Genomic DNA, 72,089 nt, shown 5'->3' with positions numbered 1-72,089 from the left:
CCGAGCCTGCACAGCCTTAGCTCAGCCAGTAAACCCCGCCCTCCCGCGGTTCTGTTACTAATTGCACGCGGGTCCTCGCTGCGAACGACAAAGCAGCTTATATTCGGGTGCGGCTTATCTATGGACAAAAACCGAAATATTTGCCAACACCCAGAGATGCGGCTTATACTCAGTGCGGCTTGTATTCGTGAATTTACTGTACACACATCCCAAAAATGCACACACAGTTTAGCAGTGCACACTTCTAGCTAGGATGACAAAGACTTTCACTGTGCTATCCTCTCTGAGGGGATTAAATACCAAGCTGTAAAGCATTTTGACTTTGCCTACAGCTTAAAATGTGATTATTTCTTTAATGTGCAGTGGGACAACTACCATGAGCAATTTATCCTTCATAAAAAGGTATCCAATGACCTAGTGATTGGAGTATTTCTCAGAAAAACTGGGGTTTGGATCCCTGCTTTAGATTGTGCTAATGAGCACTTGTACAGAAGAACAGGTTTTATCTCAACGGACGGACAGGGAGAGCCACCTCGGCTTTGCCATTGGTTTGACCTGTGCCTGTCAACATAGTTCACCCCAAAACTGAAGCTCAGATGCCCAGACTAGGTTGGGAGTGTGTAGGCTGGTGTTATGGGGACTGGAGAGGAGGCCCCATGGCATCTCCCATAGAGATTGCATGGGCAGCCACAGCCTCACAATATAAAAAGGGCCACAGCCAGATTTTGTGCAAGACTTTGCTCCTGGAAACTACTGTGTAGTTCTCAGGCTTAAACAGGTACCTTACTAGGACCTCTGTGTGGCCATAAATGCTATTTGTGCTCCACAGTGGCAGTAAATACCTTATTTTAGCTTGGTTTAGTGTGACTGAGGCACACAGAGGAAATTGCTGGGAAAATAACAGGTTAGTGTGTGACAAGCAAACTGCGCTTAAGCAATAAGGCAAAACTGATCAATTGTGGACCAAAATGTCATGGTGAATGTGCAGCACAGGCAGAGGGGACTGGACCAATGAGGTGGATTTTATAAACCCCTCATTTATTTGGTAACTGACCTTCCAGCCATATAGAGGCAGGCTGAAATACCATTGCAGCTTTTCTCCTTTTACCTGCATTTTAAAAATCATGTATAATCTAGAAATAGATATGACAGCAGGTTTTTCAAATGGTCATTTCACATTAAAAACTTGAACTGTGCACTTACCTACTTGCTGAAACATCTGCAAACTGCTAACTTTTTGCTGTCTGCAGCCACTTGAGTAAGGCTGATAAAACAGAGGGCCTGTATTTTGTCACCTTAAGTTTCCATGGCGTTTTTTTTTTTGTCTGCCACCTGAATTCTCCCAGGCTTGCTTTGTGCCTAAAAAGCAAGCAATTAATTAACTTTAAAGCTTGAATGAAATCTCTTAAACTAGGTTTTATTTATGGAGGTGGGTTCTTCCACAAAAAAAAAAATTAAATATGTGAAAATTTACCATTTTAAGATCAAGTGATGAATGAGCTTTTCAACTTGGCAGGGACTAGGCTGCCATAGGCATTAGCTATACCAGAGGCAGCTACTCCCAGAGGCCACTTAGACTCACAGGGTTTTTGTAATCCACCAAACCTCTGTTGGACAGGAACCTGTTCCCTGTCCCTACTGACGTGAATCAAAGGCAATGTGGAGGATATAATTTAAATAGCTATGATCTGAGAGGATGAGAACAACTGGGAGCTAGTGCCTGGGGTTCTGGAGAGATGGCAAAATTTGTAAGGCATTGAAAAATAACCTCTGGTTGCTCAGAGATCTTTCCTTGCCTGTGCTCACCAGCAAGAAAGGGATAAGCAACAGCTGTCACTGCTGCAGTGCAGGCAGCACTGGGAAGGGGTAAGCTGGAGGCTTAAAATCAGACAATTTCTAAAAAATATGCCCTACCTGGCTGCAGGGCCTCAGATGTCAGCTATTTGGATTTTTATCAGGGCTGCTTTTCTGCACAGAGAAGCTGGGTTCCCTCCTTGTCTGCGTCTCATAAGTAAAAAATACTGAATGAAGGTCTTGGAAGGAAGAGCTGCCAACGTTTAAGAATGAGGAGAGGCTGGTTTTCCCCATTTGTGCTTTTTCAGTATCATAAAAATTAAAAAAAAAGGGGGAGAAATGTGGTTTGGGGCATTCTTGAGTGCACAGGTCCTAAGGCAGCCAGATCTTCAGTCTGGAGGTGCATTGTTCAGTCTCACCTCTCTTCCTCACCTAGGAAGCTCACCTGAGAAACTCACATGTGCAACAATTCAGATGAAAAATGCTTAAATTCTCTTCCCTACCAGGACTTGCAGTCAGCACAGTTCCCTTCCTTCATAACAGCATCTCATTGGTGACCTGGTCACACAGAGCAGTGTTCATCAAATTTCAGTGCTCATTACATGATGAAGTACCAGTTTTGTTCCTGCCCACCAATTTTATTGCTCAGCCATATCACTGTAGCTGGGATCGATGCAGGCCCCTGTGCTCACACCCTGGGGGTAAAAAGAGATGTGACCCTTCCTGGACAAAGCAGTTAATGAAAAGGATGTTTTGATATGAAGCCCTTGGCCTGACAGGCCACAAATTTATTTATATGCAAGTTATATTATTTGAGTTCATTTTTGCAGAGCTCATTTCATCATGTTTTACCACTTATTGAATGAAATTCAATTGTTATTGAATTTCATTTTTTCTCCAGGCACTGGAAGAAAAAGGCAAATTCCATGAGGAGGGGGTGATTTAGAGATGATTTGAAATTTCTATGCTTCAGATGTTTTGCCATGGTGTACCTTTATCTTGGGTGTCCTTTTCCACTAGTTCAGTAGTCTAAGTAAATACAATGAGAAAAAAAAAAATCCCTTTTCTTACTTTGTTTCTCCATCTAAAATTGCCTCTAAGTCTTCTTATAAAAACACACCATTTAAATGCACGTTTCAAACATGGAAAATAAGAATCCTCTGCATACAAGGGGAAACAATACTAATCAAAAGCAATAAAAAAAGAAATGTCTTAATATTTTTCTGCAAAGTGGTTACTGATTGTTGGCTTTAGAGCTCCCACAGAATTTTCAAATTTTAGAAAATTCAAAACATAATAGAATGTAATTTTTGGGTCTCTGTTAACCTTTAAATTTTGGACTATTTGTATTTGATTGGAGAATACAAGCCAAAATTTTGTAGTTTTTTCAACTATAGTTTTGATTTCCTTTTATTTCGGAGTATTTGAAAGTGTCAGATTGAAATGTTGCAGCCTGATATGTTTCCACAGTGAGCTTAACTCAATACCTTATTGTCCTCTGCTTTTCAGAAGAAATTTACTCCGAATCGATGTTTTCACACATTGTGGCTGTGAGCAAGACATGAAAACATTGTCAGAAATGTTTTGCCTGTCTCCTTCCTATTCCTTTGAGCAACACAGCCATGCCTGCAAGAGCTGACACCACCAAATCTTGCAGGCAGGTGCTGTGTTTGTACTGGCCCCTTACTGCTCGTGGCTTGCCAGGCTCCCAGAGGGTTCATGGCCTGGCTGGGGCAGCACAGGAAGCCAAGGCTCTCAGCGTTGTTAAAAACAACAGGAAAGTCAGTAAAACACATATCTTAACTGCTACCTATTGATTTAGAGCTTGTTTTCTTATCAGGGGCTAGGAGACACCTGGCTTATTCTCCAGTACGGAGAAAGCCAGGTTTGGTTAGAAGAGAGAAACTGGGCACAGCTCAACTATTGCCATAATAGGAGATAAATTGATTATTTGTATTTTGACAGTGAATTTACCTTTAAAGAAGAAAAAGCAGAATTGATATCTCAAAAAACCCAAAAAACCAAAAAAACCCAAAAAAACAAAAAAATCACCCCAAAACAAACAAACAAACAAACAAAAACCAAACCAAAACAAAACCCAAAAAAAGCCCAACAAAGAAACCAACCAAAAAAACCCAACAAACTGAAAAAGAGTGCTTTTAAAAGATTAAAAACAAACAAACAAACAAACAAACAAAAAAAAAAAACACAAAAAACCAGGAGGATTAAGGTTCCAGGCTATGTTAAACAACTGTGTTTGTGAGGCAATAGGTGAAATGCTGTTGCAATCACTTACTCAGAAAAGCAAGTGCCCTGTCAGGTTTTATTTTAGTGGTCAGTTACCCTAGGACAGGAAGCATAAAGCTTGAGAAGGGAGCCTTACCCTGAGCACCTGAAGCAGCTCTCAGCAGCAGTGGAACTGGAGCATTGCCAAGGAAGTGTGGCAGCCTGGCAGCTGCCCAAAGGAAGGAGAGGGCTGGTACAGACAGCCCTGCTGCCAGGGCAGAGCTACTGCTGAGACATCACTGAGCCATGACAATAAATGATGATGTTCTCAACTGACTGCTGGAAAGTGCTCTGAGAAAGGAGCCTCTAATTGTAAAAGCTGCCTTGACATTGGAGTCTTTTCACCAAAACCAGCTAAGTCTGTTTCATGTGAATTATGGACATGACAAAGCTCTGCTAGTCAGAGAAAAAAGCACAATCTGCGTGTTCTCAGACACGGTTGCTGTCCCCTGCAGATGGGAGGACACAGAACCTGTGTCCTCTTGCCTACCCTGGGGCTGGACAAGCCCGGTGCTGACCTGGCTCAGTTCCTGCCCTGCCTGGCACCGGTGCCCTTGGTCCCCAAGCTTGTGGATCTGGATGCCTCAGCCGAGTGAGAAACACTGACTGCCTCTTGCAGCCTGGATTTTAGGTCAGGAGAACCCTGTATGAAGCAGTCGTACAAATCCAGCTTGGTTTTGAGAGAAATGGTGCACACTGATGGCAGCCTGCCTGGGCTCAGGTGAGCAGCATGCACCCACGTGCTATGGCTTATTTTAACTTCTGATGGGCAGCAATTTCTCATTGCAACACTCAGAGGAGTTTTTATTCTCTTATTTTGCCTTTCACGAATGTATCTCAAATAACAAATCAACCCCACGCCCACTGCCACTGACCACAAAAGGTGCAGAGCATGGACAGTGTTTAGCATCCCTCTTAGCAGCCTGTGAGCCCACTAGAGGTACACACCACAGGGCTTCTGCTGGAAACTAATCAGTGCTTCTCCAGGAGCATAGCAAGGCAGTGTGGAATTAATTAGTGTTTGAACTCAGTTTATCTGTAGTTTGCTTCAAATCCGGCAATGCTTTTTCATAGGGTTTTTGAGCTAAGAAGAAAAGATGCCCCAAATGCAGAGCATTATATTTATTTGGTTCATCTTCTGGGAGGAGGAGAGCTGAACAGCTCATTTTGCAGCATGTCTGTACATTGGTATTCACGACCACAGTTAAATAAAAAATATTTAGATATTTGATTTTTTCCTTTGTTTGCTAATTTAATGTGAACAGTTGGAATTGTCATGTGAAGGCCAATGTTTTCATTTCATGTTAAAGTAGTGCATCTACAGCACAACGAAGGGAGCACAGCTGAGCTGCGCCTCACAAGGTGTAATTTCATGGGGAGGCCAACACGACAGAGCAGGGTTGGTAACACACATCCTGCAGTGTGTGGTGCTGGGAACACAGGGTGTCAAAGCTGAACACAGCACTCTGGCCCTGATCTGATGGGTTACACTTGCTGGATAAAGTCTCAACCATACAGCTGGTATGCTTTGCCATCCTCTGCCAAACAAACAAATTAAAATTACTAGATGAAAAGTATTAAGACACCATTCTTCAGCCATGCCTTTATACTAAAGTGACATGGTGCAGGCTATCTGACTATCTGCTGCTGGGTCATTTTGTTAATGAAATAACTCCAGGAAAGAAATAAAGGAAGAGATCAGTGCAATCCCAGAGCTAATGACTAATACACACACATAATTCTGTGGTCTCACAGGAAATCTGCCCTTAGTTTAAGATTTGGCAATAGGTGAAAGAAAAATAATGAATCTGTAGAAAATGTCCAAACTGTGAGGTGAATCTGTCTTCTGATTACTAACAGGTCTGCAAATGTTAACACAGTCTTTGTTTATACATTATATCCCTGGTGAGGCACTGCTGATATTAGCAATAGAGTCCCCCTTTTTCCTTTGGGCCAGGTCACCCAGTTTCATGGTTCTTATTCTTCTTGCAGATTTACTTAGCTGAAAGCTTTGGAATTTTTCATATGGCAATTAAAAATTATTCTTTTTATTATTTTAGCTACTCTTGCTCAATATTGGGACCTTGCTCCAAGAAACCTTGTTTATTAACAGTCTATCCTGAACAGCATTTCACTGTCAGCTGAGACATTTAAGCAATAACTAAATTAATTCTTCATCCATCCTGCCTTATAGACTTGACAACTTTTGCCCTCATCATTATTGTCCAGGCCTGCCACTATTAAACAGACGTTGTGTCAAACCCTCTGGTGCTTTACTAGTACTTTCCTTCTCATCTGGAAAGGCTAATCTTGTTTCTCATGCTGGGTCAAAGCTTCTGTTCTCAAATGTCAAGAAGCCAGCTTAGCACACCTCTGGCTTTGAACTGCTGGACTGGAAAAGAATGACTGCTCTTCTGGGCAGGAAGCCTGAAAAATCATTGTCTCTTTTTCAGTCAGAAGTATCCCCAGGATTTTAAAGTAGTTCTCCTTATTAATGTGTTATCCTCTTACCCTGAGCTCAAGTTTTTATCAAATATTCATTAAATGCTTGCTGTACCTTGAGTTTCTCTAACTTAGCATCCATTTTTATTGTTCTGGAGTTGCATGCCACACAGATCCTGGCATCCTGTAATATTATTCTTCTATTACCTGCATTAGAGATACAAGAAGGGATTTTGCAGTTTGTGGTCTCCCAGATAAAAACCTGAGGACAGCAGTATTTGACATTGGCAGAAATCTGTGATTCACCCAAAATGCAAAAGGGCAGTCTGGCTGTGACAGGGAAACATATGATTATTCACTTCCTGTACTGTGAGGGGCTTCTTGAGCAAGGTGGGCTTCACACTGTAGTAACCATGAACAGCCTCCTGTAATTTTCATTCTTTAAGGACTAAAGATACAGATTATTCATCTCAAAATTGCCATTGGATTTGGGCACTGAGTCCCTGGTGGGTTTTTTTTTCAAAATCCTAGCCAAATAATGGTACATATGTTCCTTATGGATCTGCAGTATCTCAGAACTACTGTCAAAGCCTGGGCCCTATTGTGCTCAGTGTCATGTAAAAGGGGAATAAAAAGCAAGTACGTGCCCTGGGTCATCCACAGTTAATTCTAGGATAAATCTGGTGCAGACATTGTGAGTCACCGCTGATTTTTTTAAAATGAAAAACTGTTTCTTTTTCATTCAGACCAGCACTGTGAAAATATACACATTTCAAGCCATTTCTCACTGTTTATAAATTGTAGGATATATTTGATAAGTAATATGCTTTAGCAATGCAGTAGAAATAACATGCTGCTTTAGTCACCTTAGAAATGGCATGAGCGGCATCTAGTAATCCTTCCATGTCCAGATATTCCAGTTATTCCAAAAGCCTGTACTCAATTTCTGCACACAGCTCTTTTGGATATTACACTCTTTCATCAAAGTGGCATTTTGCCCATATGCCCACATTTAAGAAACGGTGACAGCTGGATGCAGACAAACAAGAGAGGATGCCTTCACAACTGTGTGTAGGCTGTTTTCTGTAAAGGACTGACCCATTTCATCAGCTGTGGGAGGAAAGCAAAGCTGAGGCAAACTGGAGAGATGTGAAATGTGTTTTGAACTCAAAGTGCCTCCTCTCCAAACCTTTTCCTGCTGATACTGAGCTCAGCTGGAGTCCAGGGCAGGACCCTCCTGCTACCACACCTGGCCCCAGTCCTGCCAGCCCCAGTCCTGCACCCCTTCCAGCACTGCATCACTTTATAGATGAACAGGGACTTGAGTCAATGTCTTCTATTGTATTTTGACTTTTCATACAGATCTTAGTGTTTCTTATTTAATCTTTTTATTTGCAGAGACTTTTTTCTGGGCTCAGCTGCAGGACACCTAATGTTCTCTGTTGGCTGAGATTGCAGGTCACCTCCTGTCTTAGAAATATTGGGGCTGCAGCCATGGTTGCACCTCCTCAGGCTGTCCCTTCATGCCATTGTGGTGACACTGGCAGGACTGGGAAGGGCAACCCCAATTTCTTATGTTTTCAAGGTCTCCAGCACTTTTCTATTATTTCCCCCCACTGTACTGCTATGTGCTGAGTAGGACACAGACCCAGTTCTGTTTTTCACAATGGGGACCTAGTTCAGTGGCACCTCTTGTAAGCAAAGGTGCTGCAAAGGAGGAGAGGAGCATGGGACATGTCCTAGGCACACAGGGCCTGCCTAAGATACGTCACAAAGCAACATTTCCGTGGCTGCCTTTCCAAATGGCGGATCTGTTACCTTGATATCCACACCTTAAGTGCACAGTGGGAGAGAAGAGCCCTTCACGTATCTGCGTATGTCAGTAAGGTGAACTCTGAGATTGCTCTTCCAAACCCAAGGAAAAATTGTGGCTTTGCAGCCCACATCCTATCAGTTTCCCTTGTCCCTACACAATGCCCCAGTGAGGGTTTGATTGCTGCCTCTCTCCCAGATGTCCCATGCAATTAGATACAGATCTGAGACAACAGAGTGGACAGAGCATTTTACTGGCCCTGGCCACACATGAAATGTCCATCTCTAGACAGAGAGTAGAAGACAAAAATCATCAAATGTCATGGAAAGGGAAGCAGCAATTCCAGCTTACTTCTGGCACAAAGATGTCAGAGGATTTGCAGGACACACAGAAATCTGGTGTCCCAATTCACAGCTAAAGCACACACACACAGACACACACACCCACAATGATGGAAGACACCAGGTTAACCACTCTGGAGTAGTACCTAGGTACATGTTTGATTTATGAAATTGGGCAGATAAATTTACACCAGACCTCTCCTTTTTCTGAGAATCTCACTGGATTTTAGGCTCTCCAGTGCCCATGTGCCACCTCCCTATCATCTATCAGCCTTCCCAAATCCTAGTAGTTATTACACGTCTTGATACTTCTGCAGATTTGGGTTTCGCTTGATATTGCTTGAATCTTGATGCACCACTGAGTACTTTGGCAGGTGCTAACCCTGCCCTCCCAGTGAGCATTGTAAGGGTTTGCTCCTCCACACTGCCTGGCTATCACTGTCAGGAGCCAGCAGATGCCCCAGGTGAGTCACCTGGCTGCTCCAGTGCTCTGTGCCTGGGCTCACCCTGCTGAAGTGGCACCAATTATCTCACTGGCGTGATGCAAGGAGGTCTTACGCAGTAAGCACAGGGAAGAGAGCAGATTGCATTGCAGGAATGATTACAGGAGCCCTCTCAGATATCCACCTACCCACAGGCATATTCACCTGCTGCTGCTCTGTATACCTGTGGTGCATCAGCAATGTGTGAGGAACAATTCAGGGTGTGTGGGATCCTCCCAGGGCAGCTGTCAGCAAATAAAACCAAACAGAGCCCTGCCTTCTCTTGCAGGGATTCCTTCTTGTTTCTGTTCATCCAGGTACAGTACCCTCAGTGAAATGCTCTGGAAAGCCTCCAGAGCTTTGTCAGGAGCTGGTATTACAATGAGTTGGGTCACACAAAAGTAGCAGATACAGTGCTACAAGACTGCATCACACCGTGGGGCTTCCCCCAGCCTCTGCTCTCCCTGCCCCTCTCAGGGAAGCTAGTAAGCTGCCAGGCTGCCTGAGAAAGCTTTTGCTTTCCTCAGTTGTTTCCTTTGGATCAGAATTTCACAGAACTGCCCCCCAACCCCTCCCAGCCATAGCTGGGAAGGCCATAAATGCAAACAGGCTTCTTTTGCAAGCCTTTCATTATTCTGGAGCATTTGATTGGAGTAGCATTAAAAATACATCCCCAGTGCTAAGGATGTCTTTGCTTTCTGTTGTCAACAACATATTTTTAAATGAAACATTCCAGGGTTGGGATTTTTTTTTGGTTGGTGTGATCGCCTTGTTTCAGCCTTACTTAAGTAGGAAAATATTTCCCTTGGAAGGAATCCAAGCCCACAGAAGTCAGGCAGAGTCTTTCTGTTAACTTTAAATGCACTATGGACTAGATTGCTGTAAACCTCTAAAACAAATACGTAGGTAAAGTCCAAGGTTTAATGAGGCAAATATGGCAGGACCGGTGATGGTGAGCATCCCAGATGTCACCTTAGCAGTTCAAAAGGACAGCTCTCTGTACAGTGGGTATTTATAAAGTTAATTGATGGCTGGGTATTTATAGCTTTGCAATGGTTTTTAAGGATACAAGCTCCAGGCATGGGTTTTCCCTTGGGGAAGGGAGAGGGGGATGGAGCGGAAGCAGCGTTAACAGAAGTGGTGGGAATTTGCCATGGCTCTTCCCTCACTGCTAGTTCTGGTATCCCTCTCCCCAGCTTCACTACCTCAAATATCTGGTATTTCTGCACAAAGCCACAGCTAGGCACTGCTGTGATTGTAGGTCTGTTTGTGCCCTGCATGCCAGCCCTTTCAGCCTCCCACCTTGTGATCCTGTGGCTGGGACAATCCTGCAGTGCAGAGGGAATTTAGCCCCTCATCAGCCCAGGGCTGTGCTGGGGCAAGGGGAAGATTCAGCAGGGGTTACTGACCCTTGGGTCACTTGGCTGAACTTGCTCCTTCAGTTGCTGCTTTTCGTGTCCCAAGCAAAATGAGGATTTCCATTGCAGAGGCATGTTTGCTTTGGGCTGGGAAGCAGCCCCAGGACAGTGCTGGGCTGGCAGTGGTGGGCAGAGGGGAATCCCACCAGCACTCACTTGCTGCCACCACGCCTGCCCTGCCTGTGGGCTTCCCTCACCAGGCTGAGAAAAGGGCTGGGAGCTCAGCATCCCCTACAGCTGTTACTGTGGGGTTACTGTGCTGGATTAATGACAGCAACATTATGTCTCTTGCCTCTGAAAGGGCTTGTGCCCAGGCAGTACCATTAAGACACAATTTGGAGCCTGGTATCCTTCATTTGCTGCTGCTAATTAGAAAAGCAGTTCCAGCCCTGAACAACCAAACACTATTAATGCAAAGGAAAGCAGAAGGCTTGTAACACATGGACAATATCCAACAAACATTTTGGTGGTTGCATTTTTCCTACAACTCAGTCTCACTGGAGATAATAGAAAAGCCAGAGAGTCACTCTGAAGGAAGACCAGCTATTAGCTCTGAAGAACACTGGTGAATAGGATAGGCTTTGATCTGGTGCTGGAAACCAATCACCGTTAAGATCTCTCCTTAAAAAAAAAAAAAACTTATTTAATGTTTACACAAAATCACCACATAAAAATAGATTTAATATGGCCTCTGGATTCCAACTCAGTGTATTTGCCTTGGAGTATACATTTACCTTCTGAGAATTCGTACAGTAATTAGATGAATGTGCTTAATTAATCACATTTCCTGTGCTGAAGAGGTTTGATGGAAAACATTTGCTTCCATCACTTTATTAAAGCACTATTGAGTGTTGTGCTTGTCATGTGTTCATCACCAGCCTTCTCTCCAATTAATCCTGACAAAACGAAGTTTACCAACAGCAAAGTAAGCCAGTGCTCACAGTCGCTTTGCTGCAGCTTTGGGTACATGCCTTCATGCCTCTAGGTAATTACTGGATAATTGGGACCAGAGTCTGTTTAATCTGAGATGTGCTAAATATAAACCATTCTTAGTGCCTGACTGATACTGTTTTAATAGCTTGGTATCTTCTACTGCTGTGGACATGTAATGATTACCTTTATTTATGGTTTGCATTTATTATCAATTTTAAAATAAAAATGTGATTTGCAGCATAGTTATTTTACCTACAAAACAATTAATGATTTTTTTTTTCATATACTGCAGCTGAATTAAAGCATGGGAATTCAAAACCAGAGGTGTAAAGATAAGATCTTAACCCCTTCCAGACGTGCTTATTTTTTGGCCTTGGCTACAACCAGGAGGGGACATGGCAGAAACCCCACTGCAGAGCAGGGATGGGAGCAGAGGAGCTGGATGAGGTAGCAGAGCAGGGGAGAGATGTGGGAGCAAACCCCAGTGCTGGACCCTACCAGACAGGCTTGGGCAGGGATACACGACCCTGTTCCCTCCCATCCCATCTGATGCCAGCAATAAGCACAGACCTCCCTGAAGGGAAGCAGAGATCATAGGGTGAAGGGTCTGGAGGGGAAGCCATACGAGGAGTGGCTGAGGACACTTGATTTGTTCAGCCTGGAGGAGACTGAGGGGAGACCTCATTGTGGTCTTCAACATCCCCCAGGTACAGATCTCTTCACTCTCATGATCAGTGATAGGACTTGAGGAAACATCATGAAGCTGTGTTAGGGCAGGTTCAGATTTGGTATCAGTAAAAGGTTTTTCACTCAGAAGGTTGTTGGGCACTGGACCAGGCTCTCCAGGGAAGTGGTCACAGCACCAAGCCTGACAGAGTTCAAGAAGCGTTTGGACAACGCTCTCAGGGACATGGTGCCACTCTTAGGGTGTCCTGTTCAGGGTCAGGAGTTGGACTCAATGATCCTGATGGGTGCCTTCCAACTCAGCATATTCTGTGATTCTATGATTCTGCTGTGATACTGGGGATGTCTTTATAAGGGCTTTTCCCTCTTGACCCTCTCAAATACTAGGCATGCAGACAATACATCAATGCATGCAGATCCTCTATTCTACCGACTGTCCAGTCCCATGAAGTCACTTATTGTAGAAATAAAGTGGCTGCCATAAGCACTTCTGCTTGCATAGTCATTAGGAATGGAAATGCTTATTTTCATACAAAATAAATTGCTTACTGGTGGGCAATCAGATTTTCCTCTTCTCCGCCTTATTGCAAGAATTTTATGTTACAACTCAGGCATTTTTATTGCTGATGCATTCACAAAGTTACTTATTGTGCATAGCAAGATATCCTTCATATATGAATGTGCATTTCCAGCAATTACACCAAGCTACCGCAGAGATAATTTTTAGCCAAGGGAACATTTCTTTCTTCTTTTTTCGTGCAGAAAAAAAAAGAAAAAACAAACCAAAACAAAAACAAAACAAGCCAACAAGCAAACAAAGAAACAAATCTAAATTTGGCTGCAAAATATTTGGCAACACTTTGACATTTTTGACAGGTACTTCTGTGTTCATAGTAAAGTTTCTTCCAGAAGTCCCAAGTTGCTGTTTGAAGGCAACCTGGACTCAAAGTCTACAGACAGACTTAACGTTGACTCCTTTATGTATGAGCTATCCTACTACCCTCTCTCCCTGGGACAGGCTGCCATTTGGTACATAAACACCACAAAGAAGGGACTGGTTTAGTCTCTGGACAAAAGAAGAACCTAGCTGGGTTACCCTAGCTGAAGATTCACTTGGGAATGAATAATAAACTTTTCCTCCACATGAAAAGCTCTGGACTCCATCAGGGACTAGAAATGCAGTTGCAACTTGTAAAGAGAGAAGGGGAGGTTCACAGGAAATAAGAAATGTGGAAAACAACACTGCAAAGCCTGGGAAAAACCTGTGATCATCTTGGTTGCTATTAGTAAGTAAGATAAGGAAGAACTCTGGGTTTCTTGAGGTCCTCATGGAAGAAAGCACTGAAGCATGTGCTCTGAGCTACACAGGTACCTACATGCTTGCTATACCCAAGGAGTAGGTGTCCCTGCACACCTCAAAGTTGCTAATTACACTTAAAATCTTGGCAGGGGTCCCCCATCTGATATCAGCATGGCTGTGCATGCACTTGCTTTCTTCATATCTGAGGGCATTCTTTTGCAGAAGGGAGAAGAGCTGCCAGGGCTGGGGCTGCTGCCAAGCACAAGCAGGAGCAGCTGCCTGCACCTTGCCCCTCTGCAGCCCACCTGCCTGCAGAGGTGTGGGAGCAGGTCTGCCCCTGCCAGCCATCCAGACCTCAGCTCATCCACACAGACCCACCATCAAGGGTGCCAATTAGTGCAAACTGGAGCTTATTGAGTGCTGAGGCAGCCTGGCTGCTGTGCAATTGCTGGGAAATTAAAACAGCCTGTTCCTGCAGTCTTCTTGTGTTTTTTTTCCTTCTCTTTTCTTTTATTATTGTATGGTAACTACAATTAAATCTTTCCTGGCATGGCTTTTCATTTGAGAGTTCTTTCCCTATATGACTGTTCTGTATCCCTGTGTGAACTACTTGATGTTTCATTACACAAATAGACTTCATTTGCAGAAATGGTTCCCTGCTGGGAAAAATCAAATGCTTGAATTACAGGTATTCTGCAGGGGGGAATCTGTCCTCCAGACAGTGAGATCGGGGGTCAAGACCTGCTCACAGCTGCTGGGCTGGAGCAGTTATGCTGAGAGAAGGATTTATTTTAAAAAAAACTGTTTAAAGAAGAAGGCTGCTGGGTCTAAAGGGGAAAATAATCATTGCCCGAGATGTGCCAGAGACATAGAAAGCCAAGACCACTGATTGTGCTGGAGCCAGCTGTGGGAAGATCTTGAACGGCAGCCACTGAAGTAAGGCATGAGTTTGTCTGAAAACACCTCCCCAAGTTCATGACCCACCTTTCCTGCATGTGCTTAAAATCTCAGTAGAACTACCTAGGCTGAATGGATTTTGGTTGATGACAAAAGGGGCAGGGGCTTTTTGGCATGTTCCATTCTTTCTCCCTTCCGCTGGACAGTACCTCCTTTCTAGGGAACTGCAGGGGTCTTGCACTTGACCCAAGCTGAGAGGAACAAACTAACAGCAAGAGAGCTTAGGGGATTGTTAAGAAATCTCACCCTGCCTCCCAGCTTCACTCTTCTCCCACTTTTATGCTATAAGAACACCTGGTATGGGATTACACTTTCACCTGGTATGGGACTCACATAACCAAAGTCACACACTACATTGGGTCTGTACCTGGGCTGCTTACACAAATGGACTCAATGGTTAGAGTGGGCACACAGATATCTGTGGGGCTCCTGCTATTCTAAGGCAGGTCTAACCCAGGTCAGATGAATTGTATCCTAGAAGTGCCTACTTCTCCCCATTGGATTTTCAGGGGACCTGGAGCTATGGGCTCAGGCACTGTCTGCCATGTCCTAATGTTAGTCAGAGGAATCCACAAAAAGTCCTTTGCCTGTATGTCCTATCAAAATATCTGCACTTGCTGCTGATGCAACATACATATTTATGCTTGCACTGAGATCGCCCTTGGGATTTTGTGAATCTCAGGTAACAGCAGTGTTATGTATCAAGGTCATAGCTTGCTTTCCTGCATAAAATATTAGTGTAGGAAGCAAAATAATGTTAAACCACTACCTTCTGGTATTAAACACCAGCAAGTCTGTATTCCTATTTTTCCAATAGCAATGCAAGAAATTTTCATTAATTCTTAATACAAAAAGGTCTAGCCTATCATACAGACTGTTTTGTTGTTCAGAACTTCTTTTTATAGGAAGTTTGAATTTCCTGGGTTTAGACAGCTGATTGGTTGGGATTTCTGCACTGCCCAGGTCTCTGGCCAGTGATGTGTCTGCAATTTAGGATCAAATGGAATTGGCTGGGGGTCTCCTGTTTAGGTTTGAATCCAACCTACCCTCACCTTATCTGGGGACTAGTTTTATTTCTAGGCTGGTCGAGTTTGGGGGCCTGATATGGTCAAATTTCTCTGGCAGCTGCAGGCCAGCTGCAGTCACGACACATCAGCCCAAATGGGCTGTGTGAGCTCCTATGTGATGGGGTCATAGAGCATAAATACTCAGGCACTTTGACAAGCACAATAATCATTAGTTCAGCCCCATCCCATTCAGCTGAGATGCTTTCCATGGGCTAGATGCTCAGTAAGCAGCCTGCTCGTGGCTTCTTGTTCCCACACTTTCCAAGGCACCCTCACACTCAGAGAGATGCTTGAAGCAGACCTGCTTCAAGACCAGAGTCAGGAAGCTGGGAAAATGATAGATGATTCCTCTCTGTAGAGAAAGATTGTGGGCTAATAAGCTAGATTTTGGCAGCATTGGAGTGGATTAGTCCTGGGCTAAGCCCCTGCACAGCAGCTGACCACCAGCTGTGGAGGCTGGTGCTATTTATACCAGCATCTCCTTTGCACTGGGGAGACGCCGCGTGCCAGTGGTGACAGACAGAAGCCTTTCCTCAGCAAGCTGGCTGCTCTGAGAAGCAAACTGCTTTAAATCAGGGAGAAAAGAGCAGAGGAGGAAGTGAGGAACAGCTTGTGCTTTCACAATGCAGCACCCACACGTGTTGAACAAGCAAAACATCAATTTGGGGACCCTACCTGGGGTTTTGGCAGAGCTGTGCAGGCAGTGGATGAGCCTGTGCTCGCTGTGGGCTGGAGCACCATGGGCATCTCACCTGGATGGGAGCCCCATCCTGAGCAGTACTGATGGACCTGACACTGCCTGCTGTCCTGTGCTGCTGCCACAACACTGCCTTGGGGCAGTGGCCAAACAGCTTCGAGAGGTGGACAAAGGCACATGTGGAGGTTATGTAGTTACTTGTGTCTTGAGGGTTTTCTGTGTCTGGGAAGCAGTTTCTCCTGCAGGAGGCAGCCTTTTTTTCCAAGAGGTATGGAAAGGCATGGAGTCCTCTGATTGGGCTTGAGGCACTGGATCCATTTTACACACTCAAGAGATTTGCCTTTTGAGTACCTAAAGAAATAAATCACTGCATTGTGGAAAAGTGAAATGCATTCGTCCCTCCACAAAAATAATTAAAAAAACCCCAACACTTCCTTTTTTTGGCTCATGTTGAGATGAACACAATTTTTTTTTCTTTTGTTCCATCTGTGCACCAAAAGCTGCTGTTTGTAAAGCTCTGCAACACCTCCAGTCCCAAGGCAGTGGAGGAGAGCCTGCAGCCCTGCCCATGCACCGTGAGAGCCCTGTGACAACCACATCATGCTGTCTAGTGTGGCCTCCCACCCCACGCTGTGCCTTGTGCTCTGTGTAGGTGTGTTTGGGTGTGCACACACGAGTGTGTGTGGGATCAGCTCTCTGGTAGTGATGCCTCAGGGCTACCAGCCAGCATCCAGCCTGGCCAGACCCCACAGGCACAGCCTCTCTTGGCAGCTCTGCCTGGTTCCCTAAAGAAAGCAGTCTTCTGTGAGGACATTGCATGTGTGGGGATTCAGCAGTGTGCTGCAGTCCAATGCAATAGTAACTAGGAAAGCTGAAAGGGTAGGGGTGATCCTGCTTTTTTGTCCCAAGCGTTAGCAAAGTCGTGGTCACATGCAGTGGGCTGCAGCACTGCATGGCCAGGTCAAGATGCTGGACCTGAAAAAGGATGGACATCTCTGTGGTTCCCATCCTTCATGGGACCATTCATCTAGTAATGCCACTTGGCCTCCAGGGGGGATGGCCACAGGGAAAGGGAGGAAAAATTGTCTTTTAAAAGCTGTGGGTAATGCTGAGGACACAGGCCAGGTACCCCTTTTCCTTGCTTCTCAGCTGCTTACAGTATTTCTCAGAAGCAAAGGGAGATGCCACCCACCTCACATGAACTATTGCTATTTCTGCCTTTCTGGCACCCATTCATCAGCTCACTGTTCCATATGTGCAGGCACAAACATCTTCAGCACTGAAATTTCCAACCATTCATCAAGTCATGAAACTGGAGCAACCAAAGCTTCTGGAAGACTTCTGGCAGGTGAGGAGGATTTATTTGAAGCAGTGTCTTCATGGATGTCTTAATTTTGGTTCTAGCATTTTTTGCATCTTTATTCACTAGGTTGATGGATGTTTGAGAGAAAGATGTGTCCAAGGCCTGTGTGGTGTGCAGCTGGGAGACCTTTGAGCTGGTGGCAGAGCAGAAAGTCGGTCACAAGACTGCTAGAGGTTCACACTCATCCTGACCTTGGAAAAGAGACAGTGAGTCCAGCCAACCAACAGAAGGGAGTATTACCCTGGAAGCCACAAAGGTAAAGGAAAAACTCCTACATTTAAATGACTGCCTGGGCACATGATGCAAATGACAGAAGACAAAATAAACTAAATGGATGATGTGAAAGTGAACTAATACTTTGTGCACTCTCATGCCTTGCCTGTGTTTGTTTAACTGCTGTTTTCTCGCTCTTTCTCACTGTGTCCCTGAGCCAAGAAGCTTATTTTTACAATTGGCTTTTACAAGGTGCTCAGAAAAGGAACTGGAGCTGGATTGCTGTGTGAGGTGCTGGGTGAGGATGTGATGTGGAGCCTGGGCAGGTTGCTGCAGGGGTCTGGCCCCAGGCACTGAAGCAAGCACATTGAAATCTGGATATAGCAGCAGCCCCTCACAGAAGGCAGCACGGGCTCTGCAGTGGGAGGCACAGGTGCCCTTGGCTCCACAGCCCAGCCGCTCTCCCCTGTGCCCAAGCTACCCTCCAGCACCACTCCCAGCCTCATGTGCTCACTTCCTTGCTCATCCAGCTCAAAACACCATCTGCTCCCAGCCAAGCTGGCAGCCTGTGCACCCATTGTGGTGCGATGCTGCAGCCTGTCCTGGCTGTGACAGGGGGTAATGGTGAAAGGCAAAGAGGGGCTTGCAGCACACAGCAAACCCCAGCCCAACAGCCACACAGAGGCAGAAATATTTTGGCAAGTGTAATAGATGGCTTGGATATTGCTTTCAGACAATCATTGCCATCCCAAATTTCTCCATGTTATTAGCTATTGCTAGCAGAACAGAGAATTCTTCTGCACATACATGCAGGCCATTAGGAGGCACAGATTTCATCACAGAGAGATTCAATTGCTTAGATATTGAGCTGGAGAATTATTTTTCACAATCCCAGCAGAAGAAGCCAATTGTAGCTGCAGGACGGGTGCTTTGGTGCACTGTTTGTTGAACAGCCAATTGCTGTTCTAAACCTAATCCTAAGAAATAAGCCACGTATTAGAGATAAAGCTGGAATTAGCAGGGCATATGGGACCTAATATTCATAGGATTACATGTAAAATATTAAGGTCTGATCCTGCTGACCTTTCCTGTATCCGCAGTCTCACGGATACTTCTTATATTCATGATTATAGGCCTATTTTTTAGACAAATAATGGCTGTGATGATAATTACAGCTAAAGCTGCATGGACATGCTGAGGTATTTAAAAGATGACTGGTGACTTTGACTGTCAGGTTTTGGGTAATTCTTTTAACTTCCCTTGAAAAGTCAAAATTCAAGACATCCTCAATTATTACTCAAAAAATTACCTCATTATCTTTGGGGAACAGACCTTGAAGTCTGCAAGGGAAAATACAGACTACATTTCTCTACTGCATCACCTTCAGAAAGGTGGTAATGCTGAAGAAAAAAAATCTAGTTTAAGTGATATCTAAGTTAACACAACATAAAATAACACAAAACTCAGACCACGACAGCACTTTGATATGACATTACTAGTAGTTAGGTGTGATAACATTAAAAGCCTTGATATATTTGGAGGCAAGACTGAAACTGGAACACCTCTATAATTAAAATGTGTGTATCTTGATGAGGAAATAGGTACATATCATTCAGTAATGCTATCAGTGGGGTGTGAGGGAGGATACAAACATAAATTGCTCAGACCTGACTTTCTACTAAAAAATGTGGGGTAGTTATTTATTCCAGCATCAGCCCACTCATATGTACAGGTCTTTGAGAAGCTAAAAGCATGTTTGCACTTACCTTGTCTGTGCTTTCCCATGTGTGCTCTGTTCTGCATGTCATGGCAGAAATACCGGGATTAGACCCTTGTCACTGAATCAGCAATAAAGACCATTAATTCAATCTGTCATCACTGGATGCCCATTCCCAGCTGTTCTGATTGATTTCCAGAGGATTAGCCTAGATACATCAGATGCTAAAATAACCCAGTAACCTATGACCAAGAATGGCATAGGGAGAGGAAACATTGCGTGCAACCTTCTGCACCTCTCTCGTCCTTCTTAAAATACTGGGCCATGGCAGGCACATATTGATCCCATACATGATAACAGCTGTTAGCCAGACACACAGATCCATTGTCTGCATTCCTGATGGCCATCTAAGGACAATGATCACACTTGCCATCAAGGCAGACCTTTGCTCTCAGGACCCTGTCTTGAGGTCATTAAAGATCCATAATTCTGAATTAATGCTGGAAGATGCCAGGATCTCTGAGCAGTGTGAAATCTCTGGAGCTGCCCTCAGACATCTGCTATAGGTTTTCAGCACAAAGATTTTACCTAATGCAGCTGAGCCTCCCCATGCTTTGGTAGCTGGAGTGGGGAGGAAGCTGAGCATCAGTTAGAGATGCTGAAGAGCTCTTTATACCCACTGTAGAGCTGCTGCAGCTCCGTGCAAGTCCCAAATAGCGTGATCTGACGTATGTGTGCTTTCATTAGACCTTTTCAGTTTACATATCAGGAATATTCTAAGCTGCAGTGGGGGTCTTACATCTGTATCACAACCTCTTATGGCAGGCTGCTGGCACCAGCCAGCTGCCACCATTGCACCAGTCCTCCCCACTGCCCTGGAAAGGGCTGTTCTGGGCTCCCATGCACACACATGTTCTGCTGTGATGGTGAAATACTGCTTCCAAGTATGCAATCATGTTGCAGAGCGCCACTGTGGCTGCTGCTTCTGCTTGTGTGTCTTCCCTCAGCTCAGCCCACACCACCCACAGTCCCCCATGCTGCACTGGAAGGTACAGAGGGACCCATGGTGGCCCTGGGATCCCCACTGCCCTCTCACAGGAAGGGGCCTCTCATGGGGTCTGGGTCAGGAGGAAAGGTCTGAGGAGCAGTCACAGTGTGCCAGACACTAAATACAGGAGAGACATCAGGGCTTTGGCCAGCCTGTCTCCAGTTGCACATACTTTGCTTGCAGTTTTGCTTGCAGCTGTAAGCCACAAAGCGCATGTACAATCCAGAAAGCCCTGTAACGCCAGATAAGCTCCCAGGATGGGAGTAATGTTTCCATAAACAGAGAGAAACAGCTCAGTGAGAACTGCAAGTTTAGCCCCACGAACAGCTTAGTGCAATAGTGATAGAACAAGCACCTTCTTGAACATGTCGAGGTCCTGACAATACCAACAGGGGCCAGAATGTCTGGGACTTCCAACATCCCCCTTCATGAACACCTTGCTGCTGCAGCTGTTCTATTCCCATGTGCTCTATTCACATTCTATGCCACTGTTTGGATATCCTGTGCCGCTTTGCTTGTCCAGGAAAAGTTACCTAGTTCCTTGCCACCCTCTAAGATTCTTCATGTCATAGTGTGTTGCCATAGGGAGAAGATGGGACTGATCCACAGTTCTGAACTCCATGGAAAGGTGGGAGTGCCCTGTCTGGGAGCTGCCTGAGCACAGCATTGCTGCAGTTCGCTGTTGCAGCGTGATTGAGGTAGAAGTACCTCCAATTCATCTTTCAGAAACTTTGCATAAAGCCAGATGCATAGGAAGGGGAAATGCAAATAAGCCTATCAAGTCCTCTTCCTTCAGGGAAACCCACTTCCTAAATGTCGTGGGATATTGATTGATGGTCTGAGCTCCTTTTGAGCTAGGAAGATAATACTGATCTCTGGGGCTTTCCATATGAAATGCAGTACAGCTGGGCCAATTTTCTTTTAAAGGTACACGAGAATACCAGGATTGCTGCACATAAAGGATAACTTCTGCAGGCTCCATTGAGCATGAAAGAAAACAGCTACAATGCCTCTTAGGAAGAAAGGGAAAACATTTTGCTATGGATTTTTAATGAAGTTTATCACTGTAAAGAGATACACTGAAAGTTAAAGTATTATTCATAATACTTTAATTTTCCATACAAAGAGTTAAATGCATTACCGAAAGATGCCTCCACTTAAAGAATCTGCTTATCAGATTGTTTTTCTAGGTGAGAAGATAACAGAATACATTTTTCCCAGTTATGTTCCCTTCATAAATCAAATAAATGAAATACTACTGACTCGGAAGGGTGTTTAAATATACTTTTGCCCACAGATGTAGGAGCAGAACTTTGGCAGAAGAACGAGTGACAGATTTAATTAGCATTCCAATTCCAGGAAGTAAATGGAATTGTCTGTCACAAAATGGTGTTTGTATCAAGGGGTTTTATTGCAATATTTGTGCTCAAGACCAAATTAGTTACTGACACTGAAAAGTCATATCAGCAGCTTATTTTCTTCCTTTTTTAAAAATATTATCTTGCAGGCAGGTTAAACAAATTAGTGATGTCAGAACATGGTCCTAGGACATGCATGTAGTTTATATGTATGGTAGCATGTGTGCCCTCATCTGTGCATCAGTCCTACTGTGGCTGATACCAGCTCTCAGGTGCATACTGGTGAAAAAATAAATCTAATAATTTCTTCCTCCCAGAGTGATTTGAACAGGAAACTGAAAACTTTCTTCAGAGCTATTGTTTAGGCATCTGTAAGAAGGCATATGTGGCCTGCCTCCCCAAAAATCCTCTCTCCTTCTGCATTAAATGTAGCAACAAATTTAGTTCAAAGTATATAGCATTTTGAGTGCTTTTAAAACATCCTTTTCTCAAAGCACCAGTTCCATTTTCTGAAGGCTGCAATGTAGTGGGTGGCTAACAACATCCACCAGGCAGATCCAGTGACACTGATAGGTTATTAATTTTGCATATGGTGGGTCTCAGCATCAAGTGACCCACATGCAGATTCAAATGTAAATTCAAAATTCCAAACCTAATTTTGGTTTAGCTGCAGCAAGAAAATGGGGACAACCTGGCTTCTCACACTGACACATCAAGTCCTTGTTCCCAAAAGCTTCACTGGTAAGAGTGCCCAGGTAAGGAATTGGTTCATGGGGTATGCAACTATTACTCAGTAGTACCAGCTCCAGCCAAACTCCCCAGCAAGCTGCCATGCAGTCCTGATGAGACATAAAGAAACATCCCTAGCCAGACTCCCCAGAATGTGGCTCTGACTTTGTGGCTGGCACTGGAATGACATTGTCAGAAAGGCAAAGAATCACCAAGAACATGGACCTTGCAAATTTATCTCCCACACACTCTCCTCTAGTATCAATATTAGTTTGAATTTCTGGAAGGTGGAGCTTTCATCCAAGAAACTGTAAGAAAAGTGTTGTAATGCTAACAAGAGTTGTTTGATTGGCTTCCTAGTAATAGATGAATGCATGGATTTGGTATTATATGTATATAAATACAGAACATGTGTAACAAAACAAAATACAAAACTTTCTATGCTATAAATAATCAGTTTATTTAGAGCTAACAGTGTGCACAATGGTGTACAAAGAGCAACTCAGAGCACTTAGATTGGCTTTTGATTGACACTGTAGGCATGTGGCATGACTATCAAGACTTGGTTCACAGTCAGTGAATAGAAGCAGGCATTTCTGCAGTCCCTTTCATCTTGCCCTAGAGTAGACCCCAAAAGTAGGGCATGCAAACTGCACCCCAGAAGCCCCTCTCTCTTCTTTGACTGCAAAGGGAACCTAGGGTAACTGCAGTAAAGAGGTCAAAGCCCAAGTTTAAGGTTTAAAAATAGAGGCGCTAAATTCCACCCATGTGGTTCAGATAAGGGAGACAAAGTGAAACAGGTCAGAAAACGTTTGATGTGTTCAGCTTGGTCGGTTGCTTTTTAATATCACTGAGTCTGATTTCCAATCACTGTGATTTCACAGAGCTGTCAGTAAAGGCACGGAAGAAACTTTAATTAGCTATTGATACAGCAGGGCTTAGATCTGTGGAGATCAGAGTCCCTTTGTGCCAGAGTCTGTGCTAAGAAGTGATGGGAAACAACACCAGTCCCAGCCAGTTTGTAGGTTGAATAGCCCAGGAGCAGAGAAGGGAAGAAATGTAGAGAGAGAAGTTGCTTCCTCACTATTTTTGAGTGGGAAGTCAGTGAAACACTGCACTGTGAGTGCAGTGAGGAAGGATAGAGGTTTGAAAGAAATACATACCAAATTTTTTCTGCCAGCCCTGCATGCACGTGGCAAACCCCAGGAAGGACCTGGCCTCTGGGAAGTGACTTGCTTAAGGCTTCCTGGGGCAAGAGCAGTGCAAGAAGCCTCCTTAACTATGCTAAGAGACAGCACTGGAGGCACTGTGGCCACATACTGTGGAAGAGTGAGATGGATGTGAGCAGGAGATGTGGCATGAGCAGGGCCTGGCAAACAGTATGAAGTTAGACCAAGGCCAAAGTGAGGAAGATTTCTGGGGCTGAACTAGAGCCATTAGGACCAGATATAACAGCAGAGGGAAATTTCTTACAGAAAACACAAGGACTCAGTGAACCTGATGCCCACACCTCTGGGTACATAGAGGAATTAACAGGTCTGGTGCGACCAGAGCAATAGGAAACAAAAGCAGCTTTGGTACCAGCACTTTGGGGTGGGCTGGAGAAGGGTGAGGGGAGAATTTACAGAGGAACAAAGTAGTAGCACTTGGTGGAGTGAGAGGTTGCATTTGCAGGCGAGTTCTGAGCATGATAATGTGACTCTGAAAGCCAGAAGGAAAGCAAATACATTCACACTGGTGAAGAAGCCTCTATACTTCTGACAGCATTTCCTAATGCCTGAGGAAGACTTCAGTTCAAAGCTCAGGTGGAGCTGGAAGGTGCTAGGCTGCAGTGTCCTGTGGCTGCAGGTCCCATCCAGCTCTCCGAGCTGTCACCACCCCCAGCACCCCTGACTTACCCACGACCACCAGGAGGGACCAGCGCTCATCCTTGTCACCCCAGGACTGCACTCCTGCTGAGGCTGTGGAGTGCTGTTCAAAATCCAGCATTTGCTTGGAAATAAAAATAAATAGAATCATGTCAGCAGAGCAAGCTCCAGGGCACACACATGTGTATGAGCCCTGTGCAGGAAAAGTGCACAGAAACACTCTTCAGTACAGTGGAGTATTCAGTGTTGGTATCCCACATCCTGAGCCAACAGCGTAGTCACTAGCATCACAATAAAACAGAGGTATTAAACTGTTTTCTTAATGGGACCATGACTTGGTGTGGCTTTTTAAATGGCTGAAAGGAAGAGGAAATATATGGGATCTGTTAGGAACAGGTAATTATTTTCTGAGTCTTGTTTTGGTGAAAATCTAGCATTCAATCCAATTTGTAATTTCTTATTCTGAATTTTTCATTCAGTTGTAGAACAAAAAAACCCAACACTCCTATTATTTGCACAGCCCTAAATTCTACCCTCCATATGCCTCAAAAAAAAATATAGCTTAAGAGGTTGTTTGAACCCTTTCAAATCCCCAACACTTGCTGTCTGCAATAGGGTCTTCTGATATGTATGAAGTGACTAATTGTCTTTCATTTATTTTGCAAGGATGCCTTTATTGTTACATGAAGTTGCCATCTGTCCATCTTGGAGGCGAGAGTCCCAGAAGATTTTAATCCTCAATGATTACACAGATTCAGGTGCCTCTCTAAAGGACAAAGATTGGCCTACTTTCCTCCCTGTGGTATGCAGAGGCTTCTCCATCAAGCAGCTTTTGAGTGAAAGGCTCACCCTGAACGGCTAGATCTCAATTCACCTCCTCGGAGAAGGGGCTTTGTGAAAGACAGATTCATTCAGTCAGATGGCCAAATTTAGAATATCTGACAAATTTAGTTTTAGGTCAGCTGCTTCCTTTTTTTGCTTAGTTTCTTCCACCTCACCTCAAATCCTTTTTCTTAAAAAATAAAACAGATTGATGATCATGCAAATTTTTTCTTTTAAAACAAGAATTTGAAACGCTTAATTTCAAAGATGTTTAGGTAATGTATTTCAGCTTACTAGAAATTTTCCTTCTTTTTTTAAAGTCAAGAGCAATTAGCTTAACTGGAACCATAGTCATGAATAATATCCATTCCAACAAAATGTTTTTCACCAAATGTTACACATACATATGCGCACACAAAATCAAGAAAATCCCCAAAGGTGCTGCTTATATAAGACATATTTTCCTCCCTTCACTTCTTATGGATGACTGCACTGTGGGATTTTTTTTTTTTTGCAAATGGGATAATAATTAGAAGTAGCCTTCATCTGAGTGCTTCGTGACCTTTGCAGCCAGATCTAGAATAAGCAGGGATATGGTTTGTAGTGACGGCTGAGCTCACCCTTCTGTTTGTATTTTACAGGCATCGGTGCAGACCCTGGGCTCTGATTAAAGCCTGAAGATTAAAATATGTTGAGCTGGTTGGCTTAGCCTCCCAGATTTCCAGGTTCAAGCAACCTAGTTATAGCCAGCACCAGCACTGCCTACCCTGCAGAATTACCTCCAATATAAAAAACAAAGGGAAAGTCCCTTGCAGGAGTGCTGATGAGGTATCCAAGGCTATCCACAGGACACCAGCTTAAATCTGGCCTGGGCTGGCAGTGACCAAAAAGCTGGCAGGGTCTGACAGCTGTCCCTGGCAGCGAGGGGATTAGCTGTGTCAGCCTGGAGAGCTGATGGGCCCAGCAGACAGCCCTGCAGCACCACCCACCTGGCCAGACCCTGACAGGCTGTGGGGTGCTCCGGGGCTCAGCCCCCTGAACCTCATCTCAGCCTGGCCAAATGCAGATGCTGAAAGGTACATGTGTGAATTGCTGGGGAAAAAGCAGAATAAAGGACTGGCAAAATAACCCTTCATGAGAAAGATAAGGCAGACACAGGACTGTAGGAAAACAATATTGCCTAGCGACAAATTATTATTGCCCAAGCATTAGTCCTGAAAAAGAACATTGCTACACTTTCACCTTGGTGAAGTAGCACATACTGTAATTTATGAAAGCACAATCAGTACATTCTAATACAGAAACAAAAAGGTTGGCTGAATTTGCTGATAAATTTTCAACTGAGACAGTGTAGAAATGAGAAAATTCGCAAAATTCTGGCTGACTTATTTAAGTCAGTTCAATTCCAGCCTTTAAAATGGACTTTGCTGAAGTCTGCCCAATAAATCAAGATCTATATCGCCCATATGCTTCTGCCAGAGCAGAATGGAAGGTCTAGAAGCAGAAAGCAGCTCCTTCTGTGCTGTTGTAATGTTGAACTGGAGCAGCAAGCCCAGTGTCTCACTGTGCCATGCCAGCCCATTGCCCCACCACGGCAGTGGGAAGCTGCTGCCATGCAGAGGAATAGACACAGAGCTGCCCTAAGCTGTGCCACAGGGGAAAGATGATCAAGCTGTTTAAATCCAGCCTAATCAAAAACATCAATATATGCCCAGGAGGTAGAGCACATACATGGGGTGCTCAGAGGACGTAGATGGAAGAAAAAGCTGCTGATTCCTCCTCCAGCACTGCCCTACTCCACACATCTCACTCCCCTGAGTGAAAGAATGCTTAGTTCCCTCTAAGGGTTACTGGCAGGAGGATTTCATATTTACACAGTGTTGAGGAAAGTGTTACAAAACACTTTTCAGTGAGCAGCTGGAATGGCATCTCTTTCAGATCTGCTTATTTTCTCTCTTAACCTTCTGGAGAGTTATAAAACAATTCAGTATTACCCATGACACCTGGCAATGTTGAGCCAATTCTGGTTTTTTTCAAGGTTGATCCCAGAGCTTACAGGGAACCAAGGCAGAATGGTACTCGAGGCTCTCTGGAACTACACAGTTCAGACAGGTTCTGAGTCACAGCCAGAGACAAAGATCAAGCTCCAGCTCACAAAATGCCGAACTGGTGCAGGGCTTTGAGCTCCTCCCAGAGCACAAGTCCTAACGCAATCACTTACGTTGTTCTATTTCCAACCCACCTGATCACCATTGTATAAGATCACTTGGAGGAACAGCACCCAAGATCTGGCATCCTAGACAAATTCAATAGCATGGCTTCAACCTTAAAAGGGTTGAAGGTTGTGTACTATTCCTTGTGCTTTAGCCATGCTCTTATTATAGAGACATTTACTTGGTTCCCTGGAGTTATGATATGATCAAGTTTTAATCTGAGATACTCAGTAAATGTGACAGTGCTAAACTTAAGGCATTTTAGCCAAGGATAAAAACAGATTCAAGCATGGCAGGAGGAAAGAGAGAGTGGAGGGAAGAAAGAAAATAAATTTATTGCCACAGCTGATCACATATGCTGTCTCAGAGGAGATGCTATGAAAGACATGCAACATCATTTGCACTGATTAGAAGAACAGTGTCATGCCAATGGATAAGTTAGATTTCAGCACATGTACTGCAGAGGTCATCAGCAGAAGGCCTAAAGAGAGAAACGTATCACGAGTGGAAGCAGCTGTTCACACTCTGGTTTTCCCTGTAGATAATATAAACAACACTGATAATCGAGCACCCTTCAGAGAAACCTTTCACATACAATTTAAAAGGCAGAAGGAGAGAAGAGGATGAACTCTAAGACAAAGAGCAAGTTCAGACATGAAAGTTTACTGTTACCTGGGAAAATGTAAGGGCCAGAAGGGGTTACTGAGGCTAGTCTTTGGCAGGTACACTTCCAGCAATGGAAAATTAATGTGCTCCTTGGCATCTCCTACCTCTCTACAAGCCATTATTCCTGCCTGCTGCTGATCAGAACAGCCTGTTTCAGGTTTTTCCCTTGGCACAGCATGTCCATGTTTTCAATTTCCCTTCTGTAAAGCACTTCTATTCAGCTTCTTCAGCACTGCTTCTCACCTAAATGGAAGCTACCAACCCCTTTTTTTGAATGATCTGTTTGACAATTGACAGGGCTGTAACAGTAAAATGAGCTTCGTCCTGCCAAAGACAGCAACTGCTAACTTGGGACAGTTGTCATCTTTTAATGGGAATTCCACCAGGCTGCAGAGGAATCTTTGCTGGTCTCTGTGGATTACTCTTGCTTCTATTATTTTCTGCTGGAAGACCAATATGTAAAGACTAATTCTAAATGGATTACTTGTTTTACAATCCGATTTCCAATTGAAATTAGCAGAACAGAAGTTACATGGCTCTCAGCTGGAATTTTCTGAAGGAAACACAACCACTTAATCTCTAGAGACTGTTTCTAGCTAATCCTGTGGAGTAGATTTGATCTTACAAAGATTTGCCCCAAAATAAAGCCTTTGCCAGCAAAAAGCCTTTGGCCTAGATGCCAAAGGCCAAAGTTTTGCCATAGATGTTTCTTAGTTGCTTTTTTTGCCCAGAGTTCCAGCCTCCAACTGAACCTGTTGCACTTTAAAAAACACTTCACTGAAGTTGGGGGTGAGGGGCAAAGTAGTCCATAAGGGGTGAGGGAAATAAGTATCAGACTAAACAAATTGCTGAATTAAGGCCCTACAGCTGTCTTGGCTCTATTCTTCACCAGACCCAATTGTAGTTCTTTAGTTCTGTCAGCCTCTCTGAGAAAGACCTAAAAAAGGAAGCTGATGCTGAAGGTGCATGGTGAAAACGTGACTAGAGCTGCCCTGTCCTGCCAGTAGCACTTGCATAGCAGGCAGGGAGTGCTTTATGAAGCAGTGTTTGCTGAGCATCCATGGAACATACTTGTGCATGTGAAAAAGGTCAGTGCTTATATGGGAACACACCCCCTCCTCCAGGTGTTACAGCACACTGAATCCCTCTGCCTCATTCATCACAACACCAACACCAGAAAGCTGCCCTAAACACAGAGTTCTGCATGGCATGGGACTGCCAGCTACTGCAGATTTAGACAGTGCAAAAGTGAAAGCAAAAAAAATCCAGAGAAACTGAACTGGCTGTAAGTGGGAACTGAATCTAGGAACGAGGGCCATTAAATACTGTCTTGGGTATCTGTTTTGGTAGTTAGAGTTTCCCCAAAGTGCAAGGTACCTTACTGCATGGACAGAGGATGTTTTGTTTGTTTCACCAGAACTAGGAGAGATCACAAATATTTCTAAATCATGGAAAACCAGAGAAAATAAAACTGGAGGTATGAGGAATAACCATTTGATTCTGAGCAGGTGTTTGTCTCATCAGTTCTTAAAGAGAACAAATTACGGCATTTGCATAATCTAATCCAATACTAAATGATCCTTTGGTCTATATAATGTGGTTTCTTCCTTTTGCAGATTAAGTGTATTTCTTTGACTATTCTTTTCTTTTGAAATGTACATATGGAGATCAGATTATTCTTTTTCTCTTTGTGGCAACTGATGGGAAAATCTTCTGTTCTCTAAATAAAAAGTTTAAAAATTCTGAACAGATGTTATCTGTGTGCCTTTTTACCTCCCACAAATTGTGAAGAAAAATATATCAATTAATACATTTATTTGTAGACACAGGCCTGCTTTAAAATGGGGTGAGTCAAGCATATGTTGCCTGCCTCAGCTGACAGCAGCTTGAGAAGTGACAGTAAGCTGACCGCGTTTCATCATGTGAAATTAGGTTGTTCGGACTGGATTAGATCAGATTTGCTCAGATCCATCTCAGCTGTTACTCACCACTTTGTGTTCTTTGGGACAGTTACAAAGACTCTGATTGTTCATTTTTTTCCAGCCTGACAATTCAATGGCTTTTGTTCCCTTTTGAGTAGGTGTTAGCCGAGCCCCCTTTCAGTCTCTCACTGTTCTGCCACAATTCTATTGCAACAATTGAAAGCAGCTTTAAGGCTGTCTCAGCCAACTCCTTCACTATTTTGGGGCAGAATTCACCAGGCAAAGACAATCTGGACACGTACACTTTATCCAATTACTTTCTAACCTGTCATTTTCCTGTCCCCGTTTGAATTCCTGTTGCTTTTTCCCCCCCATGTTGGTGTTAATTGTGTCAGTCAAACAAGCATTTCTTTTAATTTTACTTAAATTTTGTCATGTTCAACATACTGTGAAAACATCAGCAGTGTAATCCCATAATCTAACACCCAGACCTGTAATGTGAACAGGAGTCAATTGTTGCTGAGACCTGAAATATAATCATGCATCAGTCATTTGAACTGTGAGCCTCAGGCAGGGGTTCTGAAGCTAAACATAACACCCGAGGTTCCCTGACTTATTGCACACCTATAAAAGACTTCAAGAGCTCACAGAGTGCAATATGGCTAGATGGCAGGTTCAGAGGAGGTTATACTGGCAGCTTCTATCTCAAGTAGCTTGTCAGGGTCTGACAATTAAGCCCATCTAAGTTCTGCCATATTTAAGTCCTGAGAAACTCCAAACTATCATAACTATCATAATCCCTTTGCTTCTTCACTGACAGGGCAAGAGTTTCCAGCAGGGGACACACATTGCTTTCCTGTCCCCAGAACAAGGCATGCCTGCACCTCCTGTCTCCTGGCTGTGGGTTGTCTTTGCCCCTAGAGTTCTTCAGGCCATAAAGATTCCTGAAAAGATTGTTTCATTAGAGTTCCTGCTGCAATTTTCCTTCATGACCTTACATTATTACCTTGCAAACGTTCAGCACTTTTAGATTGCTCAAACCCCAAGAAGATGAATCCAAAATAGCATCCAGATATCACCACTGTCTCTCTCTGTTACAGTGTTCTTTATTATCATTAGTACTGCTTTATTTGACTTACCTGCATTATAAGAGCACAAGTCTTCATAAACAGAATCGCCTCCTCCCTGTTTCAGAGTGCTAAAAACACCTGTGAGAATATATCTTTTTCTCCTTCCCTCGGGGCTTTTAAATGAACTTGAATCAGGAGAGCATGTAACAAAGGTGGAGCTGGTAGAAAAACGAGAAAGGAGAACTGATTGTATTAGTTAAGTGTAGGTATTAAGTGTGGCTCCTAACTGTTTGAAAACCTTAAACACATTGACAGAAAGGTCACCTGAGCTAACCCTGATTCTCATCATCAGATTCTCTTTAATTATTTGCAACAATGGATTGGATATAAAAGAGACTAGCAGCCTTCTGGTTTGGGCTCTTGGAGGGATGGCTGTACAAAGCCACAGGAGCCTTTACCAGGGAAAGGCAGACAAAAGGGCACTCATGGCTTGCAGCCCATGTAAAATAGGTATGACAGACGTGTAAGGCAAAACATGCTGAGGAACAAGAGTGGGTAAGGAGAGAGGAGAACATCCCAATGGCATTGTCAAGGTGCACTATTCAGTCTAAGCCTGGACTGCAAGTGGTCAAACACAAAACTTTCTGTCCCCCACATGAGCTGCTGTGGAAATCGAGTATACAGTTGCCTCTTACTCTGGGCTCCCCTTCTTGTTCTGCTTTAAGAGGGCAGAACTATGTCCCAATTAAGAAGCTGCAATCTTACAGACTCTCACTGCTAATAGGGAGTGTCTCTGCTGATGACAGGACTGCTCTGGAGGTAACAGGAATGAGTCAGTTTATTCACTGCGTTTTTTTTGAAGATGCATGAAACCATCAGTGATAATGTGGTCATATCTTCAGGCTCTAGGTTATATCTGGGACAGCTGAATAGGTTTTTTTTTTTTTTTAATAGATGTTCACTACTTCTTCTGGCTTTGTTAACTAAGGACTCCTGGTACATAGGCTTCTAATAAATTGTTTTGGGCAAGTGTTAGTCTGCCTTGGGATTTTAGCCAACAAAAAGAGATACTGATTATGATATCAATTGTTTCTACACAGGGGATTTTACACATAAACCCTGACATTAGTGGATTAAGATCCAGTAGACATGAGCCACAAGACTGTGCAGTTGAGAAAAGCACAAGCTGGGTTTTTTTTTTTTAAATTTTTTTTTTCTCCTCAGTGTACTCATCCCTTTTGAGATCAGCCTTCTAACATTAAGCCATTCTTTGTTTCTGAAATAGTAGGTAATTTTTTGGGCAGCATTCCTGCAATCCAAGGAAAGGAAAAGATTGTTGCCAGTATTCTGGCTGAATTAAAATGGGATTGGCACAAAAGTTAGGTTGAAATAACCTATGCAGATAACTTGATCTGGCAGCAAATAAGGTGCAGTTTATAGCCACGTTAAGAAGCGTGAGAATGACGGGGTGGAGCTCCTCGGTGGATTTTGCAGAGAAAGCAAGAGAAGGAGACTTGCCTCTTGCCAGCCTCAGGCAAAGAGTCAAGTTTGTGAGGGAACAGCCTAGAGGACAGAGCTGCTGAGAAACACCCAGCCTCCTGCACAAAGAAATGTGTTCCTCCTTCTTTCCCACAGCACAGCAATGCCTGTGAAAAATTACAGCATGTTGGCCACAGCACAACAATTTCAAAGCTACATTTAACACACTTGTAATATATTCAGCTGAGAGTTTTTTTTCCTACCTAGTAGTGAGTGTTCTGAAAAGCAGGGGACCTCAGAAGCTATCTGCATTAATTCTTCTTACAAGTTATATTTTTAGAAAGAATTTATTTTTAAAACATACTTTGCCAGCAGAAGCAGGGTTTGGAGCCTCTCTGGTCTGCCAACACGTATGAAAAGCCAAGCTCTGCCTCAAAAAATGCAAGGACTGAGATACAGGACATGAAAAGGGTTTGGAAAAATTTGCTACAGTCAAGTCTATATGATGCAAACATACATATTCACATGCAAAGGTGTAATTTTTCTCTGAAAAAAGATTTGAAACCAGGAAATAAAACTGGTCTGCCATGCCTGAACTTCCAAAATGCCTGCTTACATGCCCTGTGGAGAGAAAAAGAGAGAACCGGGATGTCACTTGCTTCCATGCAAGAATGTAGATATATATATGCATATGAACACATGGGAAAAAATAATATGCGCACATTTGTAGGTGTAAGCGTGTGCCTGTGTACCTATTTGTAGGTAAGCAGATATTTTCAGTCCCTGGAGCTGTGAATTTGCGATGCCTGAGGGTACAGTGAGGTTCAAAGGCAGGAGAAGCCTGGCAAAGCCAGCTGCTGGAGAAGGAGCTGGCAAAGGGGCACCAGCAGCAGCTGCTGGGGACAGGAGTAGGAGGCTGCAGCCAGAGCTGTGCAAATTCCTCTCTTGCATTCTTGTCTAGGCAGAGAGAAGTGGAAAAACACTTTTTTTGCCCAAAGTAGAAAACTGCTGGACTTGATTTCTTCTTGGCTGTGCCACTACAGCAAAATGAAGCATGGGCAAAGAGCTTTATTCTGGTGGAATGTTGAGAACATAGAAACTCACAGCCAGGGTCATACTGAGGGGATGATGGGGTTGGCAAGATGCAGAAGGAACATGATATTACCAGGCACGGTTTATATGAGTCAGACGAGAATAATAGAGGTATTACAATGCAGAAAAGATGAGGACAATGAACTCATGCTAGTGGAGAATGTTGTTCAGGCACCCATTTCTTCATCCTCCCTGATTTCTTTCATCAAAAGAATCAAAACAATCCTACAGGGAGGAGTGAAGGAATGGGTCCAAAGCCATATTGCAGCAATAATATGGATGGCTGTGATAAAAGAAAAAAAAAAAAAAGAGGGGTGAAAAAAATGCCCAAAGGAACAGACCTTATGAAAGAAGAATGAAGGTGTCAGAAGAGCAGAGGGAATGTGGAAAGGCAACAAGAGGGACAGAGAAGGATACTTGCAGCAGAGAAATCATATATTTCTGTGACTGGCAAACACAATGCCTGAAAGAAGAAAGACAGAAACCCCAAAAGCTGCAGCAAGAGTGGTATTAAGGCACATAAGTGAGTAGTACTGGTCTGTCTGGGAGCAAATGAAAAGTAAAAGACAATAAGCAGATGGTTAACAGGTAGTGGGGATGTCTTGATAGGTGCTGAAACTTCTGAAGACAGATATTATGATAGCAGTGATAGCAGAGATACAGAGGAATCTGTATTTTTTGCTGCTTATTTCTAGATGCACCTCACCCACATGATAAAACTTTAAAAATAGAACAGATTTTAATCACTGAGAAAAAAAACCCTGGACTTTCTCTTCAGTCCTAATCTTATTAAATATGAGGGACTTAAAATTGAAATCATTAGTCCATATGTGAAGGCTGGATCAAACTGCTAACCTTCAGGACTCTAGCATTAAAAATTACTTTTCACATGATTATCAGGCTTATGCTTTAATATGTTTACAGTTTCACATATAAACATTCTTTTTAAAATTTAAAATGACACTATTATATTTATACTTCTAAGTTTAAAACAACTTCGAACAAAGTCATTCAAAGCATTTTGCAAGGGTAAGTCTGACATTCAACTGACATTCAACTCCAGAATGAGCAAAACCAGAGAACTAAGAATTTGACTCTCTTCTCAGATGGCTATCAAGAAAAGTACTTGTAAACCCAGTGGAGTTGTCCCAATGTAAAATAGATGTGAGTGAAAGGCGAGTTCTTTGTCTACAGAGAATCGTTGTAAACAAGGTGTCAACACATTTCCTCCTGATGCTGATATGAAGGCCTTGTTAGCCCAGCGTGATGACACTTGAATTGTCATGGAGCTGCAGTCACTCCTTTTCAGCAGAGGACAGATATGTCAGATTTTAGACAGGAGCTAGATCTGCTTATAACCATGCATGACCAGTTGCTCTGAAGCAGTAACAACTCCATGCGTGGAAGCAGTGCACAGAAGTGATGAATGTGTATAGCAGTCCACAATTGGAGTTGTGGACAATATCAATTTTCAAAATTGATATTGTACCATGGAAATGGCTGATACTGCCTTGCTTATGCATATAAAACAATTATCAAGCATTTACTGTATTAACACAATAGGTCTGGAAGAGTAAGTTTAAATGAAATTAAATGTCCCAGATAGCTTGTCCCAGAAAACCTACTTCAGACTTTAAATGCAACTTGCCTAGCCTGAAAAACACAGATGAGAAAGAAAACAGACTTCAAAAACTTTGTCAGAAACTTCATGTGCAAAAATAGAAAGCTAAAGTTTTAACAAATGATTGCTGGTTCATGAACATAGGTCTAATTTACAAACTGGCTGCTTTACTGAAAAAAATGCATCCAGCTAAATATATATTGTGATATGAAACTCCCTATCCAGCCTCCTGAAAACCTATCATTAGTTTAAAAAATGTATGATTTTATCTGTATGCTAAGAACTACTTTATGCTACAAGATGAATTGCTAAATTAGTTTCAATCTCTGATATTTAATTCTGTGAGGAACTGCTACATTTTAAGTAAGACATTTCTCTATGTCATCCATATAGTAATAGAAGCAGTGTCATTTTCTAGTGTTACAACCTCCTTCCAAGCCAACAGCAGAGTTATATTTGGATACATTTTTGATTTGCAGGCTCTATTTTGCATGGTCACCCATGAAGCTCAAGAAGAAGATACTCGTTTTTTAAGCAAAATTAAACCAACCTCTTCCTGAAAACTGCTGTTTGGAATTTCCTGATTCATTATACTTGCAGAGCCAGACACTTTAAAATAAATTTTTTAAATGAGAAAAAAACACAGGTACTGGTGAGGTCCCCTGGAGGTGTCTGTATCTCTTTATTGATAAGGAAATGAAACAAAGGTTAATTTATCCTGGGAACCAAACTTTCAGATAGCTAATGTTGGCAGACAAACTCCAGCTCTCCCATCTCTGTATCACAAAGATACAGGATATATTCCATGTGAAAGTTTACACTGCTGCTTAACAAAACAGAAGCAATCAAAATAAAATTATTTCCTGAAGAAGATTCTGGAGAGAACATGGTTTTCAATAGATGGTTCTCACAACAGCCTGTAATTGTGACATTCCCAGAAAGTGGCTTCATAAAGTCACAAAGCTGCATTTTGCCTATACCCAACATTTTATACTAAATACTGCCAAACATTTTTGCTTTATACAACTGGTTTCAATTATTTGTCAACCACTGACACATACACTACTGCCATGCTCCAGTCAGTCATGCTGGTTCTTCAAGTGCCACTTTGGGCTGATTGACCTTGACAGACTTTGGCACCACAAGATCCAAGGAAAATGAAATTCCACAGTCAACAGCTGGAGAAAAAACGTGAGATTTCATAGACATAGCCTAAAGCTGAACCATAATTGCTGTATATGTTCCTATGATAGTTAATCAGGCAGGTTTTATTTTCCTAAGGCTAGCTTCTAGATGTGAAACCAATTTAGTAACACATAAAATGGAAGGGATCTCCTTGGTAGTAACTGCTATCAATAGCATGCCCTAATGATCCTCTTCATTTAGAAGCATGATATTCTGATGTCTAGCCTATGATTTTCTAATCTTAGGACCACACTTCTTCTTCCACTGATGATTTACAAGTGTGCTGGGCCAAAGCCCTAAAGACAAACTCAATGATAAGCAGAAGTCTTCTACCCATCCCCAACAGACAAAATGACAGAAGCACAGAACATGCTTCTGAACATCAACTCTCAGAGCCCATGACCACATGAGTTTGTGTGTCCATCTGGCAGGGGCTCCTGGGGGCTCAACAGCCCTGCTCTGTGCCCCTGCCAAGCCGGGTTGGACCAGGGCAAGCTCAATCAGAAACACTCACACCTTTAACAAAAAGTGTGAGACTCCCTCAGGAGACCTCTGGATCTTTTTCTCATGCTCAAGGGCATTCTTGGTGTGTTAGCGTGAGCTCTGCTCCACTCCTGCTCTCAGCCTTTCCCCAAAGCGTGAGAACTCTGGCAGGCAGCCAAACAAATAGATGATGGTGCCTTTCTGGATCTGGGGGTTTGCTGATGCCTGGCTTATGGACAGGAACAAGAGAGGCCTGAGCAATTGGGAGACTGTGGTTTGTTTTTATTTCCCAGTAAATGCCTGAACAGCCAATACCACATTATTAATTTGTAACTGTCTCATCTGAAATGGTTTGTAATACACACATTTGTTCTTCTCCTTCACATATCTTATTTCAATTCATATTTCCCAGTATACCTCTGGATACTTGCAAGCCTAACTCATTGATATTAATCTCTCCCTTGGCTGTGAAGACAGGTCTCAATAAGGTAATAAATAATGATTATAGCCTCTGTGAGCTCCTTCTCACTGCCATGGTTGTGTGAAGTCACACTAAGTGTCTTGGTGTGCTTTATCTGGTCCCATTCACGTCCACAAACACTGACACGCAATTGTGGTGTATTAATATATTTTTCACCTGTTAAGCACTTGGTTTTGAATTTCACCTTTAATTTAATCTGCATTTAAAAAGCTTCTGGAAGCATGGAGGATAGACATTCTCTATTTTTGTTCCTGCTACTGCTGCTGCTGTTTTTGATTGTTTCTAGTTTGTGAGTACCTGCAGAAAATGTTTTTCTTGTATTCTGGTACTTGTATTTACCTAAAACTACCTCAGCATTACATAAAGACTTTCTAGAAGCATTTGAAAACAAAAATACAATATTTAACATAGTTCTTAAAGGCTGTTCTTGATTTATGTTCTGTTGGAAAGATGCTTGTGTCATTTATGTGTTCTTTGGAAAAATTTCATTTCTCCTCATTGGCAAGAATTTTTTGAATGTACATTATCAAATTATATAATTATATCACGTGTATCACATATTTTTCATCTTTACTCTCAACATCTTTTTGGTCAGACTGTGGTATATGAAATATAAATATAAAATGGCTACTAAACAAATAACTTGTAAAAATAAGCATTTTATTTCCCTTGCTTGAGAGGTTTTTAATGGAGTGCCTAAAACCTCCAAAGTTGTTGTTGTTAAAATAAAATGTAATAGGATCAGACCTGAAAAAAAGGGAGGCACAAAATAGAATCAACTGGTCCTAAGTTGCAGGGAAAACACCCTGTACACATGCAGAATAAAATGAGCACTTTTGCCATAACTCTATCCAAATAAACTAATCTTTCCAGCTGAATGATGCCGCATGTAAAGGCAAGATAAATTAGCTTTGCTATCAGGATGAAATTAGCTACAGCATCATACATTTCTTTTGAAATCAAATTAAGAGTTACAAAAATAAATGAGGTTATGCTCACAACTAAATGGCTAATAGCTCTCTGAGGCAAGATTTCTGTCACTTGTTACTTTCTGACTTACATATTTTCTGCTTTGGGTGGTAAAATATAATCTAGCAGTCAGACAAATATGAGTTTTTTGGCTTGTTTTTTTCCCATTCCTAGCTTAAGTAATTTTTCTCAAGAGTCAAAACAACCTGATTTTTGCAATCAATAGAAAGAATGTTACATTGCTCTACAGAGTAGCAATCAGAACACAAATTACTGTCAGCAAGCAAAATCTGGCCTGTACAGTAAGGAGTGAGGACTGTTAATGTTCATTCTGAAAAAAATAAATATATCCTGTGGTATTTTATTATTTTTATTGAATGTATACATAATAATGTATACATATTTATAAGGTATACATAATAAATCTTACCTTGTCTACTTATCTCACAAAAATGATATGCAATACAAATGTAAGAGAAACCTTTGATAATCTAGGTGAGGAGCTGAATTTTGGTAATACAGGACATTGAAACCAGACACAGAGTGCTTCACACAAGAACTAATTGCTGGAAGTTGAAGCTAGACAAATTCAGATCAGAAATAAATTCAAAGTATTGTAACAATGGGGATATTCACTGAAGTTCAACATACAGGGCTTATGAAGAATTCTCTATCACTGGGAATATGACTGACTGTGTTTTAAATATAGCCTCTATTTTCAGTACTGATGAGGGATCTAAAGAAGGATTTTTCTTTGGTGAATGTATTACACAGGACTTCAGACCAGGTGATCATCATAGTGCCATCTGAACTCAAAATCTATGAAACTGCATCTTGAAACAGCTTTGAAATCCACATGCTGATGGGCACTTGTCCCAGGTAGATGCTGAGAGTTCTGTGTTAATTTACATTTTGACCCATTTCATAGATTTAGAGCTTCTGCTGGAGAATACTCTCTTGACCCACTTCTGCAGTTGTCTCAATTTCTGACAATTGCTACATTTTCTTCTATGCTTTTCTCTTGCTCACTGTTCAGATGCTGTTGTACAAGGTGAACTTCGAAGAGATGGTTTTGATGCAGAAGCTGTCTAACAAGAAAAATGCCTGTACATTGAAAATAGAATGGTTGATCTAGATCTGGCTGATAGATTGGCTACACAAAGGATATCTCAGCTGATTTTCAAACACTGAACAAGGACAAGACTCTGATAAAAGAGCATTGATTAGGAAAGTTTGCTAAGTGAAAGAACAGGTAACAGAAAGAAGATCAAAGTCACCAGGTAGCACGGACTTGACTAATTCTTGTCTACAGCTTTAACTGCTCCCACTTCACCATCTTGTTAGATGTGTGGGGTTTGTATCTTTTTGACAGATGGGCTAGAAAGACAAAACCTACTGGAGGATCTAAATTACTAAATAGAGCTGTCAACTTTTTGTGTCACGTGTGTGTCATTGGAGATTCCTGGAGATCCAAGTGGTTTGTTTCCTTCACACCAAAAGTGAGAATGAGTCTTACTGACCCATTCTCACAGCTCATTGTGTTTAGGGTATCAATCCGTTCTTCCACATAGTAGGAATTTCTTTCTGACAAACTTGCTTGTGCCTGCCAGATTCTTCCATATTGCATATGTAAAGGGTACCCAATATGTTGTGAAAAAGTCTTCAGCTACTGACGAAGATTCCTTGGTATTACTAAATGGAATAGGAAACCTTAATTGTGGTGTGCAGTCTATTTATTCATGGAGAGCTCTGCTCCACAAGTATTTCCACCTATTCCTTCAGTCCACACCTCCTTATCCATGCTGTGCACTCACTTGATACTGACAGGCCATGTCAAATACTGAATTCCCTGGTTTCCTTCTCAATCTCAACACATCATTCTTCCTTACCACATCCTTCCCCTGCTCCTGGCTTTCAGCACTGTCGGCAACAGCATCAAAGTCTGCAAAGCCTCAAAAATTAAAAGATGGGGCAATCATAGCCCGAGGGGGCAAAGTCACAGACATCTGAGAGTAGGAGGAAAGGTTAGGGCTTGTCATGGATGTGCAAACATCCTCCCTCCACAGCACTGTTGAGGAGAGAGCCCAATGCAGGCTTGCAGCATTCATGTTATTCTTGCCCAGGGCTCTGCTAAAATTAGTGTCGGTCTCAAGGGAAACATTCAACCCTTAAAGACACAAAGCTAAATTTTTTTTGCAAGCACTGACTATATGCACTAGAACCAGTTATTAAGAAGCATCAAACCACTGATTTGAAACAGGGTTTAAAGATGCAGAGTGTGGAAATGTAGTTCTGTTGATCTGGTCCAATATCACTGGGGACAGCACAGCAAAACTGTATTTCCTAATTAGACCTGGGTGGAGAGCACATTTATCTAAAGTTCTACCAGAGTCATGCTGGTATTGAGCATTCCAGTTCAGGGCAGAGAATTCCATCTTTGCCATGATGTCTGGTACATGTAAGTCAGGTCACAACAGGTCATTCTTCTGCTATGAAAAAAGCAATGCCAGGATGTTCTATCTATTCCTCCAGGATCTGTATCAAAATAGAAATTACCTTCAAAACAACTTCAGGAGAAGAAAATGGCAATTTTGACTTATTATGAACCATATGGGAAAGGACTCATGCAGAGTGCTTCTGTTTCTTTCCCTCAACTGAGGATGACAGTAGTCTGGTTGTTTTTCAAGTTTCTACATTAAGGTTTGCTTATATCTAGGTGAAAAAAATAAAAAAATCCCAAATGCAACCAACCCTTGTATGACATGTCTGGCCCAAGCTGACAAGCATACTGCATGGGTGATTTATATTTAGAGCCAGACCCAGAGGTGTCTAAAGCAATCTACTTTCAAAAGCAGAAGTTGTCATATTCTAAATCTGTTCTTAAAGAAAACTGGACCTCAGTGTTATTGTCTGGATAAAATATACAACACTCAGAAGAAAGGGCAATGTTTGAGAACAAACATGAAGTCCAGACTTCAGTGAGGCACCTGATGTCCTGATGACTTAAGCTTTTATATGAGTGGTCAATTTTGTTGTAGCAATTTTGTTTTAGTCAGTGAATAGTATTTATACAACAAATAGACATTCTTCCACAAGTTGCTAGTAAGTGCATTGATTGTAGATGCTTGGGTTTTTGGGAATTAGGTTTGCCTTCTTCCATTTGGTGCTTGTAGCACAGGTGCTGCGTTGGGTGCTGTTTTCTAAGCTAGTGTCTTCCTCACAGCTGCTGGAGCCACAGCATGTCCCTAGGGCATGTTCTCTGCTTGAGCTCCTCTCTGTTGCAGCTACTGTCATTTCAAAGACTTCACATCACAGTGCTTGGGCAACATGGGAAATGAAAATCACCTCCTTCTGCAAGATCTGCTTGCTTGAGGTCAACTGTTGTTTTCTTTTCCCCAAGCAAACGTTTCCTGGGGATGTTTTCAAAGGATGTCATGTTTCACAGCTGAGATATTCTGTTGATCCTCAGTTACCCTCTCATGTAGACCATGGAGGATTTTGCTCCATGGTGGCAAAGCATTCAACTTTTCAGGATAGGTGAAAATAAATACAGGAAGTTTCTTCTCTCCGTACTAATCTGCATAGCAAAACTTCTAAACATTTATGTCTTTTTCTGTAAAGACCATGAAGCAGTCAGGTGTCCTGCCTGATATTGATGGCCACTATGAATGGCCCTCTTGTCAAACAGTTCCTCTCCACTGCTATTAACTCCCTCAAAGTGAGCAAGGTGGGTTGTTATATTCAACTGGTGGTGTTTCAGCACATCTAGTGTATGACAGTTGAATATTTACTCAGAAACCTTATTTCTTGAGGGATCAATACATTTTGATAATTTATCTTTCAATTTAAAAAATAAATATGCACATAGATGAAGCAGTGTGCTTCATCTCTTTGTACGTCAACTTTCAGTCTGAAAAAAGAAAGCTCTTCTGAAATGAATGCCATGGGAAAACCTTACGAAATGCACAAATTTTGCAGTCTTACAGGAGCTGGGAAAAGGTGTGGAGCAGTGCAGTTTCTTTTATGTCTTGGAGGCAGCAAACTTTGGCTAAAAGCCAAAAGAGGAAAATTATTTTTAAAAACGCATTATAAAAATAATCATCTGTCCTTATGAGATTTGTGCTCCCCTTCTATCAGGTCCTGTGTCTCTGGTTTGCTTCCTGTGGTTCTGGCAGTTTGCCAACAGAGATTTCCATCTCCGAAATTTAAAAAAAAGAAAGAAAAAGTTAGTGGCACATATCAATATAGAATTCATTAAAACACCAGAGAGGAGCATTTGCTATGAAAAAAATGTTTTCCCTTTCATTTTGGCAGAATATGTATATTAGTTGTCTGTTCAGTGGCACTTCCCAGATACTGAAGATTTCTTAGACATGTGTACATGTCTAATAGACCATTTAGTATATGTTCTTGAAACTGCAGTTAGGTAAGTTACCAGTCTAGCACCCCATTAAAACTTCCAGAAGGAGAAGACATATTTTTGCTGACTGAATGAATCTTTATGTATACAGGGTTCAAGAATTAATTTCTTGGACTATGCCATTTTGCGGTGCCATTAGGTTTAGAGGCTCTACATTGTTGTAAATTTGCAACAAGTGTTTCTTGGCAATGTAGAGTCCTTCATGTTATCCCACTGATGTCACAGTGACAAGAAGCTTGGTGTCCCTTACTGAGCAAAGCAATTGAAGTGCAAGGGGAAAATCTTACCCAGAAGGCTAACTGGGAAGATGTCCTTGCAACAATGAACACCCAGCTGCTGGGGTAACATTCATTTTATAGTCCTCCATGCCAAAAAAAGCATAGCAGAGGACTTGAGCATGTGGGAAAAACTCAACCTTACAATTACAGACTGAATAAATTTATTAAGTTGGATGGGAGGGAAGGAAGGACCCAGAGAAAAATGGACAATAGAATAAAACAAAATACGGATTTAGCAAAAATTGACTGACCTGAAGAGCTTTCAGGAAATCAGTTAATTAGAAAATTTAAATGTACTTTAATATTTTAAATTTATTTATCAGAGCCCCAATTCCCTTGCCAACAGGCTGTCACTCGCTGGGTTTCTGTTCCCCTGTACATTTCTGTGCTGTGGCAACTCTCAAGGGTAAATGACCCAGACACTATCATGTCAGGGGTAGGACCAGCACAGAGTCCTCAGGAAACAAACTGAAGAGGCAGATTATTTTCATTCAGGAAAAACCCCCTGCAACTTTGCTCAGCACTCTTAAGACCACTGACACTGTCTAGTCATCCTCTCACACTTGCATCTCTCCTTTTCCTTAGTTGATGCCCTGCAAACAGCAGGACTCCAATTTTCACCCACTAATTCCTGGAAGGGAACAGCCCTGTAATGGCATCACTTGTTGGGAGACAGACAGCAGTGGCCCATCTTCAGCCTCCTCACTGACAGAAAGACAATACTAGGAGAGCAAACAAACAGCAGAAGGAGACCAAACGTTGGATTAAAAGAGGAGAGCGCAAATGGAAACAGCATTGAGTGGAGAGACAGAAAAAGGCAAAGGTCACACTACCAGGAAGCTAATGACAGAAAATAAAAGATGATTGTGTTTTGCTGCTTTGCTTCACCCTCTTTTCTTTTTATATGTGGCTTTTCATAATCTTTTTCATGTTATCTTTCCTATCCTTGTTTTCTTCCTTTGTTTGCCTTTTGGCCTTTTACTGCCTGTTCTTCAGTGTGTTTTATGTTCACAGAAATAGATCATTAGCCTTTACAAACTGAAGTTAAACACTATTTGAAAATACCCACCTGATTCAAAATACTCACCAAAACTTTGCATATTGCATGACTGGACTGGGGAGACAGAATATTACTGTGCTTTATGCAACATTCAAAACATACTTCTAATGTCTAACCTCACAGCAGTAGTCTTTCTCACCTTTAATTTCTCTTTGAAACATTTTCTCTCTGACCCAGTGAGTCATGAATTCCTGTTTCCAGATTCAGCTGCTTGTAGTTTGTTAGACACCTTCAGAGGCTGAAGGTCCAATGTACTGAACTTGGCCAAGTGAGTGTTTTTGCATTATTTTACTGTATACAAGAGGACTCTGTGATGACAGTGACTCCTTTTCTCTAAAGAATCTTCAGATGTTCTTGAATTGGCCAGCTCATGCAGGGGAAATCTGAATATTTGTGTCACCTATGGTTTCTGTTTCTGCTTTGACACCCCAGCACACTTTGCCAAGCACTAGAATGAGCATTGGTACCTGTCATTTCTGCGACATGTGATTTCCTTCTATGAGCTACCTACTTATTAGGCCTAGCCCCACATGTTAGTGTTGCCCATTTCATATACAACTAAATCTGTTTATAGCAAGTTACCTGTTGGTAGCAACCTCTGCCTTTCTGCAAATTAAAATTAATATCTCAGCTGAGCAAAAAATGTGTTCTATAATTTAAAGCTGGGATCCTAATTAAAGGTGGAACTGTGTGTGAATGGTCTTTTTGAAATCACTGGGATTCATTTTACTAATAAAATAGCACACATACTGAAGTGTCCCCTTGGGCCTCTTTCATCTTTTTCTCTATCTGTAGAATGCCTGCAGGAATTTTCCTTTGTTTACTTAATTTTACAAATTATACAATGATTTTAAGTTTCAATTTTCTGAATTTACTGTGAACTATTTGTGTGTTAATATGCACATTTATTCCTTTGGAAGGAGATTACAAATGATGACAATAAATTAAAACCTCTCTCATTTTCACATCACGTACTTTCTATTCTTCTTTTCCCACCCTTCACACCTGAATACACACATCCTCCAAGCATCCACAGAGCAGTGTAAATGAGAGGCTGGACAGCTTAGGGTACTTCCACACCAAAGAAACAGTACTAAGGTACTGAAGGGAACACTGAGAAGATCCCTTTTAACTTTCCCTCCACACTATAAATACATGCCTGCACATCCCTTTTTGTTAGTCAAATATCAGCCTGACCATGCTCACTTGAAATTCTTTGTTACACTTTTGTGATCAATGGAGAAGGGTAAGGAGGCTTATTATAGAAGAGAAAGTACCATATGTGTTGCATGTACTATTCTCAGGAAACGTGGCCAGGGGCATCTTTTACAAACATTCAAGAGACGCAGTCTGTGTTTCCCATGGTTAGCCCATGTAGGTTTAGCAGGTTTACATCCTGCAAAAGAGGGAACTGAAGAACTGTTCACAGTTGCTGGATACCTTCAGTTCTTACTCAGCTTAATTCAGCACTTCAGGTTGGTTCTTTTATTGTTACCTTAACAAACCTTGATTATATTTTAATGAGAAAGCGCTTTCCCAGCATGTAGACTTAATTTTGCTTTTCAGCAGGTGGCTCATGGCTTAGCTCAAAAGTCACTATGTAAATCCTGACAGTAGATTATACTAGTTAATAATATAACACTTAGACCCTGGGACTTAATGATTCATTTTCCTTTTATTATAAATAAATTCTGCCCAGAGAAAACCTAGGTGAGGAAAATAACTTGGTCAGAGCTCCTTCTGGATTCTGAGTTCCTCTGACCCATTATCTTTTAATTATGCCTCAGTTTTGTGGTTTCATAGGGCAGTGATTTTAATAATTTTAATGAGCTTTATGACAAGTGAGCGAGATATGTAATTTCTCAATTTCAGAACACCCTGCAAGATATTTGGCTCCCTGACTCAGGGGAGCTGAAACTTCTCAGCACCTGACAGAATTAAATCCCAGCTTCTATGAAACACTGCTGTGAAGAGTAACTGAGTCCCACAAACCCTTTAAAGTTAAGTCTGTTTCATTTCATGTGTGGAATTGGACAAGCAAAGGTTAGCAGTGTTTCAACAGCTGGGACTAACCCCATGTGGGAACAGCTGGTTTAGAAGCAGAGTAGCCCACACAATGAGTGCAAGAAAGATTACACTGAGCTTCTATATTGATTTTCAAGGTGGGTATAATAGGAAACTCAATTCAGAAATGACATAAGGTTTAACAAGTTTGTGGTTTCTCTCTGAAACAGTTTGGTAGAAATCCTACGTATCATCTGCAAACTAAACCTGCAGTAACAGTTGTTTTACAGGACCTTCTTAGCAAAGACTAACATTCAAGTGACAGGAGAACTGGTAGTTTTAATTTATGTCTCTGCAATTATCACATCTTCCTCATTTGTGTAGTTGGGGGAACAGAGAAACTTCACGACGTGGTGGGAAGGGTCCACAGAAGAAGAAGAGCTAAAGATAGATAATCTCCTTCTTTTCTTCTTGCAGAGGCTCACTTTTCTACTGAGTACATAAAGAAGGGTGGGCATCAACTGAAAAGCTTCAACTAACATTAAGCTTTTTCCCTGAGATTAGTTTTATATTAATGCTACTCCAATGATGCCATCCGAATTGCTTCTGCTGTATGAGACGGGAAAAAAGGAATCTTTCACCTCCCATTAGACATGCTAGGAGTATACACAAAGGAATAAGTCTAATGTTCTAATCATATTAATTCTATAAGAATCCAGAAGTTATATAGGAAATATATAATACAGAAATTTAGAAACATTGGCATAGTCTGGTGAAAAAGAAAAGCATTTTATTAAATATGCAATTTGGCAGCACTGAAAGACAAATATATTGTGAGATAATCTCCCACAAAATAGCTGTAATAGCAGAAGGGTAAAAATTATTTGTATGCTTGCAGACTTATAGGATCTCAGAGCTTCTTTTCAGGGTGTACTCACTGACCACTAAAACATCCTTTGTTGTGTCTTAGTACTGTAATAGAAATTGTGAATTATGTGTTCTTAAACAGCAGTTCTTAAACCCCTGAACACAGAATGAAGCTTAACCTCAACAGAACACACACTGGAATGAAGGCCAACAAACATCTGAACCTGGCAAGCCAGTTTAGCTTCATATACTCTCATGTCAGTATGAATATGTAGTAGCAAGTTGACTTGTGGCAGTAACTCTGCACTCTTGCTCTGAATACATAAGTTTAACTTTTATAATTGCATTGAAATACAATTTTATTCTAAGTTGAAGATGCTTTGCTGGGAATTTTTTGTTTCTGGGAACAGCAGAGAGAGGATGGAATTGTACATAGTGAAGTGTGTGTTTGAGAGCTAGTCGAGTCCTGACTGGTGTGCTTTCCATCTGCAGTGCTAGTATTTGTAGGTTGCTGTATCTTAAAGTGCCTGCACTGCTCTCAGAATGATCTGCTGAAAGACAGCACTGTGGTATACACAGTCCTGCTCGTGCCTAAATTATCCACAACAAATTAATGAGAACCTGGTGCTGATTGTGTTCAGGGCATCCTGAAGCAACCACTTACTGGGCTTAAGGGTTTACTTTTAAAATGCATATTACTGGCTTACACAACAGGCTTGCACCCATGTTTAATTAATGGTGAGACATATTCTAAGTGTTTTAATGTCTCCAGCTCAGCATCTGAGGCCTGCTTCACAAGAACATTTCAAAAGATGTTGAAAATTAGTAAAGATCCTCCTTCATGCAAATTCTGATTAGTAGGAGGGGATGATTAAAAAGTGGCAGAAAACCACATTTTTACTTTCTGTGTTCTATGCCTGTCTGACCTCTACTTTTCATAGAATCACAGAATCATTTAGGTTGGAAAAGACCCTTAAGTTAATCAAATCCAAAAACTAGCTTATCACTACCAAGTCTATCACTAAGCCATGTCACAAAGTGCCATGTCCTTCAACTCCCCGATGTTTGAGGAGCCTTGTATTTGCTTTATGTAGTTGCTTTATCTACAACCAAAACAGTTTGCTGTGCCTGGTGAGAATGCACAAAGCATAGCAAGGTGCTGAGCAATCGTTCCACCTGTCACCGTGGGAGCCCCACAGTGTCATCACCGCAGCTTTGGACATGCGTGGCTTCTCAGGAATTCCCTGTGCCTGACCACATAAGCATTTGCTAATATCACAGTGGCAGAGATGCTTTGTGACTGACCAGCCAGCCTTGCTTGCCCTACAACTACATACCAAAGCCCTATTTAATGAAACCCTAACCCATCCACTTTGGAGAGGTAAGTGGACTGGCAAAGGAGATTTCACAGCGTTGCTAAGGAGGTACAGTGCTCTAACAGGACAGCTAGATATGAACTGGGTCCCCAGGCAGCCGGACAAAACAGACCTCAGCAACCCGTCACAGTCTGCTTAGAATTAACAACTGTCTTGGTCACAAGGGCCCTCACTGAATGGCTCAAGAAACACAGCATGCTCTGTGCCTCTCCACACTGTACTAGAATAATATCTTCAATAATGCATTTTAATGTACTATGTGGGCAGGAACACTTTTAGACGATGTTTTACAGATAGCAGGTTTTATTCTAGAATGTTCTGGTTCTGCTGGGTTTTTTTTTTCTTTTAATGAATTTTAATTTTGTCATTTAATGGCTGTGATTTTGCCACTTTATTTTTTACCAAATAGTTCTTAGTTTTTTGTACTGGAGCATCTGGTGCAGTTTGACATGGGAAGATGATATCTGTAACAGACCGACCTAAGCCTCTTCAAGACAGCTGTGACAAGCAGCCTGCCCACTGCGGTACAGAACCAGTTGCTGCCTTTTTCCCACTGAGTTGGCACTTCCCAGTCAACAGGCCTCTTTGGATACCCACCTGGAAAGAAAGTTTTCAGGTATTTCTCTTAGAAATAACTGCTGTGATGACACTACCTTACAAGTCCCTTGCAAGTACCAGTTGAGGCTGTTGGAGTGGGTCCAGAGGAAGGCCACAAAAATGACCAGAGGAATGGAGCACCTCCACTGTGAAGACAAACTGAGACAGGCAGGGTTGGTCAGCCTGGAGAAGAAAAGGCTCCAGGGAAACCTTACTGTGGCCTTTTGACACTTGAAGGGGACTAACAAGAATGATGGGCACAACCTTTTTGGTAGGACCTGTTGCGACAGGACAAGGGGTGGATTCTCAAAGGAGGTGGATTTAGACTAGACATCTAGGAAGAAATCTTCTACAAGGGTGATGAAATACTGGCACAGTTGGTGCCACTAGAGAGGTGAGGACGCTGCATCCCTGAAAGCATTCAAGGTCAGGTTGGATGCGGCTCTAAGCAACCTGATCTAGTTGAAACTGTCCCTGCTCATTGCAGGGGTTGGACTAGATGTCTTTAAAAGTCCCTTCCTACCTAAATTATTCTATCATTCTAAGTAGTCTGTCAGTCACAAATACTCAGTGGATTTGTTTGCAAGAAAGGGAAGACTAATCTTCTATCATTACAGGTTAGTTCACACCTTTGGGTAATAAAAGCTGAGTGGGCAGTAAAAATGATCAATAAAATCTTGACTCATTTTACTGTCTAATTTTGGAGCATTGTACACTTTCTCCTGTCAGATGCCTAACACTTATTTCTGTCCTGGGAACTGAAGCCTGTTGATCTCATGCTGTGCAGCACTGGTCTGAAAAGTGCCGATACGCTCAGTATGGCCAGTATCACAAAGAAGAAAGTTTTGTAGACACTCAGCAGGAAATAGTTCCGATTTCTGAGTGTAAGACTTGGCATGAAAGAATTAACCTTTGCTTTATCTTTTTATTTAGGTACTTAGGTATTTAGGTTTTGCTTTCTTCTTTTCTTTGTATATCTGCCTCTATGATTTTAAAGAGGGCTGTTATAGGCATTGCTATTTGCAGCCATGGTATTTTGCAATTATATTAGATTGTTCCTCCTCTTCATCAATCTAAATTCTGCATGAAAGGGGCTTTTAAACTGAACTTTCTTGCACTGCATTCACAAGGAATCAAAGTGAGCCTCCCCTTCTCTTGAGTTGCAATTCAGACTCCATCAGGTACTATCCTTGATAGCAAATGTCAGGATGGGTTGCAGATGGAGAAAGAGACAGAGAAAGAAAGGCATCTAAGCAGGTCCATGGCCACTCACAGGATTCAAGACTAACACTTACAACACATGCAGTCTTAGAAAGAGAATAGCTGTACAGTACCAATACAGTTCATTCCCACTGAGTTAATTTAAATACTGGTTACTATCTGATAGGCCAGCTCAATTTTTTACATAGTCTTCATAGCAGTCCTAGAGTGGTTGAATAAACTGTGGAAAACATACTGTGCGTGATGTACTCGACTGGAAAGGGGTTGCAACAGGACACTTAGCAGGCTTTGTCTTATCACAGTGTTTAGGTGCAGGTAACCTCTGAACAAGCATGAAACCCTCTGTGACACTGACAGTCAGAAAGACACTTCATTCGAGATGAGGAACTCCTGCAAGCCCTATGAAAAGATAATTGATGTCAACTTGTTTTTTATCTAGCCTGTGCATGAACAAGCTTTCCCTTCTCCCTGCCACTCCTTGGACTAATTAGAAAAGTATATATATTTTTTTCTGTCTGCAATTCCTGAAACATTTAAGGTATCTCTGAAGACTAATGTTATCAGAGTGTTCGATACGCAGATACCTTTGACATACATTCACTGCTTGTGAAAATGATGAGAAAATACAGAAAGTAATTAAAACCCACCATTTATACACCAGGCAGCCAATGACAAGGGACATTGGGAGTGCCTGTGGACATCTGAGGAGGACAAAGCTTTCTTTCAGCTACAGTGAAGGGAAAAGATTAGGTGGGTGTGAACAGGAGAAGGTATGATTGTTTTCTCTATGTGACAGGAGGGGTTAGGGAAATTGTTTATTTCTTTGTACCACTACAGGAAACGTCTTCGCTTATGCATGTATCTGTGGCACTGGAAGAGGCAAAGGCGTGGATTTATTTCATATTTTTTTTGCTTAGACATAGGGAAAGGACAGGTAATTTTTTTCTGTCTTTTCTGTGGAAGGGGATGAAGGGAGGTCTGTCTATGCATCTACCAGCTGTTGGGGAAAAGAATAACCTGCAAGGTTTGTATGGACTTCAAAAACGGCTGAGCATAGGTAGGACAGTTCATTTCAACGCTGTTCCAAGCGGGAGAAATGTTTAGTCTTCTATTTTTGGCAGTAGTGACGTTCGAGCTGACAAATCAGGAATTCAAAGCATTGTACTCCACAAAGCACGTCGTGCAGTTTGGAAAACAAGGCCAATAACGCCCCTCGCACTCTCAGTCTAGGCTGAGGCACTCACGCCTCCAGGGCGATCCCAAAAGCTTCTTTTCCTTTTTAAGTTTCCACTGAAACACTGCGCGTTTCAAGTTATTTATCCTTCGTCCCGCGGGGCCACCTTTGTCTCTGCGGTCTGACGGAGTGGTCCCCGCCGCCTGACGAGCCGGCCATCCCCGGCCGCTCTGCCCCACACGATTCCCACACACGCCGTTTCCCCGCGGGCATCGCCCCCTCCCCTCGCGCAGCGGGCGCTGCCGGGGCGCTGGCCGGGCGGCCGGAGCCTGCGGCGGCCGAGCCCGCGCCCGTGCCGCCCTGCCCGGGCCAACATGGCTGTGCGGCCGCGGCGCCCAACGGCCGGGCGCGCCCCGGCCCCGCGGCGGGGCCGTTGTGCGGGCGGCGGGGCCGTTGTGCGGGGCGGGCGGGCGGTGGGCGGACGTGCGGCGCCCGGGGGGAGCCGCGGGCCGCGCCGCCTCCGCGGCGGCGGACCGGTAGGGAACGGGAGGGAGCGGCGGGGAGGGACGGAAGGAGGGCACGCGGCCGACGGGGCGGGGACTGCCATCCTGAGCGCTGTTTGTCCCCGCTCCGCCGCGCGAGGAGGAGGGTCCTGTCCTGCCGCCTGATACTGCCCCCTCCTCCGTGCGAGGGGACCGGGGCGACCGGGGCGGGGGTGGGGGAGGTGATGAGCTTGGGCCGGGGGCTGCGGCGGCGGCGCGGCTGCTGCTGCTGCTGCTGCGGCGGGAGGCGACGGCGGGCCGTTGGAGGGTCTGTCCGGCCGGCCCGGGGCCAGGGGGATGCAGCGCAGGACGTGTCTGGGTCTGGGTGTAGCTGATCGGAGAAGAGAGGCAGACGCCGCCCGGAGAGGCCGAGGAGCAGCGGAGGAGAGCCACCCTGACATGCCTTTTCCTCTCCCTCCTCTCCAGCGGCCATGTTAACCAGAAAACCCTCGGCTAGCGCCGCCGCTGGTGCTGCCTACCCAGCCGGTAAGGAGAACGAGCGAGGGCCGCCGCGATCGCCAGCGCTGGGCCGGGCTGCGGAGGCCCGGCGGAGGGCACGGAGGCGGGGGGTGGTGCTCGGGGGCCCCGCGGCTGCCGCCGCAGAGGTGCCGTGTGTGTCGAACAATGATCCGCCCTCCCCCCGCGGCAGCCGAGCCCGGGGGGCCGTCGGGGGCTGCGCGCTGGGCTCCGGCGAGCCGCTGTTGTGCGCGATGCCGAGTTGGCCTCGGGGGAGCGGGGCGGGGGGAGCGGGGGCCCGAGAGAAATCGCGTAGGGAAACGACCCAAGGAGAACCGGGGATCGCCGCGAGTGCCGGAGCGGCTGCGTTTGACAAGGGGCAGCGGTGCTGCCGCCGCTTCCCGCGGCAGACTTGTGAACTCCTGGCGAGTCCCCGGCGGCGCCGGGATTTCGCCGGGCCAGACGGCTCGGGGGGAGGCGGGGGGCGCGGGCAGCCGTCCAGCCCCGAGGCGTGCGCGGAGCAGAGCCGGCTCGTTCTCCCGGTTAGGCGCCTGCCGGTGGCGGGTTAATCTGGGATGAAGGGTTTAGCTGGGCGAGCACGGCCCGCCCGCGCTATTAGCCGGATCGGTGCGTGTGTGCGCCGCGGCGGTGATTAGCTTTTAATGGCTTCTGCCCGAAGCAAGACGGGCGGCGGTGCCGGCCGAGCGCTGGAGCCGCCGCCGCCCCGACGGGCTCGGTTCCCGAGGGGCCGCCGCTGCCCGCCGCGCTCACCCCTCTGCTCTCCGCAGGCAGGGCAGGGGACAGCGGCCGCCCGCTGCCGTCTTCCCCGGGCACCGGAGCCGCGGTCTCCCGGGCAGGAGCTGGGACCGGCCCGCCGTCGCCCATCGCATTGCCGCCGCTCAGGGCCAGCAACTCTTCCCACACGGTGAGCCCGGGCAGGGGAGGGTGTGGATGGGGCGCGGGGAAGGGGAGCATGGCCCCGGGGTGTCGCGGCGCTGCTCGCCGGGTGTCCCCAGCGGCGGGACCGAGCGCGCACGGGCCCCCCGAGGCGCGCGGTGCTGGAGCAACGTGCCTTGGATTTCTGCAGGCTCCCGTGAAATGTGCATGCTTGTTGTGAGGCTGGGACCCTGTAACTGCACACATCGCTTTCTCCCATCCCAGCTCCCCCCTCCTCCCCTCCCTTCAGTCTGGTTTTGTGTATCATTTTCAGTGACAAATTCGGTCTTTCACACTCGAATAGAAGAGATGTTCTGGTGAATGCATTTTTTGAGATGAGGTTAGTCACTGTGATTAAAGTGTCGTATGGTAAAAAATTAAGGCTGCTCTTCCCTTTACGTGTCTGGTTAGCTCAGGCCGATCGCAGTCTTCCCTAGAAATAGCTATCGCTGTGCTCAGGGACAATGATTGGATGAATCTGCCTTTATTACTGCAGTAGTTTACCTATGAAGACATAACCGCTGATGGCATGAAAAGGATGTTATTTTCCGGTTCTGTGATATCTCACGTTATCTCCCACTCCTAGATAATCTACTAGGAATGAAACTTCCCAAGTATGCCACTATATATGGATAAGAGGAGTATCTCTGTCCTGAAGACATGACAGAGTAGAGAGACAGTCCATGTACTATCATGTTAACACTAAATACCTGAAATTTTTATTGCATACATTTCCTTTTAAATTCTGCAAGATTTCATACTGACCCTGAAAGGCATTGATAGCATACTTTTCATAGAATTAGTGAGTTCTTCGTGGATGCTCACATACTGTCTTTGTAAATATATGGCAGAGCTATAAATGGTAATGTGATTATAGGCTAGTGGAAGGTGAAACTGCATTTGGATATTAGTGTTTCAGTGACTTTCCATGTAACTTCAGGGTAAAACATTCAAATCCATTTATAGCAAGAATTATCTTAAATTAAAAAAAAAATCAGTATATATGTAGGGTATTCTCAAAAGGAATGAGGAGCATTCTGCAAATTCAGGGTGGAGCTGCATACTTGAGATCAACTTCATTGTATATTTATGTAGCTAGAGTATATGTCTGAATTGTTTGTTAGTATAAAAGGCCAATTTTTTTCACATTCGTATACCAGTTAAGTGCTGCTTGATTTTAGAGTTGGGGCAACAGCTTAGGGTTTTATTTAAATAAAATCATAAAAGAAAGAACATAGTACAAACAGCCTGGGCACCAATCATGCAAGTGCACTTACAATAGGGCCCACAAATATCAGGGGCTCACATGTAACAGAGCCCAGACTTAATTTAGGATTTGTGAAAGAACAGTGGTCCAGCTGTTTGTCTGTGACTACTTACTAATTTTGGAAGTACAGAATATAGGTATTTTTATACAAAGATTTTATGTATGTATATTATATATAGTGTCTGTGTATATATATTTGTATGTAAAGATGCAGTCTTTTAAAAAGTCTTCAAGGGATGTTAAAGTGTTACATTTCTGTGTTTCAAGTATCTTTACAAGTGTATGATTGTGTATGTGTGCATATGTTTATATGTAGCACATATATGTGCACTTATGGAAGCACACGGGAATGATCAAGCACTACATGGCTATGCATCATGTCCCTCTAGATTCTGACTGTTCCAAAGTGTCTTTCCTTCGTGATAAAGAGCCTACTCTACAGTGTTTATTTAGCCTTGGGTGCTATTACAGAAATGCCTCATACTGCCTTTGTAGGTGGTTATTTTTTGGTTGGCTAACATAACTTTTTGTGGTAAGGATCAGATGTGACACCAGAATGCTGGATCATAACCTGAAAAAAAAGGGGGGGGCAGTATCTGTTTGATAAACTTAGGCCTGCTGACCTCAGCTGACACTGACAGATTGAAACCATTGGTTTTGTATCCCACCACTTCCTCCAATCTGACCTTTTTAAAACGTGTACTTTCAATTTTCTTAAATTATTTTCCTTCTTTGTGTTCATTTGTTTATCCTGTTTTCATTGATGTTGTATCTATGTGGCTTCTGTAGTAGCCAAAACCAGAGTATTTCTGTTTGTGTTTCAAACTTGCAGAAGGTGTGGTGTGCTTAAGTGGGTGAACTGCTGGTGTTCATTTATATATGTGTGCATAGTATGTATACTAGTTCTGAGAGAAACTGAGATTGAAGTTATGTTTTGTTTAAGCTAAAGGGTTTTTCCTTTAATGCAGACAGGGAAGAAATCAACTACCTGTCATATTTCTTGCTTGTGTGATCCAACCTCTTCTGAACCTGTTGGTCTCCTACTGTCAATTGAAGTTTCAATGTTTGGAAGATTATAAATAGCACGGGTAGAAGAGCAGGGAAGATGCTGTTTCACACCAGCTTCATAAAATGAGACAGAGGTTTTGGTGGCAGTCTTTGCAAGCACAGCAGCCTTTGTTGCTAAGCAGGCAGGGTTGTGTGTTGTACAAAGGAAAGGTTTTGTTTATTTTTTTTAAATGTGCCTTCATCCTAGGCTTATTTGTGCATGCTTCCATCTCTGACTGTCTTTTTTTGCCTTGTGGTGGAAAACATGAACCTATTTCCAACCCCTTGTCCTCTTCATTTTCCTTTCCAAAATCACTGCTTTCTCTTTGGAAGCCTTAAGTTCTTGCCTTGATGATTGAAACCTTTTTCCGTTCATTCTCTCCTATTTCATTATGGTGTTCTTACATCCAGTTGACATACTGCAGTAGAGATTATCTTGCTTGCCTGCTGCTCTGCTTGTGTAAATCCCAACCTGTCTGTGAGTCCCTGTTCCAGACTCGTCTCTGTCTTCTGCCTGGCTCTCTGTTCTTTCTTACTTGGCATGTATTCCTGCATTCTGCACTGTTCCTGTTTCTCTTGCAGTATAGCAGTATTAATGTTTTTATCCTCCTGTCTAGTTCTGTAAAACAACCCATTTACAATGCATGATTCAGTGCCCTCCCTCCTTCAATCCCTTTCTAAGATTTCTGTACAGCAAACCTATTTTCTTTTGCCGCCAACATTGAATGTTTATCCACATCTTCTGCATCAGTCATTGTATTAATCTTGACTTTTTTAAATTTAATTTTTAAATTGACTTAGATTATAATGGAACACAAATTCCTGGACTCTGTTAATACAAATATCTGATAGGTCACATGCTGCCAATTTTTGCTGTTGTCATCTGCTTTAAAGCAGGTAAAACCAAAACAAATACCTTCTTGTGGTGTTTTCATGCATTAAATTGCCACAGAAATGCTGTCGCATTTGAGTGGAAATAACTGTGCAGTCGTGACCTGGATTTTACTATATCTAGTTTTCTTTGGATGTTTCTTCCTCTATTTAAAATTTGTATCCAGGGGCAATATGAGGTTATCTTCACTTTCAAAGGCTATGGTGGTCAGCTGTGAAATTTGGGTTCCAGATGGTGACTGTGGTGCTATGGGGATTGCAGTACTTTTGGACACATCTCTCATATTTGTACAGTTCGTCTCACCCAAGGGGTTCAATTTAGTGTGCATTGACTGTCCTTTGAGTTTCATCATGTGTGATAAATGCAGGGTGTCCCAGAAGTATCCAAACTCATTGCACCCCTAAACAGAATGATAAAATTTAAGTATCGGTATCACTCTTGAGGCATAGTTCAGTCTGTGAAAATATTTGCTATATGAAGTTAAAGTTAACTTTTCAAAAAATAAGCTTATATGGACCAGATGCAACAACAGCAATAATCCGAATGGTATGTTCCTTTTACTTCTCTTGTTGAGCCACAAGCTCAACAAAGGCTTAGTCTTTTTTGGTGTATAAAACCCATACTCAGGATAAAACCATTAGGGATAATCAATTATTATTATTATTATTATTATTATTATTATTATTATTATACTAATTAGCAAGTATTTTTAATTCTGAACAGAGGAATGTTGCTGAATTAGTTTATCAAGGACAAAGAAGGCCTTTTGTGCATTTACTCAGGCTTTTGTTTTGTACTCAACAAAATAGGCAGTGAAGCATGCTACACCTGATACCATATGCCTCCTGTGTGTTTGACGCTGTAGGGCTGAAACTGGCACACCCAGATATGCTGTAAAGAAAAAGGCATATAGTGTAACAGTTATTCTTTAATTAAGTTACTACTTTAGAACACTGTTTCTCCCTTTGTCCTCATCTGTGCGAAGTAATAGCAGATAATGATATCTTGTTCCTGTGCAGCATTTCGGCAGGCCATCATGATTTCTCTATTATTAAGATTCATTTTACAAGCCTTTTTATATTTTGATTGACAGCAAAATCTTTTTTTCTGTGGTTTTGCTCAAAATAAAATGATAATATATAGCTGAATCATGTGTCTGTCTTGGGTGCTAATAATCATTGGAAGTGACTGTTACAAAGATGAAATACAATAAAATTACATAATATCTTAATGCATTTGGATGATAAAGCTGAGAAGAGGTGTATGCTGCTGTGGGGTTCAGTCCTCTCAGTAGTCTTGTAAAAGGTCTTGAAACAGATCAATGCGTTGTGTGAGTGTACTGCAAAGTTGTGGATGGGTTTGCCAACTTGTCAGCAGGCTGGATTCATTTTTATGCACCTTCTGTGTTTTTAGGTCTGTAGCTTAAGTATAGTAAGTTACTGTTCTACTTCTGCTTCTAAATCTATTTGTGAAGGCAAAAGAAACCCAAATAATACCACCCTCAACTTAAGGTTTTGTTGCTTTTCTATTTATTTATTGATATAGTTTTGGTTTGTTTTCTTTGGTGTATCTTCTTCAAAGATTAGGTGAATGTTTTTGGCATAGTCATCAACTTCCATAAAATGAACATACCAAAGTAAAAGTAAAATCTTGATGGTGATTTTGAAGTTATGAGAAAGGAGTAAGAAAGAAAATAAATGCTGCGTTGTAACGTTTGCTCTTATGTAATTGATGGTGTCAGAAGATTCAGGAAGATGAGTTCAAGCTCACTAGTGATTTCAATATATTTTATAGACTTGCAGCATTAGGTTTTTGATTGTATGTGCTACAAAAATACTTAAATTTTAGAAGATGTGGATGGATTTGAGCACAGACAATACAATATATAATCAGTAACCTTCATAAGTGCATGCAGGTGATCCGTTCTGTATGTTGTTGGTTCTGGAATTTATGGATCCGCCTGCAGAAGCAAAATGGAGATGTTATAAACCTCTTGTGGTTTCAGCTGAAAGGCTGATGGAGCTTCTGTGTACTAACAGTTTGGTACTGGACTAAGAAGGCTGTAGTCTTTTGTAGCTTGCCAAGCCCATTAGTTGTGGTTCAGGAACTCAAGGTGTTGCTGCTGAAGCCTGAGGAGCTTGTGAGCAGTACAAGCCTGAACTTGACAGCAATCTCAGACACCTAAGTAGCCAGAAGTAGATAGGCAGAGCAAAGGACTGGTGAAAATCCAACCCTCACCCAGGTTGAAAATAGATGGCGAAAGTCTGTTTTGCATATGGACTTCATGGTCTGTTGTGTCTGATAGCTCCTGTTGTGCTTTTTTGAAAGAAGAGAGGGCTCTCTTCTTCTGTGCAGCTTTTGGAATAGAGCCTGTGATAATGTGGTGTTTTCTACAAAGAAAGCCAGCGCTACTGTCTGCATCTGCATTTGCATTCCCAAGCAGCAGCTGACTGAAACTGGCAAAACCAGTCACTTAGGATTTGGGTTGAAGTTGGAATAATGTTGGTGATTTCATTCTGCTGCTGGGAAAAAAACGCCAATCTGTCAGCACCATGAATCTGCCTGAAGATGCAGGAAGCAGAGCTACATGGTTTACACTTTAGAGCATGTTCACAAAGATACTTTAGAAAAAAACTGTTGAGAGGGAATAAATATGAGTCTTTTTCCAAGCCCTGAAGAACTTCTCAGTACATGTACCAAGCAAGCAGTGCTTGGGAAGGGTGGAAAATAGTTAACTGTGAAAACAATTGTCTTGAAGAAAAAAAAAATTCAAAATGTGAGCTGTGGCAATGAGTACTTGGGTTAAAAAGCTCTTGAAGATTACTTTCACAACAATACTCTTTCTTCCTCATTGTGTACATTAGTATTGCCTACTCCCAACTTGTCTAGATATGTTCTGCTTTTGTTCAATTAGTACCTAGAACTTCCTAGCTTGAGTCTTTGGAATTGTATGTTTACTCTGCTGCTTCGTTACGCCTTTTTAGCACAGGTCTGCAATGCTGTATGTGCTGAACCTATGACACATCACATTAACTAGATCTGGTTCTTCTGAAATGGATGATCTAGCAACTCTTGAGGAAATTTTTTTTTTCCTGTGTGGTAGCTGCTGTTTATATAGAGGATGAGGGCAGCCTTCAAGAAACTGCTAGTGCAGTGTGCCTCAAACTTGACCTGAAGGAATTGCCTGTAGCATGATAAGTCCTCTTAATGATTTAATTTCTGGTGCTTTTGAGACATCAAAATAGGAAGGAAGTTTTTGTTGATTTCCTGTATATTCTTCGTTGTGCTTAGTGTTACAAACATCTTTGTTCTGAATTGTGATTGTGTGGTAGTGTTTTCTATGGAATTGATCAAATTTGATGGTGTGAGCCTAAATTTCTCTGCAAACAAACATACACAGTCAAACTGCAATGGTGTATGAACCGATTATTCAACATCAGTCAAAATGGAATCAGAAGGGCAGTCAGCTTGGAAGAAGCAGTCCCCAAGAGCTCATGTTCTTATATTACATGAGTTTCAGAGCTGCAAATTTCAAAATAGTGTCCAAAGGTGAAGCTGGTGTCCAACTGGCAAGTCTTTGGGAACAAGTAACTGAATTTACAAAAATATGCTTCTGCCCTATCAGAGTGATACCTTAACAGAAGCACAGAGTATGTTCGAGCCTGCCTTGCATGTCTGGGTTTTCTCATTAGGAAGCACTTCTGCTGTTGCAGCACAGATTTCATTGCCTCGTATCACAGCACACAACTGTCATTTTCTGATTTCATTTCAACAACCTTAAGTGAACAGGGAATGTGTTATCCTTAGTTGCCTAGGAAAAATACGGTTCCGATGAAAAGTGCTCTCAACCCTGGCTTGATCATCTGTCTGACAGTATCAGTGAACTTTTCGTTACTAATTTGACATAAATATTAAGACTGGTGAATCAGCTGGAGAGGCAGCAAGGGAATTCTTCCCACATTTGTGTAAGACCAGGCAGAAGGCAAACTAATTATCCTCTACTTGAGAGCAAATGAGGAATTCTAAGACAGCTATTTTTGTGGCAGGTAAATTTCTTGTTTCTTCTTAAAAATAACAGGTTTGGAGCAATAGTTGCTTTCATACCCCAATACTTTGCTGTTTGTTTGCTTGAAAATGCTGAATGCTGCTGTTTATTCCCAGTACACACTGTCAAGAACAAATCTGATTTCTAAAATCTATTAGTGCTTTTTTCCCATTCCTTTAAAATAAAGTTACTGTATATTCCTCAAGGCAAATATTTACTCTCTAGTCAAGTCTGCAATAAGGCCCCAAATCTCATTTTGGTTAAAAGTTATTGTTAGACTGGTTTGGGAAAGTGCTAAAGGATATGTTTATTCTTCATTGATCGGAATGTTTTGCTGAACTACAACTGTCGCAATTGCAAGCAGTAAGTTACATTCTTGAACTTCAGAAATGTGTGGGTTCTTTTGTGAGTGTCACAGCACATTCCTTATTACTTAAAAATGTATCTGGAACTTCTGATATACAGCAAATTTAGGAACAAGTTAAAATCTTGATTTCTGAGAACAGGTGATGAGAACATAAGCCATTTAAGTTTTAGCAGGCATTGCATGTTATCTTCACCATCCTTAAAACTGCTGCTATTTTTTAGAAAGTCTGATGTCCCTCAAGCATGCGTCTTGATGTTACAGGTCTTCTGCCTTGAAGATTCTTGGAGATATTGTTAGCTTCTCATGGTAGCATATTCATGATTGCATTGTTGCAGACATTTTGGAGAGTCATGAAAATAGCATTTGAGAAACAAGAATTAGGAAATTTAATAGCATCCAGCAGTATCACAGTATGCATGATGTATTTTTTAGATTCTCTTTAAAAAATTGACATCTAAGAAGACACTTTGTTTTGAGGTAATTTAGGCAGAATGGAGGATTGCAGTGTGAATGTTGAAGCGTGGAATTAATTTCTTTCTTTTTAACCTGGGTATGTATTTATTTTCAATTTTAGGTTGGAAGCAGTAAGCACACAATGAATGAGCACCTACATGTTGGTAGCCATGGACAAATCCAGGTTCAGCAGCTCTTTGAAGATAATAGTAACAAGAGAACGGTTCTGACAACGCAGCCAAATGGACTTACAACACTAGGCAAATCTGGATTGCCAGTGGTTCAGGACAGACAGTCGGAGAGTGCCCACAGGCGACAAGGGAGCTCCAGCTCTTTAAAATCTACAGATGGACCAGGGAAGGTGAAAGCCTCTGTTGTCACACCAGAGCAAGCAATGAAGCAATACATGCAAAAATTAACATCTTTTGAGCATCATGAGATTTTTAACTACCCTGAAATCTACTTCTTGGGTCCAAACGCAAAGAAGCGGCAAGGTGTGATTGGCGGTTCAAACAACTGTGGGTATGATGATGACCAAGGGTCTTACATACAAGTACCCCATGATCATATTGCATACCGGTATGAAGTCCTGAAAGTTATAGGGAAAGGAAGCTTTGGGCAGGTGGTGAAGGCCTACGATCACAAGATGCATCAGCATGTGGCACTAAAAATGGTGAGAAATGAAAAACGTTTCCACCGCCAAGCTGCGGAAGAAATTAAGATCCTGGAACATCTCCGGAAACAAGATAAGGATAACAACATGAATGTTATTCACATGTTGGAAAACTTCACATTCCGCAGCCATATCTGCATGACATTTGAGTTGCTGAGCATGAACCTGTATGAATTAATAAAGAAAAACAAGTTTCAGGGCTTTAGCCTACCTTTGGTTCGGAAGTTTGCCCACTCAATTTTACAGTGCTTGGATGCTTTGCACAAAAACAGAATCATTCACTGTGACCTTAAACCTGAGAACATTCTGTTGAAACAACAGGGTAGAAGTGGTATTAAAGTGATTGATTTTGGCTCAAGTTGTTACGAGCATCAGCGTGTCTACACTTACATTCAGTCACGGTTTTATCGTGCACCCGAAGTCATCCTTGGTGCTCGTTATGGGATGCCCATAGATATGTGGAGCTTGGGCTGTATCCTAGCAGAGCTTCTGACCGGTTATCCACTTTTACCTGGAGAAGATGAAGGAGACCAGCTGGCTTGTATGATTGAACTATTGGGCATGCCTTCTCCAAAACTCTTAGATTCATCCAAGCGAGCAAAAAACTTTGTGAGCTCCAAGGGTTATCCCCGCTATTGCAGCATCACAACCTTGTCTGATGGCTCTGTAGTGCTTAATGGTGGACGCTCTCGGAGGGGAAAACTGCGTGGCCCACCGGAGAGCAGAGAGTGGGGTAGCGCATTAAAGGGATGTGATGATCCCCTCTTCCTTGACTTCTTGAAACAGTGTTTAGAATGGGATCCTGCTGTCCGTATGACACCCAGCCAGGCTTTGCGGCATCCCTGGCTAAGGAGACGGCTGCCAAAACCTCCAACCGGGGAAAAGGCTTCAGCAAAGAGACTTACAGAGAGTACTGGTGCTATAACTTCAATTTCCAAGTTACCTCCAACATCAAGCTCAGCTTCAAAACTGAGGACTAACTTGGCACAGATGACAGATGCCAATGGGAATATTCAGCAAAGAACAGTGTTGCCAAAACTCGTTAGCTGAGTTTGAAAAACCCAATGCTGTTAATACGAGAGATACAATGTGGCTGAGCCTTATTTGTATGAAAAATTAGCTCAGATATGCATTTTTATTTGCTCAATAAATCTATTCATTTGTATCTTTCAGCACTCATTTTAAATGTAATTTTAAAAGTTAATTTTGTTTTTATAAAAAATACGGGGACAATGCTTTAAGTTTTTATACTTATTTTTTAAAATGTTTGTCTTCTACAGTACAATTAGCCTTACTGTAACTAATGTGACACAGTAATAAACATCAGTGGCAGGCCACTGGTTACAACATGACTGTCATGCATTGCAGCGTGGTATCAGAGGTATTAACCTTTCTCTTCCATGGTTCATATTAGTTTTAACCTGGGGTAAATTTGAAAGACTACCTTTTTTGGATTTTATGGGTTTGGTCTGGATTCTGTGCACACTCACATCTACAACTGACTGGTCTCTGGGGAGAACACTCAAGGAATACAGTTAAGCGCTTGTAAACTTGTAGTTTTAAAGTGGAGCCATAGCATGTTCTATTGCCATTTTTTATGTGGCAGTCCAGAGAAAGTCATGGTATAACTAAAGGTACTGTCACCTCCTATGGAATACTTTCTCTATTTAAAAGTAATGGGCTTTGATTAAAATGTCACTTAAACATAATGCAAAAAATAACATCGGGGCTAAAATGATTCTCTTACCTTGCGTGCCGTGTGGTAGAGTGAGAGGAATGGGTAGTCTTGGAAAGCATGAAAATGGCAATATGTCTGTTTCTCTGAATTTGAAAGTGGTTGATTAGTTGGTAAAGCAAATGTTCTGAACTTTGTTTCAGGTCTGTAACATTGAGCATTCACCTTTTTTCAGTTTTGTTTTTTTCCCCCCATCTCTTTTCTGTTTTTTCTAATGTGCATCTTGATCTCCCAAAATCACATAGGCAGAAGTGCTCATTCTGTCAGTATTATGCTGTAACTTCTAGACTGTTAATCTACGTGGATTTCAAGGTTGCTTTTATTTCCTCAGACAATGTTTGAGCGACTGTGTCTTCTGTGGTACATTTACACTTCAGATCAAATCTGCATGTAGGGGCAAACATGATGTTACTACATTGCTTCCTGTAGAGGAGTACATCACCTTAGACAGCTTAACTGTAGAAGGAAAGATCCTCAGTGGAAAGCTTTTCGGTTGGAAGACACCATCCTAGATAGTTTCTCATAAGGGAAAATTATCACAGGAAAGCTAAGCACTTGGAATTTGATTTAATCTTTGGCATGTGGATGAAAATTAACTTTGAAAGCACAGTTAGAGGTATGTGTAGATTTGTTCACGTGTGTGTGCTAATGCTTGGTTTTTCTTTTTTACTTTTAACTGCATTCATGGAAGAAAGATGGTCTACTAAAGAATAGGATCTAGACCTATGAGAGAGGTATTCACATGTTGTAGCATGTTTTCAACAGGAACATTTTGAAATCTGAGATCCGTATTTTAATGCGTACAATGGCTGTGGTCTACATTGGATGTATAAAACATACGAAAAGGGAATTTTATTAAACAAAGTAGAACAATCCAGAAAGGTTTATGGTTGCTAGAACAAGACATACTAGAATGGATTACATTTAACCTCAGTAACTTTACTTATAAACAACATTTATATGCACAGATTTTACTGAGTTACTTGTACAAATTATGAAAATTACTTAAAGCATGGTCCCCGAGAGGCCAAGAAAGTTTCCGGTTAAGTTCTCCTTCATATTCGTTAATTTACCACTTACAGCTTAATTTTTGTTTGTTGGTTTGTTTTATTTTTATTTTAATGTAAGACTGGGGGAGGGATATAAAGAAAAAAATGACAGAATTCTCAGGAAACATATCACTGAACTTCTTGCCAAAAAGTCAACACCTAAAGAAGCTCCAAAATAATTTCTGAGTAGAGGATGTTGATTGATAAATGTAAAAATTAGACTGTCAATCAACCATTTTTCTTACTTTTGAAAATAAGATAATTTCCTGCCTCTAGTCAAATTAAATTATTTAGTGTTAACTGTTCACAACTTTATACAATGTGTGTAAGTGCAATATGTAAACATGTATGAAATCATGTTAAAAATGAAATATAATACTTCTAAGAAAAGTGGGGTTTAGAATATGAATATCCAGTAAATTATGGTCAGTAAATTCTAAGTCTGGAAAAGAGATGTATTAATTTTCATGTAAAATTAACTAACTCTCATGACTGTGGGAATACAGTGCTATGTATTTTTCTACAGTAACAGGGAATCTTTACTTCCTCCACCACCTACTTGGCTTTACCACTCCTTTCTACCTTAACTCTTCCTGCAAAAGTTGGGAAATAGGGATACTGATGTTAAGGGCAAAAGAAGAATCATCTCCCTTGATATTTTTTAAAGCAGACATTGATACATGTTCCTGCCTTTTGTGGCAATTTAAGGTGAAAACATTAATCATGTTCATGGGTCATTAATGGGCTACAACCACTAAATTTTATTTTTCATATAACCAGTTCTTAATGCCAATAATGCATTTATGATCCACCTTCTTCATAAATGCTACCGGAAACTTAAAGGCCAAAATATAGTGTGAAGAGCTATTTTTTTAACCCAGATACAGTGGAACTTCCTCTATACTAAAGGAGCAGCTACATCAAGGTTTTTAAGTGATGTAGCTGCATTTTATTGTAGCTTATTTATACCTGTAAAAAAAAAGCGGGGGGAGGGGGGAAGGACATTGCCTCTTGCTTTGATGTGATTTTATTCTAAGGGCTCTGATAATTAGGCTGATAGAAGTTGGCTTGGAAACAGTGCTTAGTCTCACATGTTACCATTGTCTGGGGACGTCTGAGCTATTTTCAGATTTAGTAACAGCACAGTGTTGTCTTTGGTTGCAGTCTCACTTGGCTCAGTTTCTTGCACCGCTGGTGTGTTCATTACCACTTAAGTGTTAGAACAAGAGAGTGATGCAAGATGTGTAGATTAAGGATAGAGGATGGATTGTGCCCTTGGTGTTAACAATGTGCCTTTTGTTACAAATGCATCTTGGCCTCTTTAACCCTTGGAATACTGCTTAGTAGGGATGAAATCTATTTTTAAGTGCTATACTGTCTTAAAACATCCTGTTGATGATCGAGGCCTTAATAGAAACAATAAGGCAATCACACTGCTGGGGTGGAGAGGATACTCAGTTCTTGTAGTACCATCTCATTAAGGGGTTAAAGATGGCCCTTCCTCATTGGTTGTACTTTAACATCAAATTGATTTTTTTGTTTTAATAATTTTTTGTTATAGTGACACTAGACAGAAATCAACTGTATTTGTAAAAGTTTACCTCAAACTCTTTAGTTTTATAGTGTGATTTAATCCCAGGGCATTTGGTATGAACCAAAGTGCATTCCTTTTATATGTGCCTGGCTCTTATAAAAGTGACCAGGGATTTTTACAATTTGGGTGCAAGGCACTTAAGCCACTTTTAACTTGGTGGGTGGTTTGGAGTTACAAATGACTTCTTGGGAATGTTGAAAACACTTAAGACATAAGTAGCATCGGGCAATATTAAAATCTTTAAGAAAGGGTGTGCATTATTCAATGCTCTCCATTTGTTAATTTTTTTCCATCAGTAATATTTGTGATAAATACAAAAAGAACTCTTTTTACAGTCAGCAAAGATTAGAATATTGCCCAGTGTAATGCTATGGTAGCATTTGAATAAAATAACATTTGTGAATTATTGTTTCTAGGGGCTTGTACATCTCTGCTACAAATTGTAATTACTCAATTCAACTGCTACAATTGCGTCTAAGCAGTAGCTTGGGTTTTTATTGGGCAATGACTTAGACACGTGACTGTAATATGCTGCAACTGTGTGTACTGAAAACATGTGAAAAATGATTGAATGTGGACTGTGTATATATTTATGTATAATTTTCTGTGAGATGCTGCTGTTGCCACTTAACATTAAAGATGTTGTAGTGGGTTTTAATCCTAGTGGCCAGTTTTATGATACTGTATGTATTGTACAGCTGATGACAGGAGTTAAGACTGTTCTAGTGAATATTTGTTACATTTTATTGTTGTGGCCAGAGATCATTTCAGAATAAAATTTTATGTCCTACTTTAATTCTGTCCACTGTACTTTGGGTGTTTTGTAGTCATAAAGAGAGCCCTTGGAATGCTGACATTTCTTAAATGTGGAGAGGCGAAGGCCTCTCCTAGCCTGATCAGTCAGTGGCAGCAGGGCCTTTGACCTCAACTTGCTCGTGTCCATTGCTGGAGGATGACTCTTCTGCTTTATGTGTCTTGACAACCTTGAATATTGCCCAAAGGCTGCTTTTCTTGTGGTTTCTAAAGTTCTTCTTAGGACTTAGAAAATAATATGTTTTGTATTTTTATTTGCCCCATATTCGAGGGAAAAGATCTTTGGCAGGAATTTTGTGGACGTGGCTGTTAAACTCTTTTTAGCTGCTTTTGAAAGATTTTTAAAAATAACAGTCGGTCTGATTTTATAAGAAATACTTGATTGAGACAGGTACAGTGTGTATTCTATTTCTTAAATCTACTTTTAAAAGATCCAGATTTCTGCACTAGTGTTTGTTTCAGATTGAGTTTTCAGAGCTTGTCAGACTTTGTCAAGTCCCAGGATAATGAGAACATGCTAAACAGGCTAGACTGAGCTGAGTTCTGTTCGCGAATACATCCAGAGTAATTTCACTGTTTAGCACAGAACTGTCTTGTAAGTGATTGGCCACATTCTCTACTTGGTAATGTCCATGTGCACCCAGAGCAGTTTCTCTGAAAAGCTTTCTGGTTTGGGTGAGTCCAGGCTGAAATCAAGGGATATCAATTAGACTTTTTTACTGTCTCCTGTTCAGCATAGTTGGCAGACTTTAGAGCACAAACCCCATCAATATTAAATACAGATAAATACAGTTTACAGCCCCAAAAAGCAGTCAGCCAGACATTACATCTTTATGGCTTGTTTGTGACTGTTCTTCTGAGGACAAAGGCCTTTTTTTGGTTTTAGTTAGTTGAACTTTTTTTATGGAAAAAAGTTTAACTAACTCCAACCATCTAATCCTCTTGTCAGCTTTTGCACTCTTTTGTCACCTTTTTTTTTTTCATTTGAGGAAGGGTCAGGGCCATCTCAATTGATTTCAGTTGTCTGGAAGTTGGCTTTTGGCCTGTGCCATTTGCTGAGACTCCCAGTTACTGGTGGAGAATTTGTGTTGCCCTCTGCCAACACTTTCTAGTCTTTAAGAGCTGAGATCCCTCCCTAAAAAAGAGACCCTTGGAATTCCACCCTGAATGACAGTCTGTAGTTGCAGTTATCTCCTCAGTGCTTCCTTCTGTGAAAAAACTGCTTCCCTTTGGATACCAGCTGTGCATCTCACTTTTTACACAAAACCTAGCAAAGAATGCATTAAGTGTAATGATTGTCAGATGCTGTTGTTCACTCACAGATGCAGTTGCTTCTCTTCAAAATGCCATTTTGTCCCAGTTTTTAAAGATCTGCTTATTGAAAGATCCAACAGGAATTTTACTCTTTCTCAAAACTTGAAAAATGAGAAAGGTACTATGGCATGTGTCTGTATAGGGCTGCCTATGGTCAGGAGTTGGTATGGAGAGGGAAAAAAGGCACCTGTAAGACAAATAGGGCCAAGTTTTGGGTAAGTGTGATCCTTATAGGGTTCAGTGGAGGTTTGAGAATTTCAGCACTATCAGGTTGAGAATGGGAAAGTGTTAAACATTTCTCAGTGTCTTAAATAATCGAAAAACCGTTATTTCAGTGGAAAAACATTCTTTTGAAAGCCTGTCATTTAAACTCTATGCCAATAATTAAAAGATAGCATTAAAGAACTTTTCCTGTAGCTAGAACGTCATAAACATTATTATATATTTCTTTTCAAAATGTGATTTATGTGGTGTTACGCTGCTAGCATAATGTTACATTTTATATTTCATTGTTCCTGAGAGGAAGAATATTCCTTGTGTTTTTCTCGAGTGCGTGATGGTGGACATGTCTCAGCCATCAGATATGCTATATCAGAGTCAAAGTTGCACTGGCAGAACTGGCTTCTGCTCCTCTACAGAAATCCTCTGCCACTCTTGGCACTGGGGTTTCTCTGTGTCATTTTCCCTCTTTGATTTTGTCTCCTATTTGCTTGCTTGTTCATTTGTTTGTTTATAAGAAGCGCTTTCCAGCCTCTGGCTGTGGTGAGTCTTGGGTCTCTGCCAGCTATCGAACGCATTGAGATACTGCAAAAACAATGTTTCTTTAGCTTTTTCCCAACAATAAACAGAAAGTCTAGCTCAGTACAAAACTCCTAAGGGAAAGCACGTTTACCTCCAGCTGCTGGGTCCACACCAGCTGTTAACCTTGTTGTTTAACTTCTGCATGAATTTTGGTGGAAAGGCCAGATGCTGCAGAATTAAATGGCTTGTGTCCATCATTTTGAGGGAGAAAATGAGACTACAGTGGAAGGTCATGACATCTTTTTTTGAGAAAATCTGGGATAGAGATGGAGGTAGGGAAGGTTTTGTTGAGAAATTATTGTACTGGAGGCTCTGCATAACACCGTGGGAAGTAGCAAATACAGTGTTCCTGCAAACAGAGTGGGAACTGTTTCCTCTGTTTTGCAGACTGTTTTTCATTTTTTTACTGTGGTTTGGTTATCTGCAAGCTGCACATAGCTATGCATACCGTAGGTACTTAAGGATACTGTCTGGAGCAGCTCCAAACTGTGAAATACTGTTTTAACACTAACATGGGCACTGGAAATCCCAAGGCTCTCATTCAGAGATGAGACCACCTGACCCAACATAGTGGCACCTGAAGTCCTTTTAAGACTGTCTAAATGCAAAGCATTGCTGTGAGCTGTTAAACTGATTGAACATAGTATGGCAGAGAAATGTCTGCCAAGCAGAAAAGCAATTGACAATTGTTTTATAAAGACTTTTGAGCAAGTTTCAAGTATCGTACTGATTTATTTAACACTGACTATTTAATAAAAGTGGTCTGAATAAGACAATATTTTTATTTCAGCTTCAATGTGGCAGTAAAAATTCCACATTTAAATTTTTTTTCCCCCAACTGTGGGTTCTTGCAGACACTACAAATACACTTTCCTCAAACCATCTAGGTATAGACATCTACTCTAATATCAGCTCCTGATGGATAAGCAGAACCCAAAATTAAGGAGTGTGTGTGTGTATACAACACATATGTATAGGTATGCATTTGTCTACACATATGACTCTTTGAAACCCAAAAATTCTGCAGGCATTCTTTGTAGTGCTTTAAAAAAAACCAAAAAACCAAAAACAAAACAAAACAAAAAAACCAAAAAAAAACCCACAAAAAAAAAAAAAACAGAGAGAGATGTAGCTTTGTTTTCCCTTTGCCTCTTTGAAGTTTCAGTGTAAGTCCAACATTTTTGCGTTACACACACATCAAAGCCATTTCTCAGTGCTGTACTCATTTCAGCATGGGAGTGCACACAGTGGACCTCAGCTTTCCTGCTGGAGGCAGCGGGTGCTCAGTGAGCAGCAGTCAGTGTCACCCCCATGACAGGTGGTCCCGCCACATTTTCTGAAGTGGACCTTCATTAACGAGAGAGCTGTTTTGTAGCTTACCCTGCTTGGCAACTGAAATAGTTCCTTTGAGATTAAAACCTGAGTCCGTGTGCTTAGACTTGGGTTTGTAAACTTCAGATGAGAAAGAAATCCTGAGTCAGAGTTTGTAAAGTCCACAGCTGGAATTAAAAATGGGTTTCTTAGCATCCTAGTACTTGTCTCATCCAACTGTGACACTTATCAAATGGCCTTTAAGATTTGAAAGACTTTTCTGAAGGTCTGGGCAGGGAGTGCTTTGCCCAGGACAACCCTGGACTGGATGACCCTGCCTACACTGCTCACAGATGGCATTGCTGTTGGCTACCCTGGGAGGCTGGCACTCCTCCAGCACTTCTGGCTTCCTCAAGGTACAAAGAACACTTCACGGACAAAACCACTGAGAAGCGTTGCTAAGGAGAAACTAAACATTTGTGTCTGCACAGGAGACAGCGCTGCTCCTTGTCTGGGTGTCAGTCCTGTGAACTGTTCTTTCCCACTGGACCTGCTCCTCCACAGACCCCTCCCAGTCCTGCCTGCACCCAGCTCTGTGCCCTGCTGGGGTGGACCAGCAGGTCTCATTCCTCCTGAGCTATCCCATCGCTGTCTACAGCCGTGTGCGCAAATTTCCTGCCAACGGCAGTGAACAGCTGGTCTGGTGCTTCCAAGGCGCAGTAGCTGCCATAGGTACCTGGCAGGGTGTGCAGCCCACTGCTGTGGGCCCAGCTGTGCACCTGTGAAGGGTTGGCACTGGCCCTGCTCCCCGTGGGCTGCTGCTGTCCCTGACAGTGTGCAGAGGCAGGGACAATTTCTCTGTCCTTTGGTCAGAGCCAAAGTGTGAGTTTTGGAGGGTGCTCTCATGCTGCAGGAGGAGGAGGAAAGTTCTCCCTGCCCTGGGACTGATAGCAGCGGGCAGAGCAGCTTAGCACCTGTCAGAGTGGGATATGAGGAAGCTGTAACACACTGTTCCATTGGCACAGGGGGGAATGTTTCAAATCACAAGCGTTTGCAGATGGCCTGTCTTAATTAGCTTTGACAAGTACCTAAGTTACTTTAAGTTACACCACAAACAGGATCCTGGAGCTTTCATTTTTGTCACTTTTAAAAGCTTTTTAAAAGCTTTTTCCCCTCCTCCTGCTACAGTATTTCCATGTTCTGTCCATATAAGGCTCTTGAGAAGAAATAAGATCTTTACGTAGCTTAGGAGCTATATTTTGATTGACTAAATGATTTATAATT

The 72,089-nt window shown here is 42.3% G+C and overlaps 1 protein-coding gene across 1 annotated transcript; it reads left to right on the top strand.

Annotated features, from left to right (window-relative positions):
- Positions 1-52,273: 52,273 nt before the first annotated feature.
- DYRK2 (dual specificity tyrosine phosphorylation regulated kinase 2) lies at positions 52,274-67,362 on the top strand. Its single transcript, XM_033058362.1, has 3 exons — positions 52,274-52,538; positions 53,297-53,433; positions 61,637-67,362. The coding sequence occupies exons 1-3, from the start codon at positions 52,484-52,486 to the stop codon at positions 63,236-63,238; spliced, it is 1,794 nt and encodes a 597-aa protein (XP_032914253.1). The 5' UTR covers positions 52,274-52,483; the 3' UTR covers positions 63,239-67,362.
- Positions 67,363-72,089: the final 4,727 nt, after the last annotated feature.

Source organism: Catharus ustulatus, chromosome 4, assembly GCF_009819885.2.
Source record: "Catharus ustulatus isolate bCatUst1 chromosome 4, bCatUst1.pri.v2, whole genome shotgun sequence".
Taxonomy (NCBI): domain Eukaryota; kingdom Metazoa; phylum Chordata; class Aves; order Passeriformes; family Turdidae; genus Catharus; species Catharus ustulatus.
This window is presented reverse-complemented; position numbering and strand designations above follow the sequence as displayed.

Bases quoted from the DNA above. Each gene is read 5' to 3' on its own strand.
- DYRK2 (XM_033058362.1), top strand. From the start codon at position 52,484: ATGTTAACCAGAAAACCCTCGGCTAGCGCCGCCGCTGGTGCTGCCTAC. The intron at 52,539-53,296 runs GTAAGGAGAACG...TGCTCTCCGCAG, and splicing joins TGGTGCTGCCTACCCAGCCG to GCAGGGCAGGGGACAGCGGC. The intron at 53,434-61,636 runs GTGAGCCCGGGC...TTTCAATTTTAG, and splicing joins CCAGCAACTCTTCCCACACG to GTTGGAAGCAGTAAGCACAC.